Source organism: Hydra viridissima, unplaced genomic scaffold, assembly GCF_058129835.1.
Source record: "Hydra viridissima isolate aposymbiotic clone 2 unplaced genomic scaffold, HvirCarnegie_v1 scaffold_2, whole genome shotgun sequence".
Taxonomy (NCBI): domain Eukaryota; kingdom Metazoa; phylum Cnidaria; class Hydrozoa; order Anthoathecata; family Hydridae; genus Hydra; species Hydra viridissima.
This window is the reverse complement of record NW_028324301.1, coordinates 4,294,172-4,365,877: the sequence shown is the minus strand read 5'-3', so window position 1 is coordinate 4,365,877 and position 71,706 is coordinate 4,294,172. Positions and strand designations below refer to the sequence as shown.

The window sequence follows — 71,706 nt, the reverse complement described above, 5'->3', positions numbered from 1 at the left end:
GATTCAAAAATAAAAAAAAGTTCACATGACATTTCATTTTCATTTTCTTCAGTAAGACATCAAAAAATTATTGGAACTTGCAAGATGTTCATTTAAAAAGATGTTTTGTGTAAAACCAAGTGACACATATAGGCCTTTGTAATATCTTATACAAAAGCTTTGATTCACATTTTAAAGCAGAACTGTATTCAAATGATGATGACGAACTTGGAATGATGATGACGAACTTGGTTCGGAAAGTAAAAAAAGTAGTTCACTGGCATGAAGAAACTGGCTTGAAGAAAATGATATTATTGGTTTCCACTAAGTTTTAAAAAAAGTACTCGTCATGTGATTTTACAGTCCTTTTAATGTTTACAGTCATGTGATGAGATTTATTCAGAACTAACGGTTCGCAATCAATTGAAAAACAATCAAAAATCATTAAGAAGTTCGACTCAGAAGTTGAATTACGTATTAGCGTTAAAAATAGGTAGGACTAAATTTCAACAATCAGCGCTCCCTTTTTAGCTCATATCACTTCATATAATCCATTGGATTTCTAAGCTTTACAGACACTTCAAAATGTTTTAGCTCCTATAAAGTTTGCAAAAAAAATATTGAGTCGTGACAATATGAAACTATGAAGGAAAGAACTGATCAGCGTTATATAATATTGACGTCATGAGTTTATGAAGAAGTTTGAAGAAAAATTCGAAAAAGCACAGTAAAGTTTGCCGCCAAACTAGCAACACGCCTTTTTGGTGATTGTGTTAAAGTATTAGAAAATAATGAGCAAGATTTGAGTTAACAAAAAAAGTATGAACGTGCCTCATCAGTATAAGTTAAACTTAGAATCTTAGAAATTTGCGAACTGGAAAGAAGACTGAAAATTTGCAAAAATGGTATGATTCTTTAAAAAGCATTAAACCTACGCCGATGTTTGAGTTTCTTCTTCAAAAACTCTCCAATAAATTAAATATTAAATATATAATTAAATAGAACAAGTAGTAAAAAAGAATACGTTGGTGATATCAAGTTTAGTCGATAACATACATTGTAGTTTTGTAGTATGTTGCAAGTTGGATTAAAAATACCTCCTCAGTCATAATATTATATTGACAGAGGAGGGGAGGGGGGGGGGCATTTAATAAACAAGTTAAAAATAGATCTTCGGTAAACAAATTTATTGTTTAACATAACATAATTAGCTTTACCCACTTATTATAATTATTATATTTACTATATTTACTACATTTATTATATTTTCAAATCACAATCAAGTTCATATTTAAAAGGTTCTGGGGTTTGCTTCCAGACCTTAACTTAACAACTGATTTAACTTTTAAAACCACTTAAATCCTAGGTACAAAAAGTTGGAAACTAGAAATACAAAATCAGTCCAGTTCAGTGGATAAAATACCACAAAAAACCACAGGACATTCCACGAAATCGTTGGAATGTAAAGTCTAAATGTGGTATTTTTATCCAGATGACCTTCTTCATCTACATAGGTATAAAAGTTATCAAATGAAAATGTGTTTGTCTTTAGCGTCAAATCCATCCTCACTTTTCTCCTCAAAATGTCATCTATCAAGTTCTTTAAAAAAATCCATTAAGCAAAAACTTTCTGATGTGTTCAATTAGAAAGTGTGTTGATAAAATACTCAAATCAAAATATATTTCGAGAGAAAAGATCTTGTTTGAAAATAATTTTACTCAGTAAAAGATGATGAAATTTAAAAAAGATCGATTAAAAAAAAGTACTTAGGTATCTTTTTAATCTTCATAAAAATTCGGAAAAATATCTATAAATTTATAGTTGTATTTACTAAATACGAATGATTCTTTTAAATTTTTCCATGTATATTTAACGGCTTTGACTTGGACGGATCAAAAAATAGTTCCACTACCAACGATCGAAAAAAAAGAATTCCTCTACCAACGCGGTCCAAATACTTTTTCGATCTCACAAACTATTATAAATTTTGATTTTGTTTGCATGCATGCACATTTGATCAAAGATCACCCTCCAATCGATAATGAAAATTAAAGGATGTGGACATTTGTGTAAAATTAGGAAAAAGTCCTCAACAATTTTTGTCTAAAATTATTACAGTTGAGAAAAATGATTCTAAAAGCAACTCAAGGAATATTATTGCGTTATTTTAATCAAACCGCCATAATCGCATAACAGTGCTGTAGCGAGGATGAAGGAGGAAGAAACGGGATGGGAGTGGGAAACGGCAGAAATATTTTTTCTTTCCTATTATTGCTAGTGATAAATATCAGTGTTGGATAATCGCAAAGTTGTTAACCCGGATAAAACTTGAGTGCCTCATATCTAGCTATAATTCTTACGTAAATCTTTTAAGATGACATTAATGTTTTTTGGGATCCCGATGATTAAGATGAAAGTTGTTATTTTCATTTATTCAAAACCAAGGGCTTTTTTTTTTTTTTTTCAAAAAACTAAAATAAGATTCCTTATTTAAATTTTTCTTCTACTATTTTTTAGTGAATAGTAGAAGAAAGATTTAAACCACATTCCAATAACTCTAAAAAAAAGGGAATGAATTGGATATGAACAAATTTATCCAATCGACATACAGTGAGTATAAACTAGAGCAAGCAAAGAACCCCATTTTATCAATCAGTAAGTTACGGCGTAAAAGTAGATCGGGGAATTTTTATTAATCAGAGAGCTTGCATTTTCTATACAAAAGTATTTTCTAAAACATCAGTGAACAATTAAAAAAAAAAAAAAACCACATTTTCTAAAAACAGTCTTTCAGAAGTTACATTCAGGACCCCCTCAACCCCACCACCATCCTCCTTAAACACGCCGTTTCTTTTTTACCAGATTTTAATTTTCTTATCAGACAACTTCCCTTCTTTTTTCCCTCTGATATTGTATACTACATACCAAGCAACATGCTTATTATCTTCAACAGAAGGATGTATATATAAGCGATCACCTTGAATTTCTTGTGTTGAGAGAATAAAGCTTCCAACGAAGTTGTAGTTTTTCATAGACCCCTTTATTAGTTCTTGGTAAACCAGTAATTCGTCAAAAGTACATTTTAAATTGAAAAAAACATGTTATAAAAATGCAATCGGATCAAAATTTTACAAAGCATTTATTAGTATTCACTCTTGCTGCATGATCGATTATGATCTTGTTACATAAATAATTATGAAAGAAGTTTTTGCATAGTGAATTAAAAAATTCTTGAAGTTTATAACGGGACAGAATTAGATAAATTTGTCAATGCTTGAAAAGAAGATTACAAGTGACAAGATAATTAGTGATTTTGTTTTTGTAATGGCCATGAAAGTAAACTTCTAATAAAAAATTCAATTCAAATATCTTAGGTTGTTTAAAATTGAAAGATTCTTTTTTCAATTAAAAAGATGAACACTGGTAAAGGTGATGGGTAGGGATGGGTTGGCTCTCCGATTAGACCAAGGGCGTTTGTTATCAAACTATGAAGTTCCTTAAATAAAAAAAGAGTAAAAGGCCTTAAGTTCGTTAACATTATTAGCATAATTAACATAATTAAATTGATGTAGGCAAGAAGTAAAAAATAAAATCTTTGTTTATTTGCACGAAGAAAATATTTCCTCTGTCTCTCTTTCAACCTCTCTTTTTTCTCGATTTCCGTCCAGGATAGATTTTTGTTCAGCGCACAAACGAACGCACTTATGCGTATCATGTGCAGTTAATACGCTTGTGTGCAACAGGGCGTTAACACTTTTAATTGAATATTAATCTTGCTTCTATCAAGTAGGAGCTTTTGAAATGCGATTACATTGCTAGATAATGTTGCGTCTTACAATTTATTGTATTTTCCTTATTATCAAGATTTCGTTGGGTGAGTGGCTTCGCGTTTTGTTTGACTTCCAATTAAATGTTTTAAAGAATCCGTCGCATTAAAAAATGTATCCATCTTTAAACAGATTTCGGAATAAAAGATTTATTCTTGTTCATTTTCTTCTTTTTTTGTTTTATTTATAAAACGACACATAACATTACAGTAAGTTGTTGCAATTATTGGGGTAAACTAAACGGTATATTACACGTATCCATATAGAGCAAAGTGAATTTCACTGGAAGCCTGAAAATGCCGGGGAAGCTTCACAGATGTCTTGCATTGCTCCTCAAAATTGCTCGTCGTGTCATTTGAAGAAGCGCAATGATAAAAGAAATAACTTTACTCAATTAGGAAAAGTTGAGGACCTGGAGGTGAGTGTTTTGAGCATGTACCACTTTAAGTCAAGAAAAAGGTTTTTGTCAGATTATGAGAATTAATATGATGGTGTGTGATAGCCTTTAACTTTGATGGATCTTTTGCAAAAGTTTCGAAGTTTTGGGTAAATTTTTTTATCGAAGTAGAATTGTGTGATTAGGTTATCAAATCACGCCTAGCAACGTAGCGGACTCTAATTTAAGGATTTTGTTGTTGAGATAATCAAGTTCATGAACAAAAAAATATTTTTGAAGGTTAAAATTAAAAAAAGGTTTCTCTTATGAAAATTCTTCGTGAAACTTTAACAATTGACATTATTCTTTAAAGGTATGTGCTCTTCTGTGCTGCGAATTAGAGACTTGCGATCTTGCTTTGCTTGAAAACGAACGCTGCTATGCAGTGTCATGCTTTAGTGAAGATTCCTGTGACACTCAATTAATTTCAAGTGTTAACTTCCAAAAAAATAATCTGAAGACTGACATTATAAAGTTTAGAAGGAAATCTGGAAATGACGTCTGGACGTCTGGTAAGGATCTTTTAATTATCATGGTGTTGTTAACAACTCGTAACATTTAATTTCTGTTTAATACATATCACTGAAAAATTTGTTGTTTTTTTCTTGTCGGGCTGAAAAACTCTATTAATGAATTGATACAACTAATTAAAAATTTCAAATAATATAATTTAATTTGATTTGTGCTCTCACTCAGTGCCATTTTTTTTTTTTTTTTCCTATCATTCTACAAACACATTTTTACTATCATTTTATGGCATGGTTTTTACTATCGTGGTGAACACTTTTGAGCCTTTCTTTCTTTTTTCAAAATAAAAAAAACATTTTCCTAATCCATCCATTTATGATAAAATTTTCAAGACAAATAAGAGTTTATATGTGTTAAATAAGTGTTGCCGCGCTGATAGTCTCAGAAAGATCAATTTAAGTCAAGTAAGGATATGCATCAGCTTTACAAGATAGAACAAGTTACCTTTTTTGAATAAAATATTTTTAATTCGAGGAACGAGAAGGAACCAAGACGACGAAAGTATATCTAGAATTGTTACAAAGCAAGCTTCTGTTCAAAAACAGGCAACAGCAGATCTGAAAGAAAGCGACCAAAAAGGTAAATTACTTTTGACGGCACAAAACGCTTTTACGCCGACGTTTTTTCACCGCCGTTTTACCGCTACCGTTTCACTACCTGAACCACCAATTTTTTTTTAACTACAAAATATTTTACAACTTGCTTCAGAACCGAAATTCGTATATAGGAAACCCAAAAAAGGTTGCCTAATCTTTAAAGGCTATATTTCAAATTCCTAATTTGAAGATTCACTCAAAGATTAATGAAGAGTAGTAAGAATTCCTAAATACATGTAAGAATTATGAAGAAACTTCTAAAGAAAAAAAAAAGAGATCATTAGAACTCACATAAAGGCACAACTCACGTTCTTGAGGTGAAACGGCTATGATAAATCTCGGAACAACGGAGCATCACCGTGGTGACAAAAAAAAAAAAAAAAAAAATTTCTTGCAAAAATTTCTTTTATTTACTTTTGTATTTCTCATTAGGATTATACAATTCTATTGTGTAATCCTGATGAGGATTTTATGAGGAGTCAACATAATATAAAATCGCATATATCATTAATTTAAGATTTTGTCATATATCATTAATTTAAAATTATGTCAATTACACCAAAGACTCATTTTAGTTGTTAACAAATATAAATATATTCACAAATGTAGTTCCCAAACAATCCTAAAATCCAGCAGGATTTTTATTGTGTTATCAGCTGGATGCTGGAAAACAAGTTATTAAATTTTATTAAACTCAATTTTTATAACCGAAAAATTACAAACTGTTTAAAGTAACTTATTTCGCCCATATACCAACATTAACCATTAAAAGGTTTTTTAAAACATTTGTTTGAGAATAAAGTAGTTTTTGACATTAACTTTAGCAGATGCCTCCATAACGCTTTCAAACAAAGATAAGACTGAATCTCCTATGGATGCGCTGCTCCAAAAGGAATCTTCGATTATACGATCGAAACAAAACAAACAGATGTCTTTTTCCAAAAAAGAAGAAATACCTCCTGCAGTAAATGAAAAAATTCAAGCGGTAACTGAACATTACTTGAAGTCCCAAGAGAAAACCGATATAACAGCGCTTCAAGAAAACGAAACGGTATCACATATCAGCAAGGTAACTTCTGGTTTTATACAGAATATAATTTACATAAAATTTTAGGAAAAATTAAAAACTAATAAGTTTATGGTTAATATTGTTTGAAATCTTAGAAAGAAAAAAAATCTTTGAAATCTTCTCGATGTTTTCTTCTAAGATATAGGAAATTTTTTTTTCTTATTAGAAACACTTTCTAATAAATTTTTTATAATCTGGACAACTCCCCCTGAAAATTTCAATTCTTGGTTGTAATATTAATTGCATACTAAGCTAAACAACGGCATGGCAAGGTTGACACAATAATAATGAAAGTTCAAGAACTTTCCAGGATTTTGTTTTCCAGTGCATTTATCATACAAAGGTTAACTTAAAGACTTCCTAGGAACTTTAAATGGATATAGCTATTCAACAGAATATTCGTGTATTTGTATCAATTCACAACAGATTTAATTTAATACGTCAGTTGACAAGAATGACGATAAAATTAATACGTTAGTTGACAAGAATGACGATAAAATTTAGGAGTATGAGAGCGTGAAAAGAAAAAATAGTTTTAGAGAATAATAACGTAGGGGTAAAATTTTTCAAAATATTTTTTTTTCAAGGTATTTCATCAGGAATACTTTTACAAAACTCTAGGATTTTCCTTCAAATTTTGCAAAATATTGGGACTAAATAGAACATTCCAGAACAGATTTTGAAATTCTCGACCTGTGGAAACCGTGCATACCAATTTTGCAAAACAATAATTATCACTAAAGAAGCTAAATTACGCTAGGTGAAATTAATTAATTTCACCTCTTTTGTTAAGGATTTATTTTTTTAGAAACGTTTAAATGAACTTTTAGTTTTTAAAAAGTTAAGGCTTTTTTCGGAATGCAAAATATTTTAAGAACAATGCATGCTCAATCAGAAAATATCAAGGAAAATTGTGCCGATTGGAGCATTTTTGAAGTTTCAAAAAAACCATTTTTACGAATTATATTTGTTTTTAGATGTCAATTCAAGGAAAAGGTCGCGACTTACGACATACGTTAATTTCTCCTATTACGATAGGCGCCTTTACATGTATGGCAGTCATAGCAGTGAGTGGATTTGCGATGGCCATTATAAAATACCAAAAAGAAAGAAAAGAGTTTGAAGATAAACAAACTCAAAAACCATAATTTAAAAATAAAAAAGTGAAAAAAATTATTCAACTGAAAAACTTTCTTATCCAAATACGGCTTTGGTGTGAAAAATGATCGCCAACTGATCAAAAATATTCATCAAAAGCCAACATTTTTATAAAAAGCCCGTGAAATTGTAAAACCGCTTATTTTTTATACACGCACAGTTTTGCTTAAATATTGTTAATGTTGTTACGTTCCTCCGGATATTATGCCTCTTAAGGATAGAAATTTTGTAACCGCATTTAAACGATTTTAGTTAAAAATAAATGAAAAATAATAAAAATAGGATAAAAGCAAAGACTCATAGAGCTAAATTATAAACATATTTACACATGTACATCATAAAAATTCAATAAAAAAAAAAGAGATTAAGAGAAATAAATAGAAAAATATAAGTTAATAAATTCTGCAAAATATTTCTAATACTCGCTGCAGAGTTTTCAGTATCTGGAAAAAAAAACAAAAAAAAAAAAAGTAATCTATATTTGAAAAAAGATCTTTTAAGCTAGCAACTAAACTCTGACGTCTTCGTCATCTGTGAGATTTATGTCAGAGAGTGTAATCCTTGAAAGTTGACTGCATACGCTGCCGCTGCGCCAAATTCTAGCTTTATCTGCGGAAACGTTTGTATTACCAGATGTTGTGGACAAGGTAAATGGAGATCCAGAGGATCGATGTCTTTGCTGAGAAGAAAAATCTGTTGCGACTGAAAAATTTTTTAAAGGAACGATGTCGCAGTCTAATTTAACGGTATAATCTGCATCCTGAAAAACCTGACGAGGCTTTAACATATGCGATGGCCATTCGTATTCATAAGCTGATAGCTCTTCATCGCTCGCAATGATAGTACTTAAAGAGCCTCCGCGTGACATTATGCCTTCATCCTTAAACGGCTTCACACCATCCGTGCTTTCTTCGTGCTGATCTTCGACTTCAGCGAGTTTAGCATATAGCAAGTTGCGAACGTCAATCCGTCCGGCCGCTTCACCGCCTCCTTCTTCTGTGAAATCTTTGAGGCTTTCGTGACTGTTTCTAACAACACTATTGCCTGATCCTGCCTGGCGTGGTTTGAAGTTGTAAAGCGGCTTGCGTACAGTGATTTCTTTAAACAACGAAACTTCACTCGAGTCAACTGATATCGAATTTTTCGGAGATCTTTTAGAAACCGAGAATCTGAAAGCTTTTTTGTCATCTACGCTTTTAAGGTTTAACTTCGAGATACCGTTAAGAAACGGGTGAAGTTCGGCTTCTTGTTCATGATAAATGCCAAAAGAGAAGGTGCTTGCTTTGTCAGTTACAGACGCTGAAGTTTCGCTGCTCTTATTTAATAAACCAATCGCTGAAGAGAGCTGAGTTCCGCTAGATTTCTCAGGATAGTCAGAAAACAAACGATTGTTTACCGTATCGAAAGTAGAGTGCTTGCTATATGAATGTAGAAGTTCGCATTCAACTGATGAGTTCGGAAGGTTTACTTTGTTGCTATTACAGAACAACGGTTTGCGATTACATCTATAAGATTTTCTACGGCAATAAACAATACAAATAACTAAAAAGGTGAGAAACACCAGCACCAAAACTGAAGCAAAGACAATTAGAATTGAGGAGCTTGCCATGGACTTTTTGGCTATTGGAATAACTTCAGCAATAGACTCACACCCAATGCAAGTGTAATTAGCTATTATGAGGACATCTGCTAAAGAAAACAAAGAGTCGCTCGGAACATTGTCAGCTCGCAGCTTTAAAAGGTACTCGACGACATCTGAAGGATTTCCTCTGACGTGATAACGCAAATCCTTTAACAAAGTTATTTCCCCGCTTTTGGAATCTAATGAAAACTTGTCCAAAAAACCAGAAAGTATAGTGTACTGAGTAATGTTAGCGTCACCCCCATCTTCATCAATTGATTCGACCTATGAAAGGAGGTAAACACGCATAATATTTTAGCAGAATATAAAAAACAATAAATGTAGCAAGTTCACAATTTTAATTAAAAAAATAAATTTTGGGTACCAGCACTGAAAACAAAATCTACTCAGTTTTATCGACACACCTTGATTCATTTATAAAGATTTGTTTTGAATTATTTTTAACAAAGATACAAAAAAAAACAACCTTTCCTATAATTTCACCAACTTCTAGATTTGCGGGAATGTTGAACACAAACCTCGACTTGGTAAACAAAGGGGCATATTCGTTAACATCTTGAACTCGAATTTGATACTCAAAACTGGATACTAGTGGTATTGCCCCGTGGTCTGTAGCCACAACCGTTAAATTGTAAAGTGATACTGATTCATAATTCAATGGAGCTTTAGTGTAAACCCAACCAGAAGATGAATCCTGCATATAAAACATCTCATGACCTGTGTTCATGATGCTGTATGATATCTAATGAAAGAATAATTCAGAAATATTACCATTACAGGATTTAGTGTAAAACAGGGGTCCACAAAATAAACACAACAAAAAAAAAACTTAGAATGTACCAATCCATTCAAACCCTCATCTAAGTCAAATGCGTTTGCTTTGAAAACAATTGTCCCAGCAGGCTGGTTTTCCAAAATTTGTATACCATGGAAAGTTGGAACATCAACCTTGAATTCTGGAGGGTTATCATTCACATCCAATACTGTTACATTGAGACGAGCAAAACCACTCTGACCAGAACCTGAAAATAGTATCTTATAAGTAGTATTTAGTACATACCAATATAAATATTTCTAGTGGTTTTGAAAAAATAGACCCATTAAAATTATTAACTAAAAGTAACCATATTTGATTTTTTTTTCATAAAATATTTTTTTAAATAATTTAGTACATATATAAAAATTAAGTGCATTTATATATATATATATATATATATATATATATATATATATAAATATACAGTACTGGTTAAAAGTTTAGAGCCACCTGTTTTTTTCATCATTTTGCGGCATAAGTATGGTGAGGTTAACATTATAAGCATAACAATGCATATAGTAATTTGACAAGGTATGAATCTATTGATATTCATGAATAATTGCGTATTAAACCAAATACAAATATTGATTTTCATGAGTTCTTTAATATTATAGCCAATTTTTGAAAATTTAAACATATTTTGGTAACTTTATGATGTATTGGTATCAATGTTTTGGTCAATTCAGTTGTTATTTATGCTACTTTTTGGAATGTGTACACTAGTTAGATAATGTATTTAATGTTATTTTCGTTTTTATTTTAGAGTTTAAGTGAAAATATTTTCTGAAATGGGCAAAGCTAAAAGCCTTGATTCAACTGTTTGGGCCCAGGTGGTGGCTTTGAAGGAAATTAGTGGCTTAAGCCTAAATGATATAGCCAAAAAATTGAAAAAAAGTCGCCATGCTGTACAAAATGCATATAAGAAACATTTGGAATCAAATACATTCACGGACAAACCCAGATGTGGCCATCCTAGAATGTCAACTTTACGTCAAGATAGAACCTTAAAATGCCTGGCCCTAACAAATCGTCGCCTTTCTTCCAAAATTTTGTCTCAGTGGCATGATGTTGGTGGACCTTTAATATCTCCAAAATCTGTTTGTCGTCACTTGAATAAACAAGGTTTGAATGGTCGTGTTGCTATTAAAAAGCCTTTTATCTCCAAAATTAATCAGCAGAAGCATCTCAAATTTGCACACGAATTTTTGCATTTTAGTGTTACTGATTGGCAAACGGTGTTGTGGTCTGATGAGTCCAAATTTAATTTAGCTGGTAATGATTCTCAATGTATTTTCGTTTGGCGTCGTCAAAATGAACCATATAAACCGGAATGTTTGCATGGAACTGTAAAGCATGGTGGTGGTAGCATCATGGTGTGGGGTTGTATGTCATCTTTTGGGCCGGGCCAGTTGTATCAGGTGGAAGGAATCATGAATGGTGCCATGTATAGAGATATTTTGCGAAAGCATTTGCTACCTTCAGCAACAGCATTGTTTCCTGCAACTTTTCCATGGATCTTTCAGCAAGACAATGATTCTAAGCACACGTCCAAAGTGGCTAAAGATTTTCTAGCTGCTAATGGTGTTCAAGTCTTGCACTGGCCACCCCAGTCACCGGATTTGAACCCCATAGAAAATTTATATATATATATATATATATATATATATATATATATATATATATATATATATATATATATAAATCAGTACATAGAGTTTTAAATTGATTCCCTTTTACTTTCTTTTATAGCAAACTGTTTTATTAACTAAATACTAGTTTGATCATTTTTGATAATAGGGTAAGATAATAAAATTGCTGACAATGACCAGTTTAGCAAATTTTAAGATTTTTTTTAAAGATATTGAAATCATGAAAGATGAATAATAGGGAAAGATACATTGAAATGATCACAATGGTCTTGAGAAAAAAATATGTTTTCGATCGGCCAACATGCTTACTAGACTTCAACCCTATTGGAAATTTTTGGGGAATATTTCCATGAACTGCATATATGTAAATTCTAGACAATATAATACAATGAAATTAACTTGTATTCCAAAAGTATGGAGTGACATTTCTAAAACTGGTTCGGAAAATCTTAAAAACAGTTTTATTAACAAACACGTAACATTTTCAATCATGCAGTTCTCCTAATAATTGCTGCAATAAACAAAAAAAAAGCAAATATTTCATGTATTGATTTTTATGAACAAAATTGTTATTGGAACTAAAGAAATTTTGCTGAGTGTAAACAGGAAAGCTAAGTTCTTGTTAAACAACTTAATTCTGGAAAGTATAGCATTTGGGTTGTTGTACAAAGCATTTTATGGTACTTTAGGTAAGGTTTAAATTAAAGAAATCTTTATGCCTAATATTTTTTAAACCACTATATGTATTTAAATAACGATTATGTAATTTCTTGTTTACCTTTGTAATCAGCAGCTTTTATTGAGATTTGTAAAAATGGTCGCATCTCGCGATCTAGGGATTTTTTTGTTTTTATAACACCAGTGTCAGCATCAATTGTTAACCATTCATAATCATCTTGTCCTGAATGTATCTCATATCTTACTTTACCGTTTTCTGTTGTAATGTCATCAGCATCAGTAGCTGTTACAGTCAACAAAACTTGACCAACTTCTTGGTCTTCTAGTGCTGATACGTTATAGCTACTTTGTTTAAATATAGGATTGTTATCGTTAATATCAAGAATGTGTATTGAAACATTACACTTAGTAAATATCTCTGGCTGGCGAACAATAGTAGCAATAACTTCAATGTCATAACTTGATTGTGTCTCACGATCAAGTTGACTGTTGACTTTTAATTGTCCAGTATAAGGATTGATAGCGAATGGCTCTCCAGCACTTTCATTTGTTAAAGAATATTTAATAATTTGATGAAGGCTGTTTGTAAACCAAGCAGTTACAGTGCCTACATCTGCTCCCATACTTGCACCTTCAGATACTTTCATATAATAGTGACTTTGCTGAAACTTAGGATAAACTACTTTCTTGCCTTCAACTTCAAGTAACACAACTGATGAAGATTTCAGGTAACCAGGTGCCATCTTTGAATCAAATGCAACAACACGTAATTCCATCACAGTTGCATCATCATTAAATTGAAATTCTTTGTTTGTAACAATCACTCCAGAGTCTTGTTCTATAGTAAAAGCGTCCTGGGGAGGATCTAATAAATACTGAACATAACCAAAACTTTCGCTGTCTAAATCATATGCAGAAACTTTAATTATATACTCTCCCATTTTGATTGTGTCTTGAACCTTAACTGAATATAGCTGCTTACTAAATATGGGTGGGTGGTCATTAGCATCAATTACATTGATATGAAGAAGAAAATAAGTTTTGTGCAACCCATCTGATGCTGAGATGTTTAAGTCATAGAATTTAACTTTCTCATAGTCTAAAGATTTTGATTTTTTTAAAATAATATTTCCAATTTTTTCATCTATAGTAAATAGGCTGCTATCATTTACTATTTCATAAATGATTTCATAAGTAGAAACATCAATATCAGTGGCTTTTACATTTCCTATTATACTTCCTGGAGTGGTGTCTTCACTTACAGAGATGGGCATGATATTTTGAAAAACAGGAGGATTATCATTTTGATCTTCAATGATAAGTGTGTAATGGCTATCACTAAATCTTGGTGGAGAACCCCCATCATATACACGCACAAGTAAGCTATACACTTGTTTAACTTCATAATCAATTGGTTTGAGAAGAGTCATTACTGTTGTTCCCTCAACTATTTCAAACATCCCGTCATCATTACCAGAAATAATGGCAACTTTCAGCTTGTTTAAATCAATATGGTCATCATCCTTAACATCAAAGTAGTTTAGGATGTGTGGTTTGAAATTGGCTGAATCTGACTCAAAATACTTAAACTGTTTGTTCAGAGGAATGATTTGGGGATCATTATCATTAATATCATTAAGGTGGATTACTACAGTTAAGTATGAGCTAAACACCTCACCATTTACTGATACAGAAGCTAAAACTCCAAGACTTATAGTTGGATATTTTTCATAATCTATTGATTCACTTTTGTTTACATAAATCTCTCCATCTTCATTAATGGCAAATGCTGAATCAGGATTGGTTGTTTGTAAAATACTATACCTGATAGGATGATTGCTTTTAGCCTTAGCATTGATACTACCAAGTACAAACCCATTTGGTGGATTTTCATCAATTGTAAAAATAGTAGACTTATTAACAAAATCAATTACAGTATTATTTCCAATTGTAACAAAAACTTGAGCATATGACTTTTTATAACCCCCATCATCAACAGCTCTTACATGCAGATGATATTGTCCAGGTGTAAGGTCTTGGTCTGTAATAAAAATTTCTCCTGTTGAAGCTGATATATTAAAATGATAACTAGGAGGATCAAAAGCATAACTTACACCTTGCTTTCCATTTAGGTCAGCATCTGTGGCTTGTACACGCATAACATATCTTGATGTGACCTTTTCAATAACTTTTGTATACACTGATTGCATAAATACAGGGTAGTTATCATTCATATCAATAACTTCTATAATGACATGACATATGTCAAACATTTTTGATTTAATATCTATAGCATGGACTTCTAATAGATACTTTTTTTCCTGCTCATAATCAAGTGGAGTTGTTGTTGATATTCTTCCTGTGTCAGCATTGATAATAAAATGATCAGAGGAATTAACAAGTTCATAGTAGATTACAGAATTGCCACTGGAATCTTTGTCTGTAGCAAGAACATGTAAAATTGTCATGTTAACAGAAGATGTTTCTTGAAATTTAATGTAATACAACTTTTGTGCAAATTCTGGTTTCTCATCATTAACATCTTCAACTACTAATGTTACATTTTGATAGCCTAAGAAATTTGGAGGTGAAGTGTTCTCTGCAAAAACAGTAAACTTATACTTACGACGTTCCTCTCGATCTAAGCTATGAAGCACATGTAACTCTCCAGTGGTTTTATTAATGAAGAAGTGGAGTTGAGGAGGAAAGAGAAAAAAATAAACATCAGCATTTACAGCATCATCTGGGTCAAAGACTTCAAATTTATGAATCTTGGTAGGTAGCAGATTTTCAAGGATATGCAGTTTTACTTTTTCACCTCCTCTAAAAACTGGTGGATTATCATTGACATCTTCAATAACAACTACCACAGTGCATGAGTCTTGATCATAGGGATAAGCCAAATTCTTTACTATTACAGTCAAAACAAAGGATGACTGGGTCTCTCGATCAAGTGCTCTTTTAGTAAGTATGATACCCGTTTCTGAACTAATAGAAAATTGGTCAAGATTATTAAGAAGTTCAAAAGATGATTGAGTATTTTCTTCAAGAATATCTGAATCAAAGTATTCCAATTGAGCTACAAAAGAACTATCCATCATGTTTTCTTTTATTGCTGCATAATAAATTGAGTGACTAAATTTTGGGGCATTGTCATTAACATCAACTACATATATAGTTACATTTTGAGTACTCTTTAAAGACAAGAAAAGTTTGTTTTCTCTTAATTCAACTATTTCAATTGTTAAAATGTACATACTTCCTAAGGATGCATTAAGACTTTTTGATGTGGAAAGATCACCAGTTAAATAATTCAAACTAAATAATCCTAAATCATTACCAGAGACAATAGAATAGCCTACTGCAGTATGGGTTTCCCCTCTATCAGGATCTTCAGCTTGAATGTTTAATACCATACTCCTTGGAGCTTCTCCTTCCTGAACATATGCAGACGTTGGAGACTTGAATATTGGTGAATTATCATTGACATCTTTGATAGATATATACACTGTGAATGTATTGAAAAGACGCTCGTTGACATTAATAGCAAGATCAGTTACGCTGATTTTCAGACTCAACACATCTTGTTTTTCATAATCAACAGTTTGTGTCAAGAATAACTCCCTACTTAAGGGAGACAATTGAACAGGTGCATCAGGAGGATTAGTGGAATTAATAGAGTAAATAATAAAACCTCCTAGATCAGCATCATTGTCAGAAGCTCTTTGTAAGATGGCAAATGGCTTAAAAGTTGGCCAGTCCTCAATAATGGTGTAGCGCTCAGGGTTATTAGGGTAAGTGGGGACATGTTTATTTTCAGGTATTACATATATGCTCATTATTATAGAATCAGTAAAAAGTGAAGATTTATCTTCTTTCCATAAACCCTCAGCAGTTATATGAAATTGATAGAATTTTGCTTTCTCAAAGCTTAGAGCCTGGGCAAGTTTCAATAAACCTGTTGTTTTTAAAACAAAAAAAGGTAGACCTTTTTCTTTAATACTGTAGTTAGACACAGTATACGTGTTATTGTAACTAATAGCATCACTAATAACACCTTGCAGTGGTTGGGAGTTCTCTGTAACAGCAGCCATCCGGCAGCTATTTGTAAAAAAAATATGGTTAAGTGGTGGCACAATGAATATCACTAGCTTCTGATAGTTAAACAGATTAACTCCATCTCCAATTTCCTCTACACTCACTGTTGTTTCATAAAATGATGCCATTTGAGAATCTATTTTTTTTTTGGTATAAACTGCTCCATTAGAAGGATCTATTCGAAATATTGATAAAAACTCTGAATTTTTATTCTCTGTCACACCTAAGTTATACTTTAAAGGTTTAGGGTTAACATCATGGTCAATTGCTTCAACTTGTACTACTTTTGAATTTGCATTTGTTTCTCTAATGACACAAGCTAAGTATGCTGTTGACTTAGAGAACTTTGGTGCATGATCATTTATATTTACAATAAAAATTAATGCTTGAACACGAGTTGTCATGAAAGGCACTCCATGATCTTTAACTTCGATAGTTACATTGAAAAATGTGTCTCCAGACTCACTGTCAAACTTTCTTAAAGCTCTGATTATACACTCAGGTCGGCCTAAAACATTTTCAGTGTCATTTGTAAAATCATTTGACAAAATAGAAAATTCCAATTTAGCATTTGCTCCTTTATCTTTGTCAACAGCTGCAACAACACCAACTACTGATCCTACTGGTGACTCTTCGTTCAAGTAAAAAGTATATTGATCTTTTTCAAAAACTGGGGGATTATCATTCTCATCATCAACCATAACTTTAAACTTCATTTCATTTTTTTGAGGTGGTGAGCCCTTATCAAATACTTGTATTTGAAGTATAAAAAATGGGTTAACTTCATGATCAACACTTTTTCTTAAGTATAGAGAGCCATTTAAACTTAACATAAATATATCAGAATGCTTAGAATGTGCTATTTGGTAGAATAATTCTCCATTTGCACCAGAATCCCGATCTAATGCTTGAAAAGTGATGATTAGAGAGTTGATAGGTAAATTCTCTTTGATGTGAACAAAATGAGAGTTATTGAAGAATATTGGCAAATTATCATTTGTGTCAAGAACTTTAATTTTCAGCTGTAGTGTAGCCTTATAGTATGGAGGGCTCTGATCAGTTGCTTGTATATAAGCAATATATTCTTTTACCAATTCATAATCTATTGGCCCAGTAGAGAATACATCACAGTCATTACTTGAAACATTTATTGGTCCGCTGGTATTGATAAGGCTATACTTTATTAATCCATTCAAACCAAAATCTTTATCATATGCTTGACATTTAAAAAAAATATGACCAATTGGTATACCTTCTGGGACAGAAACAGTTTCAACTTTGTTTACAAACCAGGGGTGGTTATCATTTTGATCTAAGATATTAATTTGAACTTTTGTAAAATTCAACAAGCTGACATTTAGAGAGTCAAATGCTTTAACTAAAACAAAATCCTCATGTTTTTCTTCAAAATCCAAAGCTTTGTTTGTGCGCAATAAACCAGTTGTTGATTCAATTATAAAGTTTTCATTACTATCAACTATCTCAAAGAAAATGAAAGCAGCACTGTGTGACAGTGGTCGAACAGCATTTAAGACTCCAATAACCTGACCAATAATATTGTTTTCAGTCACATTAAAAGTATATTTGTTTTTTAAAAAAACTGGGGGCAAGATGCATGGAGGAAAAATGTTTACAATTACTCTTGATGTATTCACCCCAGGAAAACCACCTGCATCTTGAACGCTGACTTGGAAATCAAACATACGTGCTGCAAACTTTAGGTTGCGATTTAAATTAACACCCCCTGTCATTGAGTCAATTGAAAATGTATCATCTTGAAAGGTAGCAGAATAAAATGAAACCGCATTGCTACCTTCATCTGGATCATGGGCAGTAATATAAAATGCTACCTTAAACAGAGGAAAATTTTCAGTGATTGATATATTAAAAATTTTACTTTCAAATGAAGGTGAACAATCATTTAAATCTTCTATGTTAATAACTAGTGTTCCCTTTCCTTCTAATCCTCCGCTATCAAATGCACTGATCTCCAACTCATAGCGTTCTTTCTCTTCACGGTCAAAAACTTTTAAAGACTTTATTTCACCTGTTTTATTGTCAACTTGTAAAATGTTACTGTTTAAGTAGTATGTTATCTTGTTTGAGTCAACTTTATCCTCATCAAGAGCATGAACCTGGCCTGAAAAAAAATATGACAATAAACAATCTAAAAAATCTTAAAGATATAATAAACTTTTGCATAGGAATTAATATCAATAAACAATAAAATTCAAAAGGGAACTTAAAAAATGTTGAAAATTTTCACCCTTTATCAAATATGATGAGTAATGCTATTTTGTCTGAAAAACTTATTTATTTAAAACATTCTGATACCAAAAACTATAGAGATATGAAAAGGAAAACCTTAATATCCATTTTTTGAATGTTATTTATTATCAAAATGATGCTTTTTGAGGCATTAAACATCACATGAATACTTTTATAATAAAAATTGCAGCATATACTTTAGCATCTATTTATTTATTTTTTAAATTAGGTGATGAATAAAATTTTACAGCAAGAAGTATAGAGTTTTATTATTTTGTTAAGAATGAAATAAGCTACTTATGAAATTTAATAAACTATTCAGTGTATAGGCATATAGTCATTGGAATTAAGATTGAAACTGGTGCTGCAATAGGTAATCTTAATGAGATGTGGAGCAGCATTTTAGAGCATTACTGCAGGAATTGCATTGACAGAAATTGCTAAAATATTCATAAAATCTCACCTAAACACAGCAATCATTACAGCAGATGTTTTTGTAGCAGTAAATCAACAAAAAACTTAAGTAATAAATATGAAAGGATATTATTACTTATTACTATGAAATATTTGTAAAAGTTCACAAACCTATGAATGATCCCACTTTTTTGTTTTCACTTATATTAAAGACCATTATACTTGGAGAAAAATAAGGATGGTTATCATTAACATCAATCAAAGTGATTCGAACACTTGCATAGGCTTTTTGTTGAGGAATTCCATGATCTACTGCATATATTTGAAACTCAATAATTGAAACAACTTCAAAATCAACCTTCTTTTTAAAAGAAATTTCACCACTCTGTCTATCAAGCTTTAACAGATCAGTTTTTAAAAAGCCATGAAAATCAATTGCATATGATACTTCTGCATTTTTTCCTAAATCAGGATCTCTTGCAAGAACTCTAACTACTAGTTCTCCTACACCTACTGATTCTCTTACTGAAACATTGTACATGGGCTGAGAAAATTTAGGAGAATTATCATTGATGTCACCAATGTTAATTTGCACTTTCTTTTGAGTCTCTAACAAAGTTGATAAACTATCCTTGGCAGTGAACAAAAGAAACAGAAAAGGAGTAGATTCTCTATCAATAACCTTTCTTGTAAGAAGTAAAAAGCTATTGGCTTCTTTTCGTAACTCAAAATATTCAGTATCATTTATAAGTAAATCAGGATCTAGATTTTGATTCACAGAGTCAGGATCACTCATAGTAATAGTAGCTACTTTCCATCCAACAACCTCACCTTCCAAGATTTGAAAAGCATCTGTTTGAGCAAACACAATATCTATAGATGGAGGATTATCATTACAATCTAAAACAGTAAAAGATAATATTACAGATGATATCTTGGGAGGATTCCCTTGATCACTTGCTATGCATAATACTTTATAGAAAATCCGCAATTCAGCATCTACAGAGGTTTTAAGAAATATTTCCCCACTGCTTTGATTTATAGAAAACTCATTGGTTTCATGCAAACTATACTTAATCTGAGCATTAGAGCCAGAATCTAAGTCTACACTATGAACATATCCAATTTTTTCACCAACACTTATATTTTCATATATTTCGAAGTGGTAAGTCTTTTGTTCAAATTCTGGGAAGTTATCATTTACATCTAAAATACTTAAATTAAGAGAAAGAAAATTACAAAATAATGTTTTTGTGACACAAGCTGAGATATTTAGTGAAAATTGATTTTGTTCTTCATAATCTAAAGGTGACAGAAGTTGTAAAAACAACTCATGGTTTTCATTGGTAACTAATTGAAACTTATCCTTGAAATTTTCAGTATTGTATTTAATAAATAATTTGGTGACATTTGAAAAGATAATCTTTGTCCATGAATTGACTTTAGTGTCCTCTTTTAACTGCATATTGTATAAGGGTTCTGAAAATAACGGAAAACTAAAAACACATACAACAACTTCTATTGCTTCATCTTTTGTCGCAGATGATACAGTAAAGTTAAAATAATACTCATTTGTCTGAGATTGAGAAAGAAGCTTTGTAGAGAAAGCCCTTCTGGAAAATATTTCACCAGATAACTTGCTAAGATTAAAATCCTCATTTGCCCCATTTTGAATAAATGGAGAAAGTCCATCTACTTTACCAACTTTACTTCCAGGGGGTTGATTTTCAGCGAAGTAAAAAACATAAGCAGTTTCAACACTATAGAGAAATATTGTTCCCAATAAAAAACACTTCATATTTCAGCATCTTTTCAAGCACATTTCTAAACACTAAAAGGTTTTATTATTTATACTTATAAATTTTTTTCCATATAGAAAATATCTAAATAATTTATAAATTCAGGTGTTTAAAAAAAAGAAGGATGGTTTGAGACAAATTCATAATTTCAACATTAAGGGAAACATACGTAAAAATTTATCATATATATATATATATATATATATATATATATATATATATATATATATATATATATATATATATATATATATATATATATATATATATATATATATATATATTTAAAAAAATTTTTACATCACCATATGAAAATTTTTAATGAATTTTTCCTTCAATTTAAGGCTTTTAAATAGCAACTCCTGTTAAATTATTGAAATTTCTTGCGAGTGTTCTTGCGAGGTACAGATAATTTACAATGGTAAATCTCAATAAGTTAACATAAGATAGAGAAAAGCCCTATTGCATTCTTCCTTTCTGATTTCTTTTAAATAATGATTAAAAAAAAAAAAATTACAGAAAATTTATCTTAAAACTATTTAGAATAATATAAAATTTAAAAGCTGATTGTAATTTGCACTATAGAAATAGTTATAAATTTAGATACATTTTTTCACTTTATACCTTCTCTGAAAGAATATTAAGAAATGCCCGTTGCTTGGTTAACAACTATACTGACATACATATAAAAGCAAATAATTATCAACCTGCCTAACACTTTAATATTGCATTATTAGTTGAATGATAGCAAGTTTGACTTAAACTTAGTCTATTTATTCTCAGAATTATTATATACTTACATTATTTACATCATTTATTTATAAACAAAAATATTTTTACTTATGATGGAAATCTTATATAAAATCAAGCAAAAGGTGGCGTTTAATTCTAAAAGATTTTAATTCAAACAAGTTTGTTTAATACCGAAACTCAATTTACGCTATAATAGAATGTCGGTCTCTCGTGTAAGGTGACACGAAATAAATTGAATTAATAAAGAACTCCCAAAACAATGAATTTTTAGGGCATTCATTTCAAAATCATTTAAAATTGTAACTGCGACATCATCACAATCTTTGTGTACATGTATTTCATTAGATTAGTAACATGGAAACTTTTTTGAATTAAAGAGTTTTCCTATAAGAGCAAGTGAATTTTATATGTGGTTTTCGAAAATGGTTTTTAGAATATGGTTTTCGAAAAAATAATCTCAGAATTATTCTCTTTTCTAAATAAAGAAAAAAGAGAGTGTGTTCAAAACATAAAAGAAGATTCCCATAGTCTAAGTAAAAATTGTTTATTTTTTGGGTTTGTTTTACTACCGTGCTCACCCTCGTACTAGGCTGAGCTGATATGAATTGTTTTTATTGAAAGGGCGCAAATCAGTACTCATAAACTTTCAGAAAATCGAAAATAACATTCTAAATTCTATGCTTGTTCAAAATTTTTAAAAAAAAAACATTTTTAGCTAAGTATTGATATCTGAAAAGTGGTTAATATCTGGAAAAAGTGAAAAAATTTAATTTCATTTTCGAAAGGAAAAAAAAAGGACCTATGCCCTTTTACGAAAAACTGATTCATATACCGTAATGCCTTGTACTCTGCAGCATCAAAAATTAAAACTTTACGTTTTAATGCATGCAATCATACCCTATTAATTTATCTTTGCTAAACGTTTGTTACTCTAATTTCTCTTTTAAAAGTACAAGAGTTAGTTAGGTGGCACCCATTAATGTCTTTTTATTTCCTCGGTTTGTAGAAAGGTAATAAAACAAAACGCTATCCTAAATTTACTCAAATTTTTTAGGAATTTTAAAAAATAAAATTGAACGTTTAAAATAGAGCTGCAGAAGAGGTTAGTGATCCAGAAGAGCACTAATCAGCAAAAGTATTCTTCTAGGCTAGCTTATAACATACTAACACATAAAGTATACGTATGCCCAACTTCACAAGATAAACTAACTTTCTTCAAACAACAGAATTGAACAATATGTTAATCAGAAATAAAAAGTGCAGAAGTTTTTTTGACAAAAACTAAATTAGAAACAAAGAAATTAATGAAAATAATGGATCCGTAAATAAATCATGAATTTATTTTTCACATTAAAGTTCATCGTTACATAAGTAAGGTTTGCCATGTTTAAATGCAAAAACGTGAGGTGGAGGGAGTTTATTATTTTTCTGTCCAATAGTATTTTCTAAAGTTGATTACAGAGTTTGTTTACAACAACTTTGAAGCCTTTGGAAATCACTTTTCAACAAATTCGTGGAAATTTAAAGCTTTTGTTTTTCAGTCAGATAATCTGGGAGTAGCGATTTCTGAACGATGGGAGATGAATGATTGGAGCGTGAACATTAGCCAGCGGTGTAGCCAGACGAGTGCAAACATCGAAGGTTGAGTGTAAAAACTACTGAAAATTTTTTTCAAGTTTAGTTATAACACTTCACCTCAGATGTTGGCCCTCGTCAAACTGCGCTACTGACTTTAGAAGTGATAAGGATTACAAGTCTATTGTCGCACTTTAAAAAATTGATTTATTGTATGTTGGGAGGAGACCGTGTCATGATTTTTTTAATGTAGCAATTAACTTTTCACTTTTTGATACAACTTTTTTCCAAAAGTGGCTTAAAATGAAGGTGGTTTTTGGAAAGATATATATTTCTTTGGCATCGATTTAACAAGGTTGCTGCAACTTTCGATTTTAATTCTTCTTGAAATCATTAAACAAAACTAGATGCCTTAAAGGTATCTTGTTCTTGTTTTACGACGATTTCCAAACCGCATTGACGTAACGATGAGAATTTTTAACGTGAAAAATGTATTCATATTTTATTTATGCACTCATTATTTCCATTAACTTCTTTGTTCCTAACTTAGTTTTCGCTAAAAAAAACTTCTTCATTTTTTATTACTGATTCAAATCTGTTATCTGAAGAAAGTTACTTTCACTAGTGAAGTTAGGCAGACATATTTTTAAGCAACTTGTTCGGACCTTAACTAATTTTTGTACATCTAACCCCGAATAGATTCAAATGGTTTCAAAATCTGGTGATTGAACTGAAAACTGACCAGGGCATTACACTTATTTCAACTCCGTATTTTATGAGCCGTATTTTGTTGAAACTGCCAACAAATCAATTAAAGTAGCCCTCAACTCTCCCACCTTGGTGAGGAGAGCTGAGGGCTACTACTTGTAGACTTGTTATGAACAAAGTAATTACTATGCTTTTCAGATTTAAATCTTTTATTATGAATTTTTGATTGTCTATTTATTACTTCAAAATTACTTTCATCGCTGGCAAACTACTTGCTTCCACTTTTACGAAACCACACAATTCTCTGCTTACACCAAATTAATTTTGTGAGTCTATCTTTGGTCGTCTTTAATGTGGTTTTCTAATGGTCACAAAAATACCACACATGTTTTTTCAAAGTAAAATATTTGTAACTGTGTTTGAGTAGCTTCATTTTTCACGGTTTTCATTGAAGGTTTTGGTAAGTTCATGAAAACTTAACGTTGGGTCAACTCTTACTCGACAAAATGCAATACTGTTTTCGCGCTCTATAATTTTTTTTGAACTTTCAAATACTGAATGGCGTTGGCTCCCACCTGTAGTTTTCTAATTTTTTCATAGTTCGTAGTTTTCTGTTTTCTTTTTCCAACGCAGTTCTCTAAAATTTGTAATCTACTTAGTATATTTTTATTGCTAATCCTGGGGAGCCATCTCAATATATTGCTTTGCCCCATCTCAATTTTTTGCTTAGAAAAACAAATTTTGAAAGCACGTATAAAATATTTATACTTAATGCTTAAGTTTTTCTAATAATTAATGAATATAAATATAATAATTGGCAACGGCTATATCATTAAGTTTATATGGAACTGATTGGTTTTATGCTCTAAAAAATGAAAACTTATTTTAAAAAAATTGAGATTGTACTTACCCAGCAAGCACAACAATATGGGACCCAAACGGGAACCATCTTCCAGCAGGCAAAAGATGTCTTTTAGACCATCTAAGACTACTCTAATTTGCATCTATCGTAGGTGCGTATATTTTAGACGTATATTAGGCAACGAAAAAACGTTTAATTACAGGGATTCTATTTATGTCTTATTGTAGACGCATATTAGATGTATAAACTAGATTAATACACAGATATCTTCTTTTGGTTAACTATAAATGTATTTAAAATGTCTTTTATAGATCAGTTATAACTGAAATTTTAGCTCATAAAAAAATCGATTTTACAAAACCACTATTGTAAATGACCACTATTAAAAAAACGTGCATCTTGAATGTCGGAAACTCGTTTCTAGAAAGGAATAAAAATTTACACGTAACTAAATTTATACTAACCTATGAACGACGTAAGCCATAATCGTAATAATTTTTAATGAGCTTTAAGTAATGAAATTGTATGTTATCATAAATTACATGCTATTACAACGACGAAATATTTTTATGGTTTCAGCGCATGACATTTTACTAAAATGATCATGATATGAAAGATAAAAACGTTATTCTTAAATTGATATTTTTATTTATAGGTTAAAATATAATTATAATACAAATGTGTATTTTTATTATAATATATAGTGATTTTTAATAACGCCAGAAACTGCTTAAGCGGTTTATACATATTTCATGTAAACATATTTTTTTAATAATTGTACATGTTTTTTAAAGCATTAGTGCATTTATTTACACGCTATTACATTTTATTATATTTTAGATACCGATGAGGTGGAACAACGAGTTGGCGGACTTAATACAGAACATTATTTTTTATTGTAAACTTTTCTTTTTTTTTAACATTGCTAAGTAAATTTCAACAATTGAACCTAATTGTTTCTTTACTATGGAATTTTTAAACTTAACTCAGTCGGCAAAAAGATATCTAAAATGCATCTAATATAATATAATACATCTAAAAGCTAATCTAAAAGAGGTCTGAATTCGCGTCGTGAATGAACGTTAAACAGATGTCTATCTTATAGATGTTTTTTAGATGCATTTTATTTGATAAAGGTGCATCATTTTAGATGCATAAAACATGTGCAATATACGTCTACTTTATCTATTTTTTATCGTATAAAATGCATCTAAAAGACGTCTATAAGATAGACGTCTATTTAGCGTTCATTCACGACGTGAATTCCGATATCTTTTAGACCAGTTTTGAGATGCATGTTAGATGCATTTTAGATATTTTTTTGCCTGCTGGGTATATATATATATATATTTTCAATTTGCATATAAACATGCTACAAATTTTTCCTTTACAATTTACATAAGTAATCACTACCAAAATTTAAATGGTCATTTAATATATTTTAAATAAAACAAATAAACATTAAATTTTAATGTCTATTTATAATGGTTGTTTATAATTTATATTTTTTTAGAGTTTGTCAACAGACTCTAAAAATGTAAATTGAAAATAATCAAATTCAAAAATATATTTATATTTTTGAATTTGATTATTTATAATTTACCAATATATAGTTTGGGAAACGCATCTCAAAGAATTAAGCCTTGATCTCACGTAAAAAAAATTCCATTCTTTAACATAGTGCCACTCTGTTAGACATCACTCAATTAAGGAGGAAAACAACAGCTGCTACTTAATATGTTCCATCACATCAATGCATTCTTTAAACAAGTTAAAGTCATCAGAGGATGGAATGACTTTTGAGACAATTTGCCTTTATCTCGGCAAGGACTTTCACGAATATTTATCTTTATCTCGGCAAGGGCTTTCACTAATATTTGCTTTTATCTCGGCAAGGACTTTCACGAATATTTGTGATCATTGTTGTTAAGGAATTTCAACGAGTCGTCACTAGAATGATGAGTTTTGTGTATGGCTCAACTACATCTGTAATGAAGATTACAGATGAATATTAGCTATTACAGTCTTTAATGATGAAGTATTTTTGGTACTGATTCGATATTGGTCAAATAATAATATGTATTATTGAAATATTTCCCAGATTTTACTGTTACATTACACAATGCTGATTTGTCCTGTTTTATATTTACAAAATACCTTGATTATAGTTAATTAGAATTAAGGTTTATTGTGCTGATGTGCACGCTATCATTTAAAAACTGTTTCTGTTAATAATGAATGTTGCTATTTTTCTGATTGCATGCTCTCACTACATGTAAAAGACAAGTTTTTTGAAACCTATTCTGATCAAGTCTTTTAACTATAATTAGATGTTTTTAATGTAACTTATTTACTGCCATTGGTAGATGTTTTATAAGTACAATTATTTTACTTCTCTTCCTGAATCAGCTTACAAACCTTTTAGCTATAATTAGATATGCAAGATACGTTTAATAGGCAAATATTTTAATGTCCTTTGAAAAATTTTCATGGGAAAGTTATTAGAAAAACCCATGGCATTTGAATTGGTATTTGGAACACCATAACTAATGGTTTTTCCATGGAAAAACCATGACTCATGGGTTTCTTATGGTATCCAATTATCAATTGAAACACAATGGGGATTTTAATCTATGGGTTTCCATAGTGGCCAAATACCAATTGAAATAACATGTATATTTTCACGGCTTCTTCATGGAATTCTCTGGTTTATTGTAATCTCATGTTATTTTAATTTGCTTATAAACATCATGCAAATCCATGACGCATGAGTTATATGGAGCAACATGCAAATTAAAATATGATTGAGTTTTCTTGATCTTTAGAGCACTATTGCGAAACGAGATCAATAAATGAAAATGCTGTCAAATCCTAAAAAATTTTAAAAAAAGCAACAGCACATGATGCACATGAAAAACTACTATTTGCATAATTATTAATGAATAATTATGTATATGCATACCGTAAATAAAGGTATCTTTACAAGTCATAAAAAAAAGTACAAATCATATGGAAGTATCAGAATATCAGTAATGTACATGTACAATATACATAATTAATGAAACATGTTTTATAAAAAATCAGAAACATAACATTAGAATTGGCAAACACAAAAACTTTTTTCTAAAAATGTAACAATTTACATGTTGATATTTAAAATTAAAAGCTATATTATAGCGTAACTATATATATCAATTGGGCACTCGAGCTCAGTCAGCAGCCAATTATAGATAAAGTAATACACAAAACATCGCTGAAAATAGATGACAAAGTCTATACACAGTCACTGGTATAAAAAACTATAAAAATTAACACTACATTTGCATATAACAGAATGCAGCCAAAAGCATCATATTATAAATAACATTTATTACTATTAAAACACAATGATGCTAAGTTATGACAAAATATGTAATTTATACCTGAATAATGTTAGCAAATAAATTCTTTAATGAATATGATTCTATTGAATGAAAAGTTGGCCATGTTAAGCCTTTAAGTAGCCTTTTGGGCTGATGATGAGTCGAACCAAAACTTTGTTTTTAAATTTCGCTTTTCTTTTGAAATTTAATAGAGCAACTTCAGCAACTGTAGAGTATGCTAACGTGAAGATTTGTTGTCCAAAAAAAAAAAATTTGTTTTTAAGAAATTTCTAAAAAGCTGTCCATATTTTTGGCCGAGCACAGACTTTCAATTTCATGGAGTGAAGTTAGAGATTCTAAGATAAATTTGATTCGGCACCTGAGAAAAACGTTAACTAAAGGAACTTAAAAAACCTAAAAAAGTTTGCATTTTTGCTTTATAAATATCCGTGGAAGGTCTGCGAAACTATTCTCTTCCGTCCGCCAAATACATTTTTAGTGTGAAAGCAATTTGTGCTAGAAGGAAAGGTCTGCTTTACTTTTTTGTGCATTTTTGGCGCTAATAGATAATTGAATCAAGAAAATGACAACAAATCATTAAGATTTGATCAATTTTAATGTTTTGTTCGTACAGAATGCTTAAGGTTTGCCATCAATTTAGTAAGTTGTAAAGTAAATCGACTTCTAGTTTTGTAATTTACTATGCTATAACCAATAATAGTTCCTATTGTTTGTGTATTTTTAGTCATTATTACGACCTCCGTTGAACTTCTGTGGTAGCATTGTTTCTCTTATTATCGACTTTCAATGTTTACTAAAGATGAATTAGCGGTAGATTATCTATACAATTCCTTTTTCAGATTGCTGGTTTAATTTCATTTTGAATACCATATTTGGAAACTTTAGATCGATAAAAACTGCTGTAACACACGTTTAATTATCAACAAAGATTGTTTGTAAAAAAAACATCCTTAATACGACTGAGTTTTATGAGGCAGGAATGATTATCCCCAGGAGTGAAATATTCCACGAAAGTAACCCACAGTTTTCTAACATCTCACAACACCTAATAACAAAAGCGTAGCAATTACCGAATAGTTTATATTTACAAAAAAAATCTACAGATCATATGCTGATTACATTATGATTGCCAGGAGCACAATTTTGCATAAATTGTGTGAGGTAACGAGAATTTTCGATCTCCAGCATACACAAAAAAATAGAAAATCCGATTTAGCTATAAATAATTTTCAAAGTTAAGGAAAACGTTTAATTTATTAACCGTATGAAATAATTTGATCGTTTGCATTATGAAAATAAAATTATTGACTAGCTAATTTAATACAATAATTATCTCTTTAAAATGCACCTGAGTTATCTATATAAGGTATATTTCTATATAAGGAGCGGATAATGAGCTCTTGTCCGACTACTACACGTCTGAAGAATACGGTGCAAATATTTATTCTCGGTCTTTTAAAAGATTCGCCATTTAAAGCAACAGTAGACGATTCATAATGAAGCTTTGCAAATATGCAGTCATAATAAAGTGAAATTAAAGAATAACGCATTTCTTTTTCTTCTTTTCCTTACCCGGAGGATCTGCTGACGCCTTATTGGCGTTCCTAAACGAAAAATCTAAATTTAGAATTTTTCTATCAAACTATTGCATATGTCACCTTGGAAAAATAAATAAATAGTAATAATATTAACAATAGTAGTAGTAGTAGTAGTAGTAGTAGTAGTAGTAGTAGTAGTAGTAGTAATAATAATAATAATAATAATAATAATAATAATAATAATAATAATAATAATAATAATGATAACAACAACAACAACAACAACAACAATATTGGATTGTTAAATATTGATAGATGATACTCAAAGTGATTTCAATTATGCATTTTGAATTTCAAAAGTATTGTTCATTAAACAGACCTTTTGAGGCCTGTATAAGGTGATTTGGTTCTAGAGAATTATCATAGACAGAAAGCTGTTAAATTTAATGCTGCCTTAAAATTCTTGGTAAAAATAATTTTTCTGATATTCTAGTTAAACTGAATTGGACAGTTAATGATTAATTACATTTATAATTTGAATAAAAAAACAGTTACTTTTTTCAAATTATCAGTGTAATTAATTACTAACTATCAAACACTGATATTATTTGTCTGGAGCAACAGAAGTTTGGCTCCAGATAAATAATACCAGTGTTTTACCATGACCAGCACAATCTCCAGACTTGAATTTAATTGAAAATTTATGGAAAGAAGTCAGCCAAATTAAGTAATACAAAACTAGCAATAAAGCTGAACTGTGGACTGCAGTGCAATAAGCTTGGTACAGCATTCCATTTTTTTACAATTAATTGTAGATAACATTTAAACTGAAAAAAAAACATGACAAGGAGTAAAATACACAGTGTCTATTTTTAAACCCCAGTGAATTATCTAACATTATTAACTGTAAAGTAACATTGTTATTGTAGCTTAATTTAAATCATTAATGTGACAGATTCATAAAATTGTAGGTACTTAATACTTAATGCAAAACAGCTTAAAACAGCATTAAAATAAACAGAAATAACTCAAAAAAAACAAAAATAAAAAGTCAATAGTAGTATTTTCAGAACAACCACAGGAAAATGAGGAAGTCAACATACAGTATAACTAACTTAGAAAAAACCTGGTATAACCTAAACATTTAAAGAGGTTTTGTATTGTATAAACTTGTGATTTGAATTGTGGGCCAGAATTGTTGACCAAAGGGAGAAGAAAAGAACAACAGAAAAAAACAACTGTTAAAATACATTTGTACATAAATTTTTTTTTAAACTGATAGTCTAATGCCTAACCATTCAAATGTTAAGTAGCAATCAAACAAAAAAAGTTTGCATAAAGTAAATTCCAAGATTTATTCCTGAAAATCTATTGATATATAATCATACAATTGATATTCTTCTACATGCTTACCTGATGGCTCGAACTAAATCATGGAAAGCTGCATCAACATTAATTCTTTGTTTTGCACTAGATTCTAAGTAAGATACCTAAAAAAGTAGAAAGATTTCATATTTATGTACATTGTGCTTAAGAAAAAAACATTTATTATAAAGAAGTATAAGGTTTTAAAATATAAAAATAGTAAATTGAGGTCAACCACCATGAAACTTGAATCAAACATAACTTTAAATATTGTATTATATATAAGCCCAAAAAGATATAGGGTGAGTGTTTATTTTTTTTGATGAAAAAATTATGAGATGGTTCAAATTAATTATTGAATGGTACACAATTTTACACACAAAACACCTGTGCTACATAAAAAATATGAAAGATAATATAAAATAAAATAAATATAGCTTTAAAAATGAATAAAAAAAAACCTTTTCAAACTAATATGAATTATGTTCTATATACTTTAATAATTTTTAGTTAACATAAAACTTGGGTAAAATACTACAGGTAGATACAAAGAGAGGCAAAACAAGCTAACAAAAAAATCTAGTTGAAAATTTTGCTTATAAATTCAACAGCATTTACTTCTGTTGAAAATCAAATTTTGAATATTCCAATGCAATCTTTTTATATATCTTGAGTCCCAATGAGTTCATCTAAATAATGCTGATACCACCTTATTTATGATAAATAAAAATTGATTTTATGTAGATTATATTATGTGACTTCTGATTGGTTTGAATCCAATGCTTTAAGTAAGTTTTCTTAACTTTCATAGTAATTTTAAACCTATGAAATCTCTGCAAAAGTAAATCTAATAAAGACTATTTTTTGAAAATAGTTTCCCAAAAGTATTCATTTTAAAGCATTGAATACCAAAAGCTAACCTTCAGCTTTCTTCCTAATTCTTGTGCTTCAGCTGTTGACACAGTTCTTTCATTTTCTAAATCTGATTTATTTCCTACTAAAATCATTGGGAATTCCTCTCTAAAATTAAAATACATTTTAGCACAAACACTTAAGTTAAAAAGAAAATAAGTTTCAAACAAAAAACTAATTAAAAAAAAATGAACTTACATATCTTTAACTCTTAAAATTTGAGTGTGAAATCTGGGAATTTCATCAAAGCTAAATACGACATCAAAGATTATTATATTAAAAGGTAAAGTAAATATAAAAGTATATAAAAAACTAAAACTAAAAATCCATATTCTCAGACATAAGAGTATAAAAAATTTAGAAAAAGGAAATATTGTAATTATTGGTGAATTAGATATTGACTTCTCCCCTCCCCCCAAAAAAAAGGAAGCCAAAAAAAGAACAAGAAAATGTAACCTTAACTTTAAGTCAACTTATATATTAACTCGAGATTTAAATTAAAGCAAAAATAAAAGAGAATAATTATATATGGTTAATTTAATTACAGACAGTATACAGTACATTCCTATAAACATAGTTTTCAAAAATAAACCAAGAATTAAACAAGATTACATATCTATATTGAATATATGATTGTGCAAACGATTACTTCTGGATAAAGTTAAAAAAAAAAAAAAGTTAAAGATCAAAAAAAAAATTCTAAATAATACAAACAAGGATTTAAAGTATTTGCTATGGTTTTCTAACATTTTTATCTTTGTTTACAAATTTAAAAATTTATAATAGTAACTAGATCTTTATTCACATCGCTTATTCTAAAGAAGTTTGATAACAAATAAATTACCTTGATCTATCAGTAACAGAGAAAACAAGAAGAAAACCTTCTCCAGTTCTCATATATTGTTCTCTCATTGCACTAAATTCCTAAATATTATCAATGCCAAGTATAAAAACTTCAATTACCTCTATTAAAGAAAATAAAAAAATTAAAACTATTTGGTAGTAGCATACATACACATAACATGTCTCACAAATGAAGAATTCATTGTGAAAACCTAATTCAATATCTTTTCAGGAATAATTAACCACTTAACTGATTATTTGAATAATTATAAACTCATTTTACTTTCAAATACATTTCACAGCATAAATTAAATTTTGGAAGCATAACTACTTAACATTAAAGATATATATAAGGTACCCCTAAACATTTTAAGTAAAAACTATTTTGAGTAATTAATTAAAGCTCTCAATCTGAATGGCTATATACATACTAAGATTGAAAGGGATTTATATACTAGTTTTTATATAAAGCTTTATGTTAGGCATTCCTAAAGATTACCTCTTGTCCAGCTGTGTCCAAAACTAAAACAAAAAAGTATTTACAAATTGATATGATATGTAATCAGTATTAAATCTATCAAAATTATGAGAAATCTCATTTTAGTACAAGTAAATAAATGAAACCCACAAAAAAAGCACATTTGATTTCTATTATGCTGGGTTTTTTTTTTTCAGAGAATTTTATAGAACATTATAAATCCATAGATAGGTGCTTTTAAATTTGAGAGAGTTATGAGCTAAAAATAAACTTACCTTGACATGTAAAAATTTAAGTAATAGAAGTTTCATGTCTTTAAGAATGTAGTACAATAGACTTAAAGTTACTATAAAAACTACAGAAAAAATATGCATTAAGCTTAGGATAAAATTATATTTTTCTGCACTCTTATGCATGTTTTTTCTTAGAAATACTACATTTCGTTGAAGTTTTGTTATAAGCTTCAATTGAATTATTTACCATTTATCCTTCTTATTCAAATTTAGAAAATCAATATCATAGATATAACACAGTTGTTTAAGCAAGAAGCAGATTATTTAAAATCAAATTTATGAGACCACTAGCAGAAATAAAAACTAGCAGAAATAAAATATAGCTCAATAACACCTAAGATTTAACAGTATTTTTAAATTTTTAAATAAGATTATATTCAAAAATAAGGATAGCTATGTGCAATAACTTATGAACAGTTATTTTTTAAAGAAACTTTATTTCACAAATTTCATCCTAGCTTTTCAATTACGAATGATTTTATTTGTGTTTCATTGTATTTTCAAAAAGAACAACAAAACTTTAGATAAACATTCAATTAACATTTAAGAATTAATTCCTAATATTAAATTATCATAAAAAGCTGCAGTAAAATATTGAAATACTCATAACAATTGTTTACAAATAACTAACTATAAAAAAGAAAACTATTTAGCATAAGATAAATGGCTGAGAGAAAAGTAAAAGCAATGATAATTTGAGATCTTTTAGCAAATTATTTAACATAAACTAATACAGACAAAACAGTATGTTTAAAGATGTTAGCAGATGCTAACAAAAACTGGCAAGATGCTAAATCATCTTTTTCTTTATCTATGTACTAAAACATATATGAAAGTAACTTTCAAAGTTACCCAACCTAATGGGATTGAACTAAAATGATACCTTTAAGTTGGGTAATATGCTTATAAGTTATAGATAAACCACACCCATTTGTAATAGGATGAGTATTTGACTAAAAAATTATTTTAGCTTACTGTCCAAATGTGCAACTTTATCATCAATTACACACTGCTTTCTGTAGGAATCTTCAATAGTTGGATCATAATCTTGTACAAAATGCGATTGAATAAACTGTATAGTAAGTGCACTTTTTCCAACACCACCTCCTCCAACGACTACAAGTTTATACTGCCTATCTAAGTCACCAGCCATAGCTTAAAGTTTCTAGTTATCTATTTTTTAGCTGTATTTCCCTTCTCGCTTATATGATTGTTTCTATGTTCTGTTATAATGCGTTAGTTTATCATACAAAACATTTAATCTCCTTCTCAAACTGAGACCTTCTTTCGTGCCGCGCCCTGCGAGAAGCGCAAGCTTGACTATTTGCACAAAGAAATGATTTCAAAACAAGATATCGAAGGACTGAGAATAGAAAACACTGCATATAGTAAAATATAGTGTTCGTTTACAAGCCTCGTTATGATTTTTAACATAAAAAGCCTCGTCCTGAGAATGAAATTGGCATGAATGGTTTTACGAGCTCTTGGCGCGTTATTATAATAATCTAAGTTATTGCTGAAATATTATGCAGTTAATAATAAGACCATAAATAATTTTAAGATATTTATTGATATTAAGGTGTGTACATGAAAGTGGGTCGGAAAAATTTTCTAAAATAAATTTCTTTCTCTCTACAGCTTAGTACAAATAATAACTAGATAATTTATATATATTATGATTAGGAAGAAGTAACGGCGTAATAAAATAACATCAGATTACGTGAATGGTAAACAACTAATCGAAGAGTTGATGAGATAATTAGTGTTCAACCTCAAGATGTTTATTTTTTTTTTAAGTTTAACCAATTCAAATTCTTCGAACATAAAAATCCTAATATGATAAAATCGATAAAACTTCGATAAAATTGCTTTAACGAGAATTCTAACATGATAAAAAAATTAAATATAATCTAATATTAGTCTAATAAAATCGATAAAATTTGGATAAAATTTCTTTCACAAAAATTCTAACATGATAAAAAAATTAAATATAATCTAATATTAGTAAGTATAAGAAGTACTGCCACAATGAACACAAGACGACAACGCGGTAAATTTTTCTTAGGTGCATATTATTAAAATGACCAATGTTAGCTAGAAAGATTCGCTCGTTAAAAATACACCAGAAAATCAATTGAGGATTACAGGGGAAGACCCATAGTTGTCAACTTTTTCAACATTTGAGAAAAATAGGATTTTTGTGTTTAAAGAATTTAGTAGAGTTTGATTTTAACCATATTTAATTGGATGCAATTTTTTATGAAAATTGATTTAACTCCCTGATATACAAGCGGTAATCCTCAAGTTACTGAGTCATAATACATGTTCATTTTATTCATTTATAACCAAGGTAGCCATTTTGGACGTCCTTTTTTTTTTCCTGTTCATTCCTTTTCCTGTAATCCTGTTCATTTTGGCTACTAAAGAATTTGAAAGCGCATAATATTTTTGGGATTTTCTGACTTTTTTTTTTTTCCTGAGACATTATTTAACCATAGTTTTGCTAATCAGTCTTTTAAAATTCTGCTTAATCTGGTTCTGGTCCTAGTTGCTGATATCATCTTGAGGTAGTTGTTCAAAGAACTGTTTGCTTCGCTCACTCACAAAATCTTTCAGTTTGCAGGTATTTCTGCTGGAAACTTTTGATTTAGATTGGCCATGTCTCTATCACATTCCTCATAGGAATGTGACAGAGGCATGTTCTTTGAAAGGTACAATCTGGTTGTCTTGTTTCTAGTATAATGTGAGGAACGACCTCTGAATGATTAGATTAACATATGTAATACATTAATAACATTTTAAATGGGTAAGTTAAAATTGGTCTATTATAAAATGTCTTTACATACTTCCTATTAATAAAAAAAATGTTTGTTTTAAAACAGCGACTATTTTTAGTCATCTAAATCTATAAGACTTTCCCTAATTCTCCTGACACGGTTTTCTGTCACATCACATATAAATGTGAATCTCTTGGCGCACACATCGATTCGAGTAGATCTATCATCTCTAACAATATTATATGATATTTATAATAATTATGGTGAGATTCTGCTTTTGCTGAATCTTCCTTTCTGCTCCGACGACGCCGAACTCGTTGAACAAAAATGAGAAAGACATGAAATGCATTCTGTTCATCTTTCTTTTTCAACGAATTGAAATGGGAAATTGCCCATGTCATCTTCGGTAGTAACCTGAAAACATTTCAGCATTTTACAGCTACATGGTAGTCCTGTAACATGACTTCTCAATTATTTATCTCGAGAAAACTCTCTTTTTCGACCAATAACTTGTTTTTTCTACGGCTTTTCTGTGATATTTGGTTTAAAGGACGATAACACGAAAAGTTGTGAAATTGGACAAATGTAGTTTTTTCCCCAGTAGTCTTCAATTGTTGGACAATACCTCAGGTTTTTTCAATTATGTCCTATTTTATCTTGTTACGTGAAATTACTATTTTATTTATTACTAGAGAATCGTTTTCTTTAAAGATTTTTAGCTTGTTGCGCAGTTTTGAAATTGACGTCCTTCAGAAACTCGAATTGCCAAAATTGAGATACACACCTGGCTTCTGCTCTGATTCTTTCAAAAGACGTTTGCTTATCATACCATCTTAGCTGAAGCGCCGTTTATCTTTATAACATCTTTTACAGTCTATAAATATGATCGTGATAAAACAAAATTTATTGCCAAGATTAGAATATAATCGTACTTCCTACTGTTGTTGTCGAAGTTTGATTTTAAAACAATGTATTTATAAAGGAAACTTAGCACAATTGGCGATGGCTAAACTTCTAATAAATAAAAAAAGAAAGCAGATCTAGATAAAACAATCAGTGGTCAGCCGTCAGCCAACTTTTCTTTATTTAAAACTATGTTAGTTAAAAAAAAATTTCTGACAAAAATTTAAACCTATTTACAATTATCTTTTAAAACACTATACAAAAATATTCACACTTTTAAAATATTGACGCACTAATTTACTTATATTAACTTGAGAGTCGCTTGTAAAATATTTCCTATGCTTTAGAGAAATCAAAAGTAAATGTTGTTTTATTTACATTTTCTTTTTCCAGAAAACTTTGCTATTAAATTCGTAAACATCTCACGAGAAAGGGGCCATTCAAATTCATTTTTGATAACAAAAGGGCATCCATACTCAAAAAACCAAAAGAGAGGAAACCAAAATCTTCTTCGTTTGTTATCACTAGATCGAACCTGCACAGCACTAGCTAATGTATGATAATACATAAACAGTCGAGAAGTGATATAAAATGATATCAGTACGTCGATTGAATAGTGCTCATGAGCAGCTATGATAAAGAAAATGCCGAAAATATTCAAAAGCCAACAAAAAGTGTGTAAATAATACCAACGGCGTGGTGTATCTAAAGATAACAAAAAACGTTTTATAAAACTCCAAGTTTAAATCAAATCTCAAAATCAGAATAAATTTCTTTAAAAAATTTACACAGGAATTTTACACATAGTTACTTACACTCATTAACAAAAAAATTCAACAGAGTGAGAGTAGCAGTGTGGCCACTGAACATATAATCACCGCATGTGCGCACACCTTGCAAAGCCATTCCACAACCAGAGAATATCTCCAAAGCTCTTTTTAGGCGATTTTGAAAAGTGCCATACTTCTAAACACAATGATAGACAAATATTTTCTTTGAAATCAAAAATAATTGAAGATACAACATAATAAAAATTTACTTAGGCTTTTAAAAAACAAATATGAACAAAGCTCGTATATTTAGTCCATGTTTAAATTTGTTCATGAAAAAATCTCACATAGTTTAGATATTTCTATACTTTTAATAATTAAACATCATCAGTAATCATAAGTTCTGAAAAATGAAACCAGGAAAAAAATAATTAGATTACTTACTGTTGGAGAACAGTTTAAATGTTTTCCAGGTACACTTAAGGATGTGACATACATTGTAAAACAGCGAAACAAGAATATAGTACCAGCAAGTGCACAAGATCGCCTGAACACAACCAAGCGGTGCTTATGAAAAATAATGATACAACACCAAAAGAACAACATGATTGAACCACAAACTTCACATAAATAGAAAGCCCATGGCATGAATGGAATAGCTTCTAAAAAAACATCAGGAAGGGGAGGATAATCTGATGTGTTTGGAAGTCGGTCATGTACTACTGCCAAAGTAAATGATGCCAGCAAGAAAACAGCAAGCATGTATATAAAACTAACAAATGTACGAAAATATACTGAGACAACTGCATTTCTTATTTCTTCCTCCATGGGGCTATTTCTCTTTGGATTAACATAATCAGTGTAGTCAGTAGAGAGAGAATAAACTTCATCTTCATCAGAACAAGAATCTGTACTTTGAGAAAGTGAAGATTTTTTTAAATGAAAGTTTTTCTTAGGAGAATTTTTTGCATCAAAACATAAAGAACTTTTACCACGAAGTGTTTCTAATTTTGCTAATATTCGTTTAATATCACCTGAAACAAAAGATAAACACTTTCAAACTAAATACATTGAATATAACTTGTGTTTCTTTTAGTATCAAATAGATCTTAACCAGATACTTAATCTTTAAAAATTACAATTTTCCAAGCTAAAGTTTAGGTGTATTAAAATAGAATTAACTCAAAAATTACTCTTTTCACTGATTATATTGAAAGTACAATGATATATTACATGCATTATTACATACAAATATATATATATATATATATATATATATATATATATATATATATATATATATATATATATATATATATATATATATATATATATATATATATGTGAGTGTGTGTGTGTGTTTATCATTGCTGGACAGATCTTTCTTAGAATCCAGGCCATACTAATGCAGGCCACATATATGCCATTTTGGCAGCATAGATATAGCATAAGCCAGAAAGGAAAATGGAAAGATAAGCAGACTCAAGCACATGGAATATTGTAAGACTAAGAAACAAGAAAGAAAACTTATGATTAGCACACTTGTTGAGGAAATTAATAAAATTTGAAAGACAAAATTGAATCTGAATCTGAACAACATGGTTTGTCAATAATTTCCAAACAGCAGCCTTACTGATATTAATATTAAAGTGCTGCACTTGATTGAGCAAATGTCTGATAATTCAAGACAATTATCATGAACTGTTAGAGTTAATATTTTTTCTGGGTGATACTAAATTATGTAGTGTTCCACTTATGCCCTCCAGAACATTACATAGGGCTAGGTGAATGGCCAAGTTGCTGTACTCTGTAAAAATCTGAAAGCAAGTTATTGCAGAAATGCCAAATAAAAAAAAATAATAATAATACTGATAAATATAGAACCAAGTTCCATTCAGGAGAAATTACATGAGGATATTGTGTCTAGCAGAACAATCTCATTGTTAGATAAACTTGTGAGTCTGTTTATCTAACAATCTCATTGTAAGATAAACAGATTCACATGAGTAACATAACCTGGTGAACTTTCTAGCTGCAAAGAGGTCAACAGTCAAATAGTGGTCAATAACTAAGCTGAGTGAGTTGAGAAGTTGATCTAGGCTTACAGTACCTTTATCACAACAAGTGGAAAATACTTAAGCTATAGAGGTTACAGGTTATCTTAAGCTATAGAGCCAAGTACCCAGAAGCCAGAAAACCACTGCTTATCAGAGATAAATTTCTGAAGATGGACATTGAGTGATTATGATTTATTACATTATTTAAAGCTGAATTAATCATATTTATTTTTGTATATCTGATAATAAAAAGCACAGTTCTGATGACATTGTTACATCGATACAATATCTGAAACATTTTATTCTAAACTATCATAAATACCATTTATAAACAGCTTAAAGTCTTGACTTATATACCATATAAGGTATATATTGCTTGATAATTATTTCAAGTCTGCAGCTGTTAAAAAACCTTTAAATATGCATTTTAGATTCTAAAAATTTTACTGTGAGCTTATCTTGTGGCATTTAATATAATGGTACAAAAGAAATTTAAAGATTCAAATTAGCCAGGCATCCAAATATATAATATTATGTAAATATATAACATCATGTAAATTTATAACAATATGAAAGTACACAAAGGCAAATTCTTACCTAACACAGCAATTTGAACTGGTGGTTGCCTAAGATCATCAATTGTTAAAGTAATTAAAGAGGGGCCATCAATTTTATGCTGATCACAAAATAATTTTTTATACTGTGACAACCCATTTTGACACAACCACTCTCCAACATCTGATATATTCCAGTTATCTACTGGTTTCTGTTCAAATGGCAAATGCTTCTTCATTCCTTAACTTAATCTTTTAATGATATAAACAAATCTGCATAAATTACTTATATACATTTATATATAAACATATTTTAAATATATTTAACAAACTAACAATAGAAATTACAACCAAAAATTACTACTAAGTGAAGTTTGAGCTGTATATAAATAAATACATATTAACAAATTATTAAAATATTTAAAATATAGACTCGCAAAAACCTTACATAAACAAAAAAATAATAATAATGATAACAAACGACAGAAAACATGACTGTCTCAGATTGTTTGGAATTAGGGAAACCTATGTAAAAAGGTTATTAGTTTAAAGCTCTGTAAAGTAAATTTACTTAAACATTTAAAAAATAAAAAAAAACCATATGTATAGAATAAGGTCACAAAAGCCCTACATTTTTATTTTAGTCATTAAATTTATCATTATCTGAACTGCTTTTTGTTATATGAATTTTATCTGAAACAACTTTTGTACTCTTGATGTTTGGTTGTTGATGATTTGACATTTTTTTCAAAACATCCATTATGGTATTTGGGTTAACATTAGTTCGCAGAAGATCAATCAAAATGTTAAAGACATCAATATCCATTTTAACTCCGCTTAAAGCACATAATTCAAACAGTTCTTCATCTATACTCTTATTCTTTCCACCAGTATATATCACCTTACCATCAGCATCAACTTTATATAGATCAGGCTGTGTATTTGATTTAGGCTTATGAATAGCATTCAACCTCCTTTCCATTGTTGTTAATAAGATAACAGCAGTTATTTTACTTAAAGATAAAAACTTCCATTTAATGAACTGAAAATTACACGTATGAAAACAAATATATATGAGTGTGCGAATGCACAAAATTTTTTTTTTTCACAAATCTTCATGCTTTAAAGTGCAAATCACAACAAAGATTACAAAATCATTTGTAAACACTTATTTAGAGTAGCACCAGTCTTCCTGGATTTTTTAAATGGAGAAAAACCGTTTAAATCATCTTTTTACTTTAATACCTAACTAATTTTAATGCCTCCGCTAGAAAAAGGAATTTTATTTCATTGTTTAACCCGAAGGCTTATCCTACAAACAAACAGTAGCGTGGTCAGAAGTCAAGGCTAAAGGGGACGACAGAGAATATAATGTCCCCATGTGTTTTATTCACAAACATAAAAAAGCTTATTGTGAAAAATTGGATGTTATTTTTAGACTCAGCGCCTTATAATTTTTGAAATAAATGGAATCTTTTATGTTCGCTTCAAAAAAAATTTTTTGTGGGTGTAATTTAAGTATCGACTTTGGTTTCGTTTTAACCTAAACCGAACCGAAATGTCAGTTATGAGAAACCAACATATTTTTGGAAAGCCAAATAAGAGCTGCTGCAAAAATTCTGAAATCGCAGGATCGGCTGAATTTTAGGTTCAATCAATTTTTATTAAGTTCATTTAATCACTTTGCAGCCAAGGGATTCTTCCCACAAGTTTAAAATACAGTTACGATATTGATGAAATAACCAGAAAAGGAGTAATTTTTTTAACTTAATGTTTAGTTATATGCACTTTTTTAATAAAAAATGTTGCGTTCGATATTTATTTTCTTTTGCTATCATTATTATAGATGGAGGGGGTATCATTGATGCAGAAAACAAATGTCGTTATTTGGACAAAGTTATATAGAAAGAAGGCTAATTAACGAAATATATTTAGTTAGTTTTCTCTTCTTTTTTTTTTACCGTGAATTTCTATTGGGCCTAGTTATTACTCGTTAAAAACCGAATAATCAAACGCCAACGCTTACAAATTATTTAAAAAATTCCTATGAAAGTTTTATCAGGAAGTAATTATTCTCCACAAAAAACAACATCAGTTTTTATCTTGACGTAACTACGCACTTGATAGAATACAAAAAAAGTCTAGACATTTACTCCTCGTTTAGAACTTGTGTAGAAATTTGAAATTCAAGTTGATATTTATTTTATTGAAGTGCTATTTCCGTAGAATCTCTTCTAATCGAAATTTTCCTGAACTTTTTCGATATTATCGGAGCATTTTATTCTGACTTATTTTAACCGTGTTTAAGCAAAACTGCGAAAGTCGATTAATCGGTTTAACGAAAAGTTCAGAAATAGACTCTAGCACCCTGAGAGTTACATATAGCTGGGCAGTTAGCAAAAAAGATTTTAAAAAATCATAACACACTTCTAGGTCACCAAATTTTATGCTCATAAATGACTATGATTGAATTCATTTTTTGATCGTAATCCATTTTGAATTTTATTATTTAAGAGAAATTTTTGAGTTTTTTTTTTCCAACTATTCGGGAATACGGTGACTTACCTGGGACCTATCCTATAAAGCTGAAAAATACGTAATTTACGCAAAAAAGCAGCTTTTTTTTACGCAAAAAAAAATGTTTCCGTAAACTGCAATCCTATAAATAAAATTACGTAATTCTTTGAGTAAATTACGCAGAATCTTTGAGTAAATTATGCAAAATTTCTAACGCAAATAAATCTGCTGCAAGTTCTAAATTTTGTGTAATTACGCAAAATTTTAATTTACGCAAAATTGTCCATATTTACTCATTTTTTTGCGTTTTGCGTAACATGCTTTATAGGAAAGGCCCCTGGTGATAGTAGTCTGCCCCTTGTTAATTTTAATCAAAATGCACTTTGATACAAAAAAAAACGCAATGACTATTTTCAAAAAAAATTTTCGATTGTACACAATCGGTTTTTTCCGGGATAAAACAACTTTTTGTTGCGAAGCGAATCGAAATAATGTAGCAGAAAATGAGGATACTTAATGGCTGAATCACATTAAGTCAATATCAGAAGTAAAAAGAAACTATAAAGTTAAAGAAAAGTAAAATAAGAAAACTTAAAAGTTGTTCAACGTGCTGTTAACAATTTCACCATTATAAAGAGTCAAGGTTTTGTTTAAAACTCTGCTCAAGATGCTCCGTAAACATTTTAACGGGTTGCAAAAAAGTTAAGGGACAAAAGTACATTTTTTTTCTTTCATTTAAAATGTCTGTATGAAGATGTTTAGTTTTACACTATCAAAGGTTAAGAAGGCAGTATGCTCCAAACTTCTTGCCGAGGCATTATTTCTTCACAAACCGTATTGTTGAAAATTGGAATTGTTCGGAAAGTGATGTTGTCAATTCCATTTCAGTGATTAATTTTAAAAACAGACTTAATAAATTAAGCAAAAAAAAAAAAAAAGAAGCTGTTAATATCTAACATCTAGATTCTTTCTTGAGACTCTCAAGAACACAGCTTCAATTATTACATAATTTGCAATCTACTGAGTGTCTAATATATACCTAAAAAAATATTTTAAAAAAATTGGTTTAAAAGTTTCCAGGAGTGAAAATCTTCAAGAAAATGTTAATAATTTTATTGTAAAATATCCAAAAATAAGCAAATTAGAAATTGTGAATTACTTTTTAAACGTGCATATCCTATGCACGTTCAACTTTGTATAAGGTCTTAGATAAGTTGCAAACTGATCGATCATTTAAAGACAAGAAAAAATACAGGACGGCCATCTTTACTGACTAAGCGAGCTCAATTCAAACGACAAGTAAATGGAGTGAGTCAACGAAAATTGGGTCAAAATTTGGAAAAAGTCATCAACATATTTCATATCAATTGTCGAAGATGCAAATTTCTTACCAAAAACAAACAAAATCTCCAAAATACAGTGACGATCAGCGTTTAAGAGCATAAAAATAAGAATTAAGAGTCGAAAGTTGGTAAATCATCTTTATGGAAAAAAAGAAGATACAGTAATTAGCGAAGAAAAATGTTTTTTGTTTATTGGTATAGAAATGCCCGGGAACTCTGGAATTTATAATAACATCAATAACATCGATAAGTATCCAGAAAACGTGAAATATGCAGGAAAAGAAAAATTCCCTTCAAAAGTTCTCATATGGGTAGCGATTTTAATTGCAAGTTTATCGAATCCACTTATTCCTAAAGCAAAATCATGTTCCATCAAACTTTCCAGTATGTAAAAAAGTTATAAGTCATAAAACCTTCAATAGTCCTTGGATTACAAAAGGCTTAAAAAAATCTTCGAAAAAAAAGCAGAAGTTGTATATTAAATATTTAAAAACTAAATCTTCTGCAAATGAAAAAATATATAAAAATTATAAAAATTTATTTGAAAAAATTCGCAAAAATCTAAAAAAAAATTATTATACTAATCTGATCGATAAGTTTAAAAACAACTCAACGCGCACCTGGCAGATAATAAAAGAGATAACAGGAAAATCAAAAAATCACTTAAGTTCTTTACCACAAACTATAAAATTTGAAGATGTAAATATATGTGAACCGAGCAAAATTGCAAACATATTTAATAAATTTTTTACTGAAATTGGAACCAATCTCTCTAAAAAAATTCCTATGACCGAAAATTCGTTTGAAGACTACTTGTGTCCTATAAATAAATCTCATTATAACAATGAGTATTCTTCTGAATTATCCCACGACGAGCTCGATATAGCCTTTAAGTCTTTAAAAAGAAATAAAGCTATTGGTGCTGATGAAGTAAGTGGTAATATAGTTGCAGAATGCTATGAAAGTCTGAAAGATATTCTTTATAAAGTGTTTAATGCATCTATAAAACAAGGAGTTTTCCCGGATCAATTGAAAATTGCGAAAGTCATACCAATTCACAAACAAGGCGATAAAACAAATATCAACAACTATCGCCCGATTTCGGTTCTTTCAACTTTTTCAAAATTATTGGAAAGAATAATATATAATAGAATATTTAAATATTTTGACCAAAATAATATACTATATTCCAAACAGTTTGGCTTTAAAAAAAATGTTTCAACTGAGCACGCAATTATTCAATTTGTTAGGGAAATCTCAGAATCTTTCGAAAAAAAACAATATACCCTAGGAGTCTTTATTGATCTTTCGAAGGCTTTCGATACTGTTGACCATAAAATATTGCTCGAATACTAAGCTCGAATACTATGGAATCAAAAACAACATGCTAAAATGGTTTCATAGTTACTTTTCAAATAGAAAGCAATTTCTTACCTATAATGATGGCCTTCAAAGTGACTATACTGAAATAACCTGCGGTGTTCCACAAGGCTCTATTCTTGGTCCTCTTATGTTTTTAATTTATATTAATGATTTTAGCAAAGCAGCTAATCTTCGGAGTATTATGTTTGCTGATGATACATATTTGTTCTTATCAAACAATAATATTAATGAGCTGTTTTCTGATATGAACAAAGAACTTAAATGCGTATCTGAGTGGTTTAAATGTAACAAATTGACTTTAAACCTTGATAAAACGAAATACATTTTATTTCACCCTATTTCTAAAAAACATTTTTTACCAACAACCATGCCAAAAATTCTTATTGATGAACTAGAAATAAAAAAGGAAACTTTTACTAGTTTTCTTGGCATTTATCTTGATGAGAATGTTACATGGAAACCACATATTGACTACATTTGTACAAAGGTTTCTAAAAATATAGGAGTCCTCTATAAGTCAAGAAATTATTTAAACAAAACCATTTTAATCCAACTCTATTACTCATTTATACATAGTTATGTTAACTATGCAAATATTGCTTGGGGAAGTACAAGTAAAAGTAAGTTGCGTACTCTTTACCATCGTCAGAAACACGCATTACGCTTAGTTTGTTTTGAAAATCGATTTACGCATTCAAAGTTTTTATTCAAAAATATAAAAGTACTTAACATTTATGAAGTGAATGTATATAAAATATTATGCTTTATGTTTCAATGTAAAATCAATCCGTCCTTACACGTTTTTAAAGATTTTATTACCTTAAAAACAAAAAATCACCCAATCTCTGGAACAAAATTGTTTTACCTAATTTTGATTTATCAATTACCTTCCCAGTCTTTAAAAAGAAATTAAAAAAATTCATTCTCTTTAATGACAATATGTTGAAATACTTTTAAAATTAAGAAATTTGTATAAACACGCTCTTTTGTTTTTTGTATTTTGTCATTTTTATTTGTCTATATCTATCAATGGCTTAAGTTATATTCTATTATAACTTTTTATGGTTCTGGCGACAAGATCATTAGATCTTCTATCAGATACCAAGTTTTTATTTAAATTAGTCTATATATCACGGATTTTATTGCATCACGAAAGCATATATCTCGGATTTTGATGTATTACGAGAACATATGTCATGGATTTTGTTGTATTACGAGAGCATATATCACGGACTTTATTATATTACGACTAATTAAATGTAAAACTGAAAAAAAAAAAAAAAAAAAAAAAACTATTTATTAAGAAATGGTTAATGTATGGACTTCTCCCATTTTTTCATAAGCATTATCCTAAACTTCAGTACATATTTTAGCTCGATTTAGCAAGTGCCCATTACTAAAAGGATGGACGGAAACTTAAACCATGTTTCCAAGGAGATCAATCCGCCTAAAGTTCCACAAGCAAGACCAATCGAAAATTTTTCGGGTTGTTCAGCAAAAAAAGGTTTATGAGAATGGCTACGAAGCGAAAACAACCGATCAGTAGGTCAAAAGAATTAAAACAAAATTCAAAGAAATCGACTTAGTGCTATACAGTCCATAAAGAAGGGAGTTAGGGAAAAATAAAGAAATGTAACAGATCAGGGTGTTTATCATTACTTTAAAAAGTGAAAACTTATAAAAGAACAAATATTTTACAAAACGCAAATAACTGTTTGTTTTTCCTTTTCTTAGTTTTTGAGATACTCAAATTTTATATTTTGTCTCTTAATGTTCTTGCCACCCGTTATGACTCGAGTTTTTCCAAATTATTTGAAAAAAAAAAAAAAAATTTTGATAAGAAGAATTTTTTCACCATTATTTAATGGCACGTTAAATAGTGGTGAAGTGAACAACGATTTACTTTAAAAATTTTTTAGTTCTGTAAAAAGGGAGTGTATGGTAGCATATTTAGTACGACGAAGGTTATAAAATTACTTACAGTAAAAACAAATTGCTGATTTAGCAAAACTTTATTCTAAAACTGTAGTACCAATTTTTTGGATTTTTAACAGATCTTCTTTCTTTCTCAGATATCTAATAACCTCCTGATTTAATTGCTTAAAATAAAACATACTTTTTGTAAAGTGACGTACCTTTAAAAGATTAAAATTATTAAAACATGAAAAATTACCAATTATTAAAATTATTAAAATAAAATACTAAAAAGGAGTGTTTTGAGTTATTGGGTCCTGAACCTTTGCCCTTTTAAATAATTGTTTTGTTTGCTTTTGAAAGTTTTATTTTTAACTTTATTAATTTTAAGTAATTTCAATATTTTCAATGTTCAATATTTCACATCCTAATTCATTTTATTTAAAAATTTCTACGATCAGTTTTTTATCCGCATTTAACACATAAATAAAATTTAAATGACACGAAAATTGGGTCTTTTTTAAAGAAACCATTCTTGATTCAAATACTCATTAATCGTTCTAGCTTTTAAGCTGAAATTTTCAGAGATCATTATTTGTAACAGGTTACATAAAACTTCTATGAGTTCTAAAAATTATGATTCATTCTTCCGAAAAGAAAAAGTTGGAGGAATATACATAGAATTGCTAAAAAATTTAATGACGTTTGTCGAAAATGTTACCGTGTAGATCAGCTTTAAAGCCTAGCAACGCTCTAACAACTTTGTTATATAAAAATGGCTTTTGGAATGTGCGGATTTTAAAAACTGTACATTCAATAAATAATATATAATAAGTATAGTTTATATTTTACTAATTAAGTTAGACAATAGTTATTAGTAAATATTTATTACAGTTCAATTGAGTTGTTATTTTTATATTTAATTTGTTATTTTTATGTTTAATGTTTAATTCATTAGCATATATGTATTATTTTAGGTAAAGTGTACTCAATAAGAAAGGTTAGATAAACAACAAAGAATGTATGATAGAGCAATTAGGGTACTTACTCAACCAACAACAGGGACTCCACCAGCTGTTGGTCCCGGAAGTTATTATCCTCCAACTAAAATGTTCATTAAAAAAATTGGTATATGTATGTATATATATATGTGTGTGTACACACACACACACACACACACACACACACACACACACACACACACACACACACACACACACACACACACACACACACACACACACACACACACAACACACACATTTTATGAGTTTTAGAACTTTTTTTCAGGGTCTAAGAGGGGTGTGTAAATATGGTAAAATTATGTTTTAAATATGTTAAAATTATTTTTAGATAGTTATGCACCATTTTTATCACTATCACTTCGTGAATCTTTTCTTACTATCCCAGAATGTGTTGCTAAAATTCCAGGACCTGGAAACTATAATCCTAAATACCTTACATCAATAAAAGGTGGATCTACTTTAAAAAATAAAGCTTTAAGGTTCTCAGATGTGTATGATGGATTTCCTGGACCAGGTTCCTATGATCTTATATCAGATTGGTTGTGTAAAAAAACTCAATACTTTTCAACACAATATGAAAAGAATTCTCGATCAGTATGTAAACCATTTTTAATATTATTCACACACACACTCAAACAATATCCACGCAAATATAGTTGCATATAACGAATAAATATATAATATAGTTTTCAGGAAAATGTCTAAGCTTATATAAACTCGTAAAAGATAGATTTATTACAGTTTTGTGCAAAGGTTTTGTAAAATTTCAAAGTATTCTGATATATTCTCTGACTAAAATAGTGTTTACATTTAATGTTTTCAAAAAGTTTACAAGAATGATGAAATTAAAAAAAAAAGAAGCTATTAGATTTTTGCATTGTTTTACTTCCATAGAAAAAAGTTTAGAACTTTAAAACTCTTTAACACTGAAATAAACTAGTAGCTAGTTACGTTTGTAAAATGTTAGAATCTGTTACTAAAAAATGGTATTCAAATTCTCCATAGAAAGCGTTATTTTAAAGCTCTTGTCAAATGATAATTTATCTAGGCATAGTTAGAGAAGTATCAACTTTGATAAATTTAAATCATTTTGAATTTTCGATATACTCTACAAATCAGTTTTTGATGCCCACTAAAAGATCATCAAGAAGATAATCTTTTAATGGACATTAAGAAGCTAATTTAAATTTTCAGTACTTGCTTTTTTAGGTTTGAAGTAATTGATAGCAAATTTGATTAATAATGTAATTGGAAGGAATTATCAAGTGTTCAAAATGCCAATAATAACTTTAAGTGAATATTAGTTAAAGTTTTCTAAGAGTATTGCTGGACAGTTTTATAAACCTTGTCTACAGCTTGGCAGAAGAAAATTTAACTTTTTGCATTAGAAATAACAAGAAAAAATTTCACAGCATTAAAAACCATTTCATATGCACATCACTTTTATTTTATTTGTTCTACATTTTTGCAGTTTGCCAAGAGATCTTAAATAATCTATCTTGAAAAGCTGATTCTAGATCCTCAAAAACTAGACTCATTTTGTGTCATTCATAACTGTTATGTGTATGCAATTATTATCATTTTTGGTTCTGTATCCTCAATAACAACTAGACTCATAGTTTGTTCTTCATACCTATGATGTGTATGCAATAGTTATTATTTTTTGATGAAACAACTTCATCAAAAATTGGAACTACTTCCAAAAAATTCATCATAATTAAGAAAGAAATCATAATTAAGAGATCAAGCTTAAAACAAATTATTGGAAAAGTAAAGCAGCTATAGCTGATATTATTAAGGGAAATAAATTAACATGCACAAAATTTGATTTATAGGCAAGTATTACTATTAATTCTGTCTTTTTTTGTTAGTTTAGACAGTTTTATAATACTTTTTAGATAATTACTTTTTAATAGCCACAGAAATATATTTAAGATAAATGATTTAAAAAATTATAGATTTAAATTATGTCATGAATTCACTGTACATTTAGCATAACAACTTTGCAGTTTTGATTATTTTTTAATAATTTTAAACTTCAAATAGTTAATTTTTTACAATTAATAGGGATGTAAGTATGTAACAACAATTTTCTTTTTTAAGAAAAAAATGTTTATTTTGGAAATACTGGATATAATCTTTTATTAAATGTTATTATTAATACTTTGTACAATATTTTCCCAATTTTTGGTAATTTTTGATTCCATCAAAATAAAATTTCTACTCTTTTGACATGATCCAAAAATCTTTACATCTTTTGAAGTCTTCATATTCTTCAATGAATGCGCTATTCAGGTACTCCATGTACCATTGAACTTAATTAGCTGAAATCTGATGGAGTAACATCAACATTTAATCTCTCAATAATTTTCCAAGGTCTTGACATCACACCATAGCATCAAAGCTCCCTGCATTACTAATAAAAGTTGTTAAAATTTGTAATACAATTACACCAACATGCAACATGCAATGCATTTCTCCCCATCACTGTATGCTTATATAAATTTATTTATTTGCCTTTGTTTAGTCTGGTAATTGTTTAGTTCTTTCACATAAACAAGAACCTCCATCAATTCCTTCACCAGGTCAAGCAAATGGTTATGAAGATATTGAAGGCTTTTTGCATAAACAAGAAGCTGTAAACCATGATGTCACTCTGGGTCCTGCTTTCTACAAGATTAATTATGTAAGTTGTATCAAAATCAAAAATAAACGTTTTTAAATGTTATATTAATATATATTTTGAAATAAACGTTTTTTTACTAAAGTTCTAAAATTGCAAACTAAAATGTTATTGACTAAAGTATTTCAATTAAACTAAAAGTGTCCTCTCCTTTAACAGGAGGAAACAGCTGCAGTAAAAAAGTATAGAGGCATTCACTTTGGAAAAATGACTTCAAAGCGTCCAAATTTTAAAGGTATTAGTGTATTATGAAGTCAAACATGTGTCCTTTTCAACTAAATTTAGGGCTGTATTATTAACTTTTTCTTCAATATATTGAACAGGTACTGATGGTCCAGGTCCTGGCAGTTATGATCCGTATGAAAACAAGTTTAAACCATTAGTGGACTCTGCAAGTTTTTTTTCTGTTGAACTCTTGTTTTGAATGTAAAAGTTTTTTTTATAAAATAAGTTTAAATATAAATTTACTTTTTCTTAGTTTTTATTTTTTATTTTAGATTTCTGAAGAAAAACCAAAGCCAATTAAAAACAAAGTATATTTTTCTTCAAAATGTTGAATTTAAACTTAAACAATTTTATTAATTTAATTTTTTTAAACAGTTTTTACTTTAATTTCTAGTGATTTAATTGTAACTAGATGGATTGCTATATTAAGTCAGAACAGAGAATTATCAGAACAGAAAAATATCAGAATGGAAATAAGTCAGAAGTAGGAAATTGTGCACTTAGTGTCATAAAATATTCTAACAGGAAATGTACTAATGGAAAGAAGTTAGAACAGGAAAACATCAGTTGACTTTATATAATGACACTTGCACCTTTTTGCATAAAATATTAGTAAAGAATGCTCAAAGACTATTGCAAAATAGCTTTAGCTTATGGAAGCTAAAAAGATATCCATTTTCAGAAATTTGAGGGAACGAGATTTAAATAACAAAAATTTGATATTGTGAAAAATGTTTGAGAAAAGCTGTTTTAAAACAATTTCAAAGTTTCCATGTATATTTTTTATTTAGATCCTCTTGGGTCTTATTATTGCTTCTGGGCCTAACAAAAATGTTCTATTTATATCTATTTCCCCCAAAAATATTTTCTATATTTGTTCTTACATTCTTACAACATAAACAAGGTTTAAAAATACTTTTGGTTCAATCAGTAGAAAGATTTCTCAGAATTGTTTTGAATAAAAATTTATTTTTATTCTGACGTTTTACTGTTTTGACAATTTTCCTTGTGATGTTTTGTTATTCTGACATCTTTTCTTTTATTTGGTAATGTAAAACTGTTACAGCACTCTAATTAGCATTACAGTAAATGAAGTTGAACTATGATTATTTTATGCTTAGTGCAGAAATAACTTTCAATTTAAAACAGTTTAAAGTGATATTAGTATTAAAGGATTTTTGAAATTTCTTTAAAAAAACTTTTTCTTAGAAATTTTGATGTAGGTGGATGTAAAGTTTTAATATAGTTTTTTTTTAATATGGTTGTTGATATAGTTTTTTTATTTACATGTCAATTTAAGTGTTAATAAATTCAAATTGATTTTTAATCATGTATTGTCTTGTAAACATTGTTAAGTAAGATTTTATCAGGCTTATTTAAAATGTACTAATGTATAATTTATGTATATTGTATGTATATTGTATACTTATTTATAATATATACTACCAATAAACTTTTTTTTGTAAAATAGTAATAATTTGTGTGTTTTTATATTAAATATCTAAGTTGTCAGGTAGAAAAAATCTAAAAAAGCCACTTATTTAATTAGTGACTTTTCAACTGAAAATTAAAATTTGTGAGATTTTGGTTTGATTAAAAAATTGAAGTCATCTTTATCATTTCTAAAAATTTCATTTAGATTTTTTATAATCTTATTAAAAGAAATGTTTTTTTATATAGAATGTAAGAAAGGTTTTTTTCATTCAATTTTGAATATTTTCAATAAAATAAACATAATTATTAAAAATCTTTTATCTACTGCCTAATTAGTTGTTTCATTTAAAAGAATATTTGTTAAAAGATTTGTTCAAAGAGAACATACTTTTATTTAACATGCTTACATCTTATACTTCAACAAAGTTAAATGATTCTTTGTTTTCTGTACAAATGTATGGAATAAAAAGATCACTGAAAAATTAAGAAAGGTTCTTGTTAAACAATCCTATGGAAGAATTTAAGGTGAAAGTTTTGAATTAATGTTAGGTTCAAAAAATTTATGAAATTTAAGCAGGCCATAAAGATAAGAAGCAAAAATGTAGGAAAAAAATCTTTATACTGTGATCTTATACTTAATATAAGAAGTTTTTGTTAAATAGTTTTTTAAGGAACTGTTTCATTGGTCCTTCTCTCTTTATAATAGCTTTTTTTTAACTTGCCCTCTAATTTCTTGTACAATAAAAATAAATCTTTTTGTCCATCACAATTACTTCATGATTACTATTTCTTAAAAAACTTTTTAGTATTGGATGTTTCTGAAGTGTAGCAATAAATTGTAGTAAGAATATAAATTAGTTAGTATTTCCTAACTAATATATTGCAATTTTATTATCACCAAGCATAATAACTACCTTTATTTAATGTAAACAACAACAAAATTTTTATTTAGGTTGACCTTGACTTTTTTATTAAGGTTGACCTCGAAAATGATTAGTGAAAGATCAAAATATGATAAAATATTTTAAAATGATATCATTTTTTTTAAAAGTTTTAAATAAATTAGTACAGAGGAGAAAGTTTTTTATAAGATCTTTGTTTGCATTTTAGCTTCCGCGTTATCATGAACTCATCACACTAATTGAAAAAAAAAAGGTTCTCATGATTAAAAACAATTTCTTTTGTTAAATGCTACTATTATTTCTAATGAATTAACAACAATATTTATTCTGAAGGGTGTTCCTGGTCCTGGTCAGTACAAATTAAAAAGCCAATTTGAAAATGTGAGAATAAATGAAAAAGCTGGATTAAGGCCCTCATTTGGTTCTAAAGCCAAGGTTTAAATTTTTTTTAAAAGATTTTTAATGTAGAGTAATTAGATGATTATACTTAAATTTACAAAAAAGTACAAAAACTATTAGGTAGAGTAGTTAATCTGACTGGTTTTAGATATTTTATTTTCATTTAGCGGTTTATCGAATCAAAAGAAAACTTACCTGCACCTGGTTCTTATGATGATCCTAGGCATGCTTTTGAAAGTTGCAGCAGGTAAAGAGGTCATTCAGAGTGGTTTGGTAGATCCCTTATTTGTAAATATTACTTTTCTGCATGCACTGATAGAATCTTCATAAAACGTATGGTTCATTTTTTAGGTTAAAGGGATTAAACAACACTCCTTTTGGTCAGACTGCCACTCGTTTTCCAACAGAACATCATATCAATTTAACACCAGGTATATAAAAAAAGTTACAGTTTACTTATTGAATTTACATTGTTGAAATAGACAGATCATAAGGTTACTGCTGAAATAAACAGATCATATGGTTAGGCTGCTATATTTTTTAAAATTTAAAAACTGGTACTTATTTCCTATTTTTTAATATAGGACCTGGTGCTTATTCCTATGATAATATGAGTGCTATTTTAAAAAGAAAGGCTTTGTAAGTATTTTGTAAATGCTATTTTTATCATCATCATCATCATCATCATCATCATCATCATCATCATCATCATCATCATCATCATCATCATCATCATCATCATCATCATCATCACATCATCATCACATCATCATCATCATCATCACATCATCATCATCATCATCATCATCATCATCATCATCATCATCATCATCATCATCATCATCATCATCATCATCACCACCACCACCACCACCACCACCACCATCATTATCATTGTCATAATCAGTGTATTAACAAATTATCTTCATCATCATAATAATTATTATTTTGACTTCTAGTTTAGGAAGCATAAGAAAAGGTGGCTTTGGTTCCACTGTAGAAAGAGAATTTCATTTAAATAGTAAAGAAGAGCATTTAATGCCTGGTATACTATAGATATATTTGTAAATGTATGTATGTATGTATGTATGTATGTATGTATGTATGTATGTATGTATGTATGTATGTATGTATGTATGTATGTATGTATGTATGTATGTATGTATGTATGTATGTATGTATGTATGTATGTATGTATGTATGTAACACTTTTAATTTTAGGTCCTGCTCATTACTTACCTAAATCACCTCAGAAGTGCTTTTCTCATAAAAATCATGCAGTTTTTAAATCTACTACACCTCGACTACAAAGCATTGCAAAAGAAGTAAGGTTTCACTTTCTGAAATATATATAATTTAATTTAATACATATTCAAATTGGTTCTTTAGAAAAAATAAAGCTGCATACCTGTTTATCAAATTACAAACTCTTATTTTAAAGGGAGCATCACCACATGAATCAAATGATTTAGGCAATTTTCATGATTATACTCATGGTAATTTTTATTATAGAACCAATTTATATTAAATATAAGTTATAAATTTTTTTTTTTAATGTTAGAAAAATATATAATTTAATCAAAATCATATAGAGAAAATGTTGGAGAAACATTTCAAGAAGAACAGTTGTGGTTTTCTTTCTTCCGCAGAACGTTTCAATGATGCTATTTTAACAAAATCTGACCTTGATACCCCAGGTATAATGGTAATTGTTGTATGTTTTTTTTTCTTCAACCAAGTGTGTTTGTTCCCCTTACTTTGTTTATAAAGAATTCAGTTAATCTGTTGTCGGTATTTTTTAGTCTAAACTTTAAGGTGCACCTATCTTTGTGTTTTTCATATCGTTCTCTGTTGCTTATCATGTTTTTGTGTTGAATATTATGGTGTTATATATTGAATGTAACAATCTTGTACATTGAATACGATTGTGTTCTATGTATAGCGATAATCTACATTGAGTTTCTTTTTTGTTAATGATGTTCAAATTTGAAAGAACTGTAGGAAATTGATTTGATTATAAGAGGTTTGCTAGGATCTGCTTGAAAATGACTTTTTTTACTATACTGTTACCTAAAATAGGTCCTGGTCATTATGATATCAAAAAGCCTTCGGTACCTGGTGGTAATTTAGTAACTAAAGAGGAACGGTTTAAATCAATTATCTGTGATGTTCCTGGACCTGGCACATATCAGGTGCTTTTGAGACTGCAGAAGTTTTATTTTTTTTTTAATTGAGGTTTTTGTATTCCCTGCCGCTAATAGTTTTTTATCTTTTAGTTAAGTCCTCTACTCAAACATACTTTAATGAAGAGTACATTTAATGCAACCTTGACAAATCCTGTTACCAACTTATTCGAGGAGACGCCTATCTCAAAAATTTCAATACCAGCGCTATCAATATCTGTTTCAAACTGATTTATCAACAACGTTTTTTTATTCAAGTTTATACTTTAAGGTCATTTATGTGCGTGCGTGTGTGCGTGTTTGAGTGTGTGCACTAAAAATTGTAAACGTGATTTTAAAAAAAAAAACCACATATTTTAATTTTTGCAGATTCGCTAAATACATATATTTGCATAAATGTTCCCTTCTAAACTTGTGATCTCTCGGACGTCTCTAACTATTCTGGTCATATGTATCACACACACACACACACACACACACACACACACACACACACACACACACACACACACACACACACACACACACACACACACACACACACACACACACACACACACACACACACACACACACACACACACATATTAGCAAAAAATGGCACGAAACTTAGACTTATGATTGCGATGAAAATGAATAGGAATTATTGAGACGAAATATCAAAACTTCTGAGAATCGTACTTTTGGAACTTCCTGTTTGCATTTTTTTTTAACAATGAACTTTCGGAATTTTTTTCGGAATACTTTCAGATATTCTTATTTAAAAAAATTAAATGAATTTTCATTCTGATCCTAATTCTTTCATAGTTTTGTTGCATAAGAAGAAACATTTCGAATGTTTTTGAGTTTAAATTGTGTTTTCGATTGGTCACAATATTTCCAGGTAGACTCTTCCAAAAGCACTGGCGTAGACACTCCATAAATTTTCCTCATTAAATCGTTCAGAAAAAAATCTTAATTCATTCAAATGCAAATTGTTAAAAGCAAAATGTGCATGTCTAAATATACTGGGGTAATTGAGATGGTGCATTATCGTGATGCAATAACTAAGAATTGGTCTCAGCTCACGTTTAGCCCTGTATTCACCTGATTAGTTGGTTGTTTTCGGGTCATAATCGTAGATCCAAGTTTCATCTCTAGTTATGATGTTTCATTTTTTTTCTTGATAGTCGGACGCATTGTTTCACACACTTAAACGCAGCGCTGTTTTTCCATGAAAATGAGCATTTTTGGCATCAATTGAGATTTGATTTTTCCATTCTGTTGACGTGTAGCTCATCAGTTGATGTTGATGGTCGTCCTGACTGCATCGTTTTCAACGCTTTCCCGACCCCCTTTGAACATTTTTGTACCATTCATAAACTCTTGTTTTCGATAGAGCTTGGTCACCGAAGGCCTTCTGCAACATTTTCAACGTTTCGGCAGCAGAAATTTCATTCCGCACACAAAGTTTAATGGAACTGCGTTGTTGAATAGTTTCAGACAAAAAACGAAAAATTTACTTTTAGCTTACAAAAGAGCGCATATCACAAACACTAATGAATATTTTTGCGTTGTTTTTTGCCCATAGTAGTGTGTGTGTGTGTGTGTGTGTGTGTGTGTGTACAAGTGTGTATGTGTATGTATATATATATATATATATATATATATATATATATATATATATATATATATATATATATATATATATATATATTACATATATACATACACATACACACTTGTATACAGACTACTGTGGGCAAAAAATGTAAATTATGCTTCTAAAATAAAATTGGATCATTTGCTTTGACGAAGTTTTCTATTGTATGGATGATTTTATGTGTCTGAGCTGCCTTAAATTTTTTCTTTTTTTTTCTTTTTTTTTTTTTTTATTGGAATTAGAAATTTGAATTTATCTTAAAACTTTACCATCTCCGTCTGTGTTTCATCGACAATATTTACTTTAGGCCAAACACATGATTTTATGAAATGAATAACAAGAAACAAATTTCAACAATATTTTCGATCAAAGAATAACATTGTACCACAATTTCTAAGTTCAACAGTATTGCTTTTAACAAGAATAAACTTGTTTAAAATTAATAGTGTTAAACTTATAAAAAAGTATTGCTTCAAATTTAGTTACATGAAGAGTAACTACTAGAATACAACTAATACAAAATCACTAATTGAGTGACTAGGTGTAATGATAATAGTTTCAAGATAATAAGCTGTTAACAAATATAAAGTAAATGTTAAGTAAATCTGATTAACTTGACAATTTTATGTAAATGGAAAATAGATATTAAACATAATGACGCTCTTAAGGGTTAAAAAGAAGGTGAAATCAATTGTATATATAAATATCAATACTAGGAGGCCCGTATGTCTTCTTCGATGTCCCATTTCTTTCTTGCCACAATCAAGTTTCTACTAACGTACTTCTAAGAAATCGTCAATTTCTAACGGAATAATGGACTTACACAACAGTTTGTGAATTCATTAAACTCAGAGAGTTAGAGACAAACTGAAAACTGATTTTTAAAAATATTCTGTACAAAAGTTTAGCCAAAATAAAACTAATATTGTTATTTTAAATGTTGAAAACCTTTGTTGAATTGTAAGTATATTTAATGAAAACTGGTAAAAAAAAACTAGCAATACTCAAATTTTTGAAAAACATTTTTGGAGAATCACATTGGTTACTGCTGGACAATGTAGAGAGATGGTCCTGAAGCAGCTTACAAAAGAGGATTTTATTAGGATTTTATTAAAGGATTATTCCTTTGATAAAAGATTCAGTGCACTGAGTTGTTGATATAAAGTATTTAGAAAATAATGCGGCAAAGACGATGCCGTTATAAACTTGGCGAGTTTTCGGCAAACCGTGATATATTTTAAAACTTTTAACTTTAAAAATTCTTAAAATTGATTTAAACAATTCTAGAGGTCCGAGAAAATTTCCGTTTAAACTCACAAAAAATGAAGTTTTTCCTCTTTCCAGTTTGTACTTGACATTGCTTATGCAGCAAAGCCCTTGCTTACAATTTATTCATCAGCTTAGATTCTGTGTAAAACGGTTCAGTCTTCTAAATTCATGGAGAGCGAGAAAAAAAATTTTTTAAGCACCTTCAATTGTAAATTTTTAGCTTTTATTTAAACCAAAAAAATAGGTATATATTCAATTTTATTTTAGAACATTTTTCTAATTTGATGAAAAAAATCTGAATTTGATTTTTTATTTCAATATATTTGAAATATGTAAAGATAAAAGATTTTTTCAATATATTTGAAATAAATAAAGATTAAAATTTTTATTTAGATTAAAAACTTTTATTTAGATTAAAAAGTCTCCATTTTAACGAAATAAAAAATAACTCACTCATTTTTCAGATTTCTTTGAAAATAATATTAAATTTTTTAACTTCTTTTAACCATATAATATAAAAAATAAGTTTTATGAAAAAAATGTTTTTACTTTTTAAACAAAGAATCGTTGTAATTTAATATTATTAAAAAAAGGGCACTAAATTAAAAGGTTGCCATTATTTCGGTGAAAAAACGGCAAAAATTACATGACCATCAAATATAAACATCTGATATATCAATTCTAGTATTTTTTGGTCAGAAAATTTTAAGTTGTTATTAGAAATAAATTTTACGCGTACCAAAGACGCGTATTATGCGCGCGTACGCGTCTCAGTGTCATTTATGTGCGGAAATAATAATTTATGTTAAATTTTTGGATTCCTCAATCCCAAATACCATGTAATACCACGTATAAAATATATACTACGTATTTTTTAAATAAAATTCACGTGTATCTAGTGCGCGTACTACACACGCGTATGCTTGAAAGAGTTTAAAACTTCTATTACACCATTAGCAACATCGATGGTGCTAATGGTGTAATAGAAGTTTTAAAGTACTTTGGCTTGAATGGAGTTGTTACATCAGCTTCGTCAAGCAAAATTGACAAAACCAGAATTCGAAGAAAGAAGAAAAAATCAATGGATAAAAGTAAAATTCAGAAAAAAAACTAAGAGCAGTTAAAAGAGGTTTTATAGATGATCAGCAAATAAAAGAAACAAGTGATAGTTACATCCCTGGTGGATTTTGTTAAATATTATGTTCTTATTATATATTTTTTTCTTATTTTTGGAAATATGTATTTTTTTAAACTTTGAAACACATTTTCTCATTAACGAAACTTTATTACATAATAAAATTTTCAGAATTTGTTTAGCAATAATAATAATAGTTAATGCTGTTGAGATAAAGCGCCAGGTAATATCTATGACAGCCGATATATATTAATTATTGTTCAGTTTTAAATAACAAAGTGTTAAAAATAAACTTTCTTGATTTTCGTCTTGTTTGCTATTGCTTTTAAATCGACCAATTGCAAGTTTGATTTGAAGCTGTTAAGTGTAATTGATTGAATTGCTTCTGCTGGTAGACTATTCCATCCATAAACGACTCTATTACTGAAAAAATATTGCCTTTTTATACAATTTCTAACCAAAACAGGTTTCAATTTATGTTTTGCTCCTCTAAGGTTAGATGCTGGACCTGATGAGCAAATAGAGTTCGTTGCTTGATTTTGTTTAATATCAATCTTTTCAATACCTTTAAATATCTTGAATTGCTGGATCAAGTCACCTCTTAGCCGCCGAGTCTCTAAAGTTGTCATATCCAAAATTTCTTATCTTTTTTAGTACTAAAGATGTCTTAGTTCCAGTATCATTTTGGTTGCTCTTCGTTGAACTTTTTCTAGTTCATTAACATCTTTTGTATAATACGGACTCCATGCTTGAATCGAAAACTCTAGATTTGGTCTAACATACGTACAGTACAGTGTTTTTATTAGATCTTTATCCTTGTACTTGAATGTATTATTTATTGGTGATAGCATACTATTTGCTTTACTGGATGCATATTTAACTTGTTTGGCCCATTTCAAATCACTTGATATATAAACACCAATGGCTTTTTCTAGTTTTGACTTTTAAATTTCCATTAATGTATTGTTATTAGTCATAAAATAAGGATATTCTTTATTATTTGAACCAAAGTGCATAATTTTACATTTTTCAAAATTTAATCCTAATTTCCATTTTGTAGACCATTCTACAAGTTTATTAATATCATTTTGAAACAGTTTATTATAATATAATGCTTAGTTAAACCCTCAGAATTTTAATGATAATTTATAGAAAGTGAAATATTGACGTTTAAAGTGCATGATTTATTGATGTTTCATATACACCTTGTACAGAGGGTTTAAGCGCACTTGTTTTTTTAACGTGTATAATTCTTTTAAGAAATGATAACCCGATAAATTGATGAGATGTAGTCCGCATTTTTTATGTTTATTTATACTAATGGTTTAATTTATCGATTTAGAGATAAAAAAAAAAAATTATAAGATACCATAAAGAAGGTGGAGGGTGATAAGAAAATTAACGGACCAATAAAGTCCTTTCAATTTTTTGAAATAAAGTTTAAACGCACTTTGATTGGAAAACTCGTAACTTGTTAAAACGCACTTTGATTGGAAAACTCATAACTTGTTTCGCATTTTCATCACTCAAAAGCCTGCCATCTTTAGCATATTGTATTTGCATCTTTATTCTTATTTTATTTTTCAAAAAAACTGCGTCTACGATTTGATTCAACCTTCAGCCATTTTCAACTGATAAAACTTTGTCAAAAGATCATGCTTTCATGGGTAAAAGAGCTGTCTCATCGCATGCATAAATTGAGCAATCGACAAATCAGCAAACACTTGAATATTTCTGAATTCAGCATTCGTACAACAACAAAAAATTACTTATTGACTGGTAGTGTCAATAATAAACCTCGAATTGGGCGCCCAAAAAAACTGTCAGCTTACGATGAAAACATGCTATATACGCTTAGCAGACGCAACCCAAAAGCAGGAGTATCAGCTTTAAGTGCAGAAACCAATAGTTTGCTTGTAGAGAAAACAGCTAATCGTTCGACAATAAGTTATTACGCAAAAAAGAATTAAATTCATTTCATGCTGTAAGAAAGCCTATGTTGTCGTTAAGCGATCGTCATAAACGAAAAAAATTGGTGCAAAGAGCGTTTAAACTATTCAGTGGAACAATGGAAGGTAGTTATCTTTTGTGGTGAGTCGAATTTTAAAATTATTAACAGAAAAAGCAAGAGATTTGTTCGTCTCAAAAATACGGGAAAATATTTGAAGCAACACATTCACAGCCGTATTCAAAAAGGTGGTGGCTCTGTCGGCATATGGGGATGCATAGCAGGCTCAGGCGTTGGCTGTCATAAAATATACGAAGGAAGATTGAATCAGTATGGGTATCATGACATTTTGGAAAAATCGCTTATCCCTGGTTGCGATTTATTCCAGGCTGATCAAAACTGGTTATTTCAACAAGACATGCTCCATGTCATAGAGCACATTCAATTACCAATTATTTCATTGAAAGTAATATTCAACTCATGACTTGGCTAGCACGATCACCTTACTTAAACCCGATCGAAAATTTATGGAGCTGGATGGATTATCAACTAATAAAAAAGCAAATAACTAGTCACGAAATGCTTAAAAAAGAACTAACAAAATTGTGGCTTAAAATACCAATCAAGATGATTGAAAATCTTATTGAATCAATGCCAAGCCGATTACAAGCATGTATCAAAAACAACGGGGGTTATATCCCATATTAGCATATTTCCATGACAAAAAATTAATAAGTGCGTTTAAACTTTATTGCACTTTCTTCTCATCAATTTTTTAATTTCTTGTGTTTGATATTACATTTCAGAAAAGATTTTGTTTTTTTCTTTCAAAGTTGTGTTTTTTTCTTAATTAATAATTGGCTAAGAAAAAAAACAACAAAAAACGAAGACTCTGCATAAGATTTTCTGTTTGCACCAGTCCAAACTTACCATAACTTACCATACAGTCCAAGCTTACCATAACTTACAAAAAAACAATTGCGTTTAAACTCTCTGTACAAGGTGTACATATTTTAAGTGATTTTGTTAAAAATGCGATATTTTGTAAAATAATTTTAATTACAAAAAATATCATGGTCAAGCAGGATCAAATATGGCTAGGAAACTATGTTCAAAATTTTAGTTCGAGTTGTTGAGGCAAAATCAAGTTATCAGGTTTTGAAGATTTACTAAAAACACGTGTTTTATAACACATTTTTAACCATTATGAATAGTAGAATTTAAAAAATAAAAAAAAAATAGCTGTTTTTTATTTTTTTTTAATATTAATTCAACTCTCGTCAAAAAAAAGAAATCATAATTTTGATTATTTTTTTAAAAAAAACTTGTTTTCAGTTGTGTGCCACCTTAAATATTTGAAAGTCTTTCAATAAGTACTTATTGTGATAAAACTATAACAAAAACCTATCGTTTTTATATTAAATTTTTTAAATTAATAGTTCGCTGACGGGCGTAAAGATATGGATATAAATTTTAATTCCTCGCTCATCCAAACAAAGTTAAATAAAAAATAACTTTATGCTTGGATGATTTTTACAAAAATAAGTTTGTATGAGTAATAAGTTCTTAACTTAAAATCCTCGCCATTTTAACCCCAAGATAAAAACATGATTGCTGGATAGAAGTCTCATAAGCTCTCTACATGACATCCAACAGAAGATATTTTACTTGCTTATCTAGATGTGATAGAATTAGAAGAATTTCGAAGAGGAATTCAAACAAGTTGTGAATCTCAAATTGAGATTCTCAATCCCTGAATGGTTGAGGTATTAAAAACCATTCAGTAGTGTGACCATTTTTTTGTTCTAGGTATATAATCAGGACATACTCAACAACTTTGTATTCTGTGCAAATGTATTTTTAAACACCCTACTGCGCATGAACTTAAGAAATACCAGTCTCTACTATTTCAAAATCTAAGTTCTAACAAAGTTCAGAAATTCCTAGTGTTGCGAAGGTGTAACTTTTATAACCCTGGCTATTACATCTCACATTTTAATAGAATCCAAATAATATGCTGAAATTTTTTTTTTAAATAAATACACCACAATACCGTAAAAGATGACAAAAATAAATAAGTCACGCCTTAATAAGAGATATATAACAGATCACGATGGCGACGTTACCACAAAATTGCTTAAAAAATTACAAAGGAAAGGGATATGAGCTGAATGAAAGGTACTTTAGCAAATAACGATAAAAAATGGTGTGATTATTCAAACACGAAAAACAAGTTAGTTGAAAGTCCCACTGAAATGTGCTTTAAATCAAAAAGATCATAATTTAAGGAGCAAATTCGATTTAAAAAAATAGTTAAATCACTAAATAAATTATATGTATTTATAAAAACAAATTAAAAAACGTTTTTTGCATGTAATAAAATTTGTGGATAGCTAAATAAAAATAGAGAAACAAACATGGTTCTCAGCTTCATGCAACACTAAAGCAAAAAAGAACTTTAGTGTGCTAAGCAGCACAAGGTGGCCAAAATAGTTATTCACTTGACTAGAGATCTCCTATTTATCAATTCAAAATGAGCCTCAGCTAGTTAAACCGTTTCTACTTATGTGCACGTGAACACATACCCATCGACTCCCCTTCCGTTGCCATACCCTACTCTCTTCGCTTTGCTCTGTTATTGGGTGCTGATTACTAAAAAAGAAATACAAATATATATTTAACGCAAAATATAACTTAGAGATCATAAAATATTAGACAAAAGATAGATTATACAAGTCATACCTATCGACCTTTTGTGTCAACCGAATGTAACTAATACAAGCAGATTCATCTGAAAGTAGTATAACATGAGGCGCAAGAATGGTGGTATTCACAGAGGAAACTACATGTTTTACTAAACACAATTAAAGCATTTGAATAAACTAATAGTTAAAAAAAAAATCAGGCAATGACTAAAAATGCGATACTTTAAAAACTGATAACATACAATATTCTCACTAATAGTACCGGTCTCTCAAATAAACCTAGCATATTATAATTCATAACTAACGAAAAAATCTTTTCATGTTTTATGCTCGTTTAATCTTCAGCTATTTATTTAAAGCTATTGGGTACATATTATTCATCCCTTTATAGTTCTCTGCAAAGACTCCCTTTCATGCTTCAAAAGCATGAAAGTCTTTGCAGAAAACTATAAAGGGGTGAGAGAGTAAAGAAATCATAGGTGAGACCCGAGAAGTCATCCACATCATTAGTAAAGAGGAATATTCACGGATGTAAGATCGTGCTATGTAATGGTGGGATCAAAAAAGGCGTGGTATATTATGTAAAATTATGTGATTATGTGATTATGTTATTATGTTTATTATGTTATTATGAGCTTCTTAAAGCTAAAACTATCATTTCTATTCGCTATCGAGAACGCCCTGAATGTCAATAGACACGAAAAGGTGATTTTTCAACATGATAATGCTAACCACGCAATGCTAACGTGGATTAAGAACAGCTAATTACTTATGTGGAATAGTTACCCCCCCCCCCCGCCTTATTCACCAGAAATTGCCGCCCATAGGACTACCACTCATTTCGATCAATGCAGCATGGCCTTTTTGATGAGTACTTCAGCTCATATAAAGACATCGAAAGACGGGCCGATGAGTGGATAGCTTCAAAAGAAATTGATTTATTCCGTAGGGGAACAATTTGCTACCTGAAAGATGAGAAAGGATTATGACTAGCAATTGAAAATACTTTGAATGAATATTAACTGCATCTTCGTTTAAGTAAACGTGTTTTATTTTACATAAAAACAGGCGGGACGTGGTCTACTTTATACACGGCCGGATATGTTGCATAAATAGGCCAAAAATTAGAAGGTCAGTTTTTCAGTATTTTTAGTTTTTGTGTTTTAAAATGTAAAATAGTTTTAAAAGTAATGCTTAACGTTTCCAAAGTTTAAAGTTTATTAAGTACTCCTTATTTAATATTTTTTAAGTTAATTCATCTGTGTTAAATATTAAATAAGTAGTAAAATTATTAAATATTAAGTAAAACTATATTTTATAGTTCATTTCAAATATATAATTTTTAACATTTAAAATATAACAGGTGCATTAATAAAATAGCATTTGGAGTTGAGATATTAACAATATTGAAATTATAAACAAATTTGTATTTAAAACAATTTATTTGTATAAACAATTTATATATATATATATATTCACTACATTTCTTATTTTCTTTTTTCTCTTCGTCTCCTTTTGAAAGATAATACATTATCTTTGTGTTTACTCCCACTTACAATCTTTTGTTCATTATTATAAAAAATATTTACTGTTCAATTAACAAGAGAAAGTCACAAAGAAATTTTTGGTTCATATTATATTCATATAAAATATTTTCACTTATTTTTCTGATCTCAAGAGTTTCTAACGTAAGTAGACTTTGTTTCACTGTATCAAGCATAGAAAAGCAACTAATAACATGACTTGCAATTAACTTTGAGGGAGTTAAGAGACCTCCTCTGGATACTAGGTCAATATATTCTGTATCAGTGAACTGAAATGGTTGGAAAATGAACTTTTTAGTACTAATCAAATCATTTCTTAATTTTTTAAGCAAATGAACACTATCATACATTAGATAAACTTTATGATCATTATAAGTGATAAAGAAATTTGCTTCTGGCTTATCTGACCCATAAATGCTAAGCAATTTTGAATAAGCTGAGACATTTGTTGGATGGTTGCCTGCAATCAATGCTTGAATGTTAAAACCTGCAGATCTTAATGTATTTAAACTTTCCTCTATTTCATCTTTAATGAAATCTCCAGTGATATTAGTCTCTGGGATGGCTTTAATTACATGAGGTATTGATTCCTTAAGGCTAACAATCATAAAGACAATTACTCCTTTGTAGAGATTACCCTCTTTATCTTGCCCAGTTAATCTACCACTGTGGTATTCACAAGATTGCTGCTGATACATTTCATCAAAAAGAATAACACAATCATTGCTTATTTTGTCCTCATTTAACAATAACTTTAATGATTTTATGGAATCAATTCCACCTGATACTAACTTCTTCAATAGTGACTTTGAGGGGAAAGGAAGTTGTTCCAGAAGATGCGAATAAGCCTGAGATGATGAATATCTTTGCATTAGTGCAAAACGTAACACTTTTGAAGAATATGGAGGTCGACCTTTAGATTTAAAAAAGATTAGTTTTGAAAATTCTAAATAATATTAACTAAATAATAGGAATTTCCTTCAAAAAGGTTGTGCATATAAGAAACCAAATTATCTAAAATAGATAAACTTGTGAGTTTACAATTGTTGATAGTTCTAAACCAATGAGGAAGTGGAAGTGGACAGCTTTTGTAATGCAGTTTTACATGCTTATTGTTATCAACACTTATTGATTGAATAAAAGGAGTGGAGTCTACCATATTTCTCACAACTAATTTGGAAACTTGATCAGCACGACATTCTTGGGGAAAAAAAAACTCTGAAAAACTGACCTTCTAATTTTCGGCCTATTTATGCAACATATCAGGCCATGTATAAAGTAGGCCATGGGCAGGAACTTATTAAAGTAACCAATAGTTTGAATTTAATCAAGTTACATTAAAAACTGTGTAAATGAAACAACGCTGCTGTTTTTATTTGTGTTTTTTATGAAAACTGTTTTCAAAATGGTGAAACAAAACCAAGAAATAAAAGTTGATACTAAAAACAGAAAGACCCCGCTGGGATCACAAAGAAACAACAACAAAAAAGTAAAACGGTCATAAGGAAAAAATTTAAGAAAAATTAAAGCTATGCACAGTAGGGTGTCCGAAAATATTTCTCAAGATACACAAAAAACTTTAGCTCAATTAAATAAATGTTATAGTAGCAACTACATTATTACCACCTTAATGTAAAATAAACCTAGGGCTAATACTATAAAACAGTTTACGATTGTAACATAATCTGATGCTAGCTTGTAGGAGCAATAAGTCACTAAAATGTTCAAATTATATAATTTTTTCAGACCAATTGCAAATAGATTCAAAATTCTTTGTCTACATGTCTAATTATGATACTTAATATCTCTTTTGGTCAGTTCTGGCAAGTATACAGCACACCAAATCCATTAGCAAGTACATAATGAGTATTGAACAATTCAAATTACTACTCAATAAAAAACACCTGGAGTTTGTTGAAAAGCATGGTATACAAGAATAATTAGCAACCTACAGTTTTAAATCAATTAAGCCAATTTACATTAAAGAAGAACTGAGTATCGCCATTAAAACTAGATAGAAATATTTTATAAGGTCTTGCTCAGACAGTTCAAAATCACCTTAACTTTTATAAGTAAACACTTATAAAGAATAAGTTGATTTTGAATTGAAAACAGTTTATAAAAAGCACTTTTCAAATACTACTAATATATAGTTAAAACACCACTTATTTTATTAAATGAAAAAAAAAATAATAATAATAATTCTTACAACTATCAAAGTAGAATTTGTGAAAATCTAATCCTTCAACCAAATTTCCTTTACAAAGAGGCTCAAAACATGTCATTTTATCATCGCACAGTTTCCTGAAATTAAATTCTGAGTTAAAAAACTATCGATGCAGTATTATAACCTCAAATTGTATTTACATAAAATAAGAGGACTTAATTTTGAATTCATGATTTTAAATTTTGGTGGTTGTTACCAAAAAAAAACAAAACAAAAATAGTAGATAGTAAAAGCAATAATTTAATTTAAAAAGCCACAATATTTGTTTATCAAACTTACGAATATGTTTCATAATCTCCCATTGTAATACTACCAATTAATTTTTGAGTAAGCTTTACAATTTCTTGCTCTTTAACAGCTAAAAAGATTTTATCACACATTTAAAAGTCTCTTTTTAATTAGTACATATTTAGATCCTAAAGACATACATACAATTTTGCTTTTGATTGTGCATTAAGACAGCTTACTTAGCATATTGAGTTATAAAAATAGCATATTGAGTTATAAAAATAGCACATTTTAATTCAAAGTGTTTTTTAAAGAACTAAAACCATAATTTTTTTCTGATGATTCAATAATGGGTTTAATAAGCATGGAATGTTTAACTAAGCATGACTTAAAATTTTTGTGTTTACATTTTTTTAAGAAAGTTTGAGTTTAAAAAAAGTTTCATTAATGAATTTTTTCTCATATGCAATTAAGAATCTAAGAGACAACAATGCAATGATATTTAGGTTTACTTTGAGTCAACTCAACAATCTTTTTAGAAAATATCAGCCATTCTAGTTTATGGGCACATGTTCTTGAGCATTACTGAATAACTACTTTTTTTCCTATAAGGGTAAGTTTACATTTTGACTCTTTCATTTTTATGAACTTTTAGTATTCTAAAAATATCTAGCTGAAAATAATAGAACCCCTCATGCAGATTAACAAATTGATGATGAAATCTTAAAAAACTATTGAAAACTACCATCAAAAAAAGTCAAATATCCTTAAAGATAGTTGATGTACCAAGAGTTATAAACTGGATGTAGCATAAATGTGAGACAGTAAAAAAAAAAAAAAACGTTTTTAAATAGCTGACAAAATATATTAAGTTGAAAAAAAAAGAGTAAAAGTTAGTTCTTTAACTTCGATATATATTTACACATCTAACTTTAAGAACTGACAAATTAGCAGTGGAACAAAAGGCAATATAATATGAAATTATCCATTTATAAAAGGGTGTAAAACTTTTACAAAAAAGAAAAACAATTATCAGCAACTAATGTTGTGTTTTATTTCCATAAGATAACAGAGTTTTATAAGAAGAAAGTTGTAAGTATAAAGTTTTTTGTGCTCATCCACGCAGCACATCAAAAGAGCGTAAAGAACTTTCCGCTTATTATTTGTAACAGGTTATTAGAATGAGTTTTTAGAGTATTTACAAGGATGCATCAAATGAAATAGAACACTTTGATTCTTGCCTAGCTTTTCAACTAAATTTATCTGCTGATTTTGATTATATGCACAACATACAACTACATCACACAATTGCAACTTAGGTATTTCTTCATTAAGTCAGAGAAATAAAAGATTAAGCAGGAGCTTGTAAATGTAAAAGACTTCCTTCAACTGAAATGATGAAATATTCCAGTTTTAATGTTCAAGCATGATATGAATACCCCATTGTGAAAATATTCTAAAACTAGTGCCCAATGGTATATTGTCTTCTAAATCTAAAATGATCTTGTTTACTATGCTTGATGCTCTTCATTTAATGATCATTAGATTCAAAGGTAAAAATGCAAGAGCAAATCTGAACAAAATCCTGTTAATGCTCTTAAAAGTTAAATTGGATTTTATCATTCAACATACTTATTGCTTACTAACATATTACAGTACACAAATTCAGTAGTAGTTGGCCATACATTCACTATCTTTTTTTTTATTGTATTTATGGAAATTTGTTAAACACCAACAAATAGGTTTATTATGAGAAAATAACTTTTTTTTTTCTTGCTGCAAAAAGATCACAAAAAGAGAATTTTTCATCAACTGATCCTGAGCTTGCTGATAAATTTACAGAATATTAAATAAATCTAGAAAAGGTTTGAGACAAACTTTATGTCTGTCTCCTTTAAGTTACTTTCCACCGAAATTTGGCTGCAATAAATGTGAATAAAAGAAATATTTTATAATTCATAGGGATTTCTATTATTTTTTAAGCAATAGAATATGCGATTTACAATATAAATTATGCTGATCAGGAATTTCTTATCTCTATTATATTACTGGTTTGTACTAAATTGTAAGTAATTAAATTTTTGATGGTTAAAATGGCCTGATAAGCTTACATTTTGCTCTATAATTACCTATTACTATAGATAATACAGTGTTAGCTTTCCTTAAGTAACAACAAGTTTTTTTAACAAATACTTTTAAACTAACTTCTTTGATCGTCATCATCAATTACAACTTCATCATCAGATACCTAAATAAAAAGAAATAATTTT

General features: G+C 29.2%; 7 protein-coding genes and 1 long non-coding RNA gene across 14 annotated transcripts in view; 2 read left to right on the top strand and 6 right to left on the bottom strand.

Moving 5' to 3' along the window:
* The first annotated feature begins 3,701 nt into the window (after positions 1-3,701).
* Positions 3,702-7,794, top strand: LOC145189999 (uncharacterized). 2 transcript variants are annotated; one of them, XM_090077235.1, is made up of 6 exons: positions 3,702-3,854; positions 4,074-4,225; positions 4,557-4,755; positions 5,246-5,350; positions 6,195-6,436; positions 7,414-7,794. In XM_090077235.1, the coding sequence occupies exons 1-6, from the start codon at positions 3,803-3,805 to the stop codon at positions 7,582-7,584; spliced, it is 921 nt and encodes a 306-aa protein (XP_089933361.1). In that variant the 5' UTR covers positions 3,702-3,802; the 3' UTR covers positions 7,585-7,794. The 2 variants fall into 2 exon arrangements, with proteins under 2 accessions (XP_089933361.1, XP_089933360.1); XM_090077234.1 differs by having other exon boundaries at positions 6,192-6,436.
* An 84-nt stretch (positions 7,795-7,878) lies between these two features.
* On the bottom strand, positions 7,879-21,071 carry LOC145189988 (protein dachsous-like). Its single transcript, XM_080066733.2, has 5 exons — positions 19,332-21,071; positions 12,481-18,618; positions 10,077-10,258; positions 9,703-9,978; positions 7,879-9,500 (listed from the first exon to the last, which is right to left on the bottom strand). The coding sequence occupies exons 1-5, from the start codon at positions 20,956-20,958 to the stop codon at positions 8,103-8,105; spliced, it is 9,621 nt and encodes a 3,206-aa protein (XP_079922859.2). The 5' UTR covers positions 20,959-21,071; the 3' UTR covers positions 7,879-8,102.
* An 8,235-nt stretch (positions 21,072-29,306) lies between these two features.
* Positions 29,307-35,037, bottom strand: LOC145198062 (ras-like protein RAS2). Its single transcript, XM_090077237.1, has 7 exons — positions 34,645-35,037; positions 33,398-33,420; positions 32,900-32,979; positions 32,254-32,304; positions 32,064-32,163; positions 31,192-31,268; positions 29,307-29,844 (listed from the first exon to the last, which is right to left on the bottom strand). Exons 1-7 carry the CDS (start codon positions 34,820-34,822, stop codon positions 29,775-29,777), a joined length of 579 nt encoding a protein of 192 aa, XP_089933363.1. The 5' UTR covers positions 34,823-35,037; the 3' UTR covers positions 29,307-29,774.
* Positions 35,038-36,472: 1,435 nt separating this feature from the next.
* On the bottom strand, positions 36,473-41,149 carry LOC145198038 (sphingomyelin synthase-related protein 1-like). 2 transcript variants are annotated; one of them, XM_080074014.2, is made up of 5 exons: positions 40,774-41,149; positions 38,564-39,153; positions 38,165-38,315; positions 37,728-38,054; positions 36,473-37,460 (listed from the first exon to the last, which is right to left on the bottom strand). In XM_080074014.2, coding segments are annotated over exons 1-5 (1,266 nt in total). In that variant the 5' UTR covers positions 40,970-41,149; the 3' UTR covers positions 36,473-37,458. The 2 variants fall into 2 exon arrangements, with proteins under 2 accessions (XP_079930140.2, XP_079930139.2); XM_080074013.2 differs by lacking the exon at positions 36,473-37,460 and having other exon boundaries at positions 37,488-38,054; positions 40,774-41,148.
* Positions 41,150-41,334: 185 nt separating this feature from the next.
* On the bottom strand, positions 41,335-41,816 carry LOC149891627 (mitotic-spindle organizing protein 2-like). The gene has a single exon (XM_090077238.1). The coding sequence runs from the start codon at positions 41,710-41,712 to the stop codon at positions 41,371-41,373; it is 342 nt and encodes a 113-aa protein (XP_089933364.1). The 5' UTR covers positions 41,713-41,816; the 3' UTR covers positions 41,335-41,370.
* A 3,500-nt stretch (positions 41,817-45,316) lies between these two features.
* On the bottom strand, positions 45,317-46,147 carry LOC149891626 (uncharacterized). Of its 2 annotated transcripts, none has more exons than XR_016449451.1 (3): positions 46,025-46,147; positions 45,877-45,955; positions 45,317-45,485 (listed from the first exon to the last, which is right to left on the bottom strand). It is a non-coding gene; the product is annotated as an uncharacterized LOC149891626 (long non-coding RNA). The 2 variants fall into 2 exon arrangements; XR_016449450.1 differs by having other exon boundaries at positions 45,457-45,590.
* A 2,456-nt stretch (positions 46,148-48,603) lies between these two features.
* LOC145184990 (sperm-tail PG-rich repeat-containing protein 2-like) lies at positions 48,604-57,098 on the top strand. Of its 2 annotated transcripts, XM_090077222.1 has the most exons (18): positions 48,604-48,721; positions 48,865-49,015; positions 49,241-49,506; positions 51,440-51,598; positions 51,755-51,830; positions 51,919-51,986; positions 52,093-52,128; positions 54,365-54,409; positions 54,490-54,591; positions 54,723-54,802; positions 54,907-54,986; positions 55,140-55,194; positions 55,515-55,600; positions 55,777-55,880; positions 55,997-56,051; positions 56,148-56,252; positions 56,635-56,747; positions 56,832-57,098. In XM_090077222.1, the coding sequence occupies exons 2-18, from the start codon at positions 48,907-48,909 to the stop codon at positions 56,967-56,969; spliced, it is 1,677 nt and encodes a 558-aa protein (XP_089933348.1). In that variant the 5' UTR covers positions 48,604-48,721; positions 48,865-48,906; the 3' UTR covers positions 56,970-57,098. The 2 variants fall into 2 exon arrangements, with proteins under 2 accessions (XP_089933348.1, XP_089933349.1); XM_090077223.1 differs by lacking the exon at positions 49,241-49,506 and having other exon boundaries at positions 48,619-48,721.
* Positions 57,099-64,742: 7,644 nt separating this feature from the next.
* The window catches only part of LOC145189052 (calcium/calmodulin-dependent protein kinase type II subunit alpha-like), a 15,850-nt gene continuing 8,886 nt past the window's right edge, over positions 64,743-71,706 (bottom strand). For all 3 annotated transcript variants that reach the window (XR_016449449.1, XM_090077229.1, XM_090077230.1), the window contains 5 exons: positions 71,642-71,684; positions 69,488-69,566; positions 69,191-69,285; positions 65,475-65,586; positions 64,743-65,384 (listed from right to left, as the gene is read on the bottom strand). Coding sequence is in view for 2 of the 3 variants with exons in the window: in XM_090077229.1 (XP_089933355.1) it covers positions 65,273-65,384; positions 65,475-65,586; positions 69,191-69,285; positions 69,488-69,566; positions 71,642-71,684 (441 nt within the window). In the remaining variant the exon portion in view is untranslated. The remainder of the gene's footprint in view (positions 65,385-65,474; positions 65,587-69,190; positions 69,286-69,487; positions 69,567-71,641; positions 71,685-71,706) is intronic.

Bases quoted from the DNA above. Each gene is read 5' to 3' on its own strand.
- LOC145189999 (XM_090077234.1), top strand. From the start codon at position 3,803: ATGTTGCGTCTTACAATTTATTGTATTTTCCTTATTATCAAGATTTCG. The intron at 4,226-4,556 runs GTGAGTGTTTTG...TATTCTTTAAAG, and splicing joins GAAAAGTTGAGGACCTGGAG to GTATGTGCTCTTCTGTGCTG. The intron at 4,756-5,245 runs GTAAGGATCTTT...TTTTAATTCGAG, and splicing joins AAATGACGTCTGGACGTCTG to GAACGAGAAGGAACCAAGAC.
- LOC145198038 (XM_080074013.2), bottom strand. From the start codon at position 40,969: ATGAAGAAGCATTTGCCATTTGAACAGAAACCAGTAGATAACTGGAAT. The intron at 38,316-38,563 runs GTAAGTAATCTA...CATTGTGTTTAG, and splicing joins ATTTAAACTGTTCTCCAACA to AAGTATGGCACTTTTCAAAA. The intron at 38,055-38,164 runs GTAAGTAACTAT...TGTTATCTTTAG, and splicing joins GAATTTTTTTGTTAATGAGT to ATACACCACGCCGTTGGTAT.
- LOC145189988 (XM_080066733.2), bottom strand. From the start codon at position 20,958: ATGAAGTGTTTTTTATTGGGAACAATATTTCTCTATAGTGTTGAAACT. The intron at 10,259-12,480 runs GTAAACAAGAAA...TACTATTTTCAG, and splicing joins AAAAGCTGCTGATTACAAAG to GTTCTGGTCAGAGTGGTTTT. The intron at 9,501-9,702 runs GTTGTTTTTTTT...CTCCTTTCATAG, and splicing joins TTGGTGAAATTATAGGAAAG to GTCGAATCAATTGATGAAGA.
- LOC149891627 (XM_090077238.1), bottom strand. From the start codon at position 41,712: ATGGAAAGGAGGTTGAATGCTATTCATAAGCCTAAATCAAATACACAG.
- LOC145198062 (XM_090077237.1), bottom strand. From the start codon at position 34,822: ATGGCTGGTGACTTAGATAGGCAGTATAAACTTGTAGTCGTTGGAGGA. The intron at 33,421-34,644 runs GTAAGCTAAAAT...TTTTTGTTTTAG, and splicing joins TAAAGTTGCACATTTGGACA to TTTTGGACACAGCTGGACAA. The intron at 29,845-31,191 runs GTAAGCATGTAG...TTTTTCGTTTAG, and splicing joins GATTTAGTTCGAGCCATCAG to GAACGCCAATAAGGCGTCAG.
- LOC145184990 (XM_090077222.1), top strand. From the start codon at position 48,907: ATGTATGATAGAGCAATTAGGGTACTTACTCAACCAACAACAGGGACT. The intron at 51,987-52,092 runs GCAAGTTTTTTT...TTTTTATTTTAG, and splicing joins TTAAACCATTAGTGGACTCT to ATTTCTGAAGAAAAACCAAA. The intron at 54,987-55,139 runs GTATATAAAAAA...TTTTTAATATAG, and splicing joins TCATATCAATTTAACACCAG to GACCTGGTGCTTATTCCTAT.